This window comes from Ascaphus truei, chromosome 2, assembly GCF_040206685.1.
Source record: "Ascaphus truei isolate aAscTru1 chromosome 2, aAscTru1.hap1, whole genome shotgun sequence".
In the NCBI taxonomy this organism is placed as follows: domain Eukaryota; kingdom Metazoa; phylum Chordata; class Amphibia; order Anura; family Ascaphidae; genus Ascaphus; species Ascaphus truei.
Genome location: NC_134484.1, coordinates 394,811,915 through 394,884,003, shown reverse-complemented (window position 1 = coordinate 394,884,003; position 72,089 = coordinate 394,811,915). Strand labels below are relative to the sequence as shown.

General features: G+C 41.0%; 1 protein-coding gene across 1 annotated transcript; it reads right to left on the bottom strand.

Moving 5' to 3' along the window:
* Positions 1-17,349: 17,349 nt before the first annotated feature.
* Positions 17,350-60,876, bottom strand: LOC142488264 (uncharacterized). The gene is made up of 3 exons (XM_075588636.1): positions 60,770-60,876; positions 59,914-60,404; positions 17,350-17,379 (listed from the first exon to the last, which is right to left on the bottom strand). The coding sequence occupies exons 1-3, from the start codon at positions 60,864-60,866 to the stop codon at positions 17,350-17,352; spliced, it is 618 nt and encodes a 205-aa protein (XP_075444751.1). The 5' UTR covers positions 60,867-60,876.
* Between the last annotated feature and the right edge of the window lie 11,213 nt (positions 60,877-72,089).

Here is a 72,089-nt window from a genome sequence, read left to right as displayed (position 1 = left end):
ATACTTATGGATTTAATTGCATGAAGATTTCACCGTCTTTGGAGCACCCACCCTCTATACATATCGAACTAAATGGATGACTTGGAAAAAGGTACAGTATATTTATGCCAATTTTTTGATATAATCGCAAATAATGGCTGTAAAACATAATATCTACTATGTGAAAGAGAAGATACATAATATTGCCTTTATAAAAATAAAAGCGATTCAGGGGTAGCCTGATTCCATTGAACTCACATTTAAAAACAATGTAAAACAGCGTTTTAGGAACAGGGGCTTAGCAAGCAAAGCATTTCTCACCACACCTCTCCAGCACCGACTCGATCACTGCTACTTGTGCCCGTCTCGTGATACTATGCCTCTCCTGACCTCAGGATGTTGGTTCAGATGCAGCATTATGGTTGGCCATGCTGCCCTCACGAAATCCGCTGTGGACACTTTTTTTTTCATCTGTTCACGAGGAGTGCCAGTAAACGGCCCCTCGGTATTACACAGCAGGGGTCACTGCATCTGAAAGGGACTCCTGCTATGTACATCCTACCAAGCGGCAACTGTCGGTAAGAGACGCAAAGTAAGAGTGAGACTGATTCAGTCACTCTCCCTGCGTGCCTGTCAGGAATCGGCGTTCTCCTCGCTTCCCACACAAAGCACTCCCTCTCCGCAAGGAGTCCCTGGACACACAAAATAATCCTGCCTTACCGGTCTCCACGGCTCCTCGCCCCTGCCACCGTCGCGGGATCACTCCCCTCGGCGATTCCTCTCCTCAGCACCGGGCGGGCCCACGCCCTCCTACACGCACGCCAGCCCCAGACGTTATGTGCATGCATTCTCAGTTTACAGAGCACACGCCTAACAGAGCACTTTTAACCACTGCTTCTGCAGCGAGGCGTCGCCCCCAAGCATCACACAGTTCAAGGCAAATCAATGATTACACTCAGCTGGGCTGTAACACCTCTCTCCTATCAGGGAGGACTCCTTGCAGTCCTCCAGGCCTGCCTCCTTTTCCCATTGGCCTGCCCAGCTTTATTATGCCTGTGCTTCCCATCACTACTCGCTCGACATAGTTCTGTATGGAAGCATTTGACTATTCTCTCAGTGACTCCTCAGGTATTGACGTGGATTGGACGACTACCCCCTCTGGCTCTCGACTTTGGCTCTACTTGGACTTCGTGACTTCTGGCATCCCTGACCTTGGCAACGGCAATAACTACTCCTTCTCTACTACCGGTACCGGCAAGTATTGTCTTCACTACTATACCTGGCCTGGCAACAATAACACCACACTCCGGACACGCTCCCTTTGCTGCGGGTGCGTGTATCCCTACGTCCCACCTCAGCACAGGGGACGGGTCTAGTCTGCGGGCAGCACCGGCGTAACATTATGTCGAGCCCACAAGACGCAGACCAGACAGAACTACAGCAGTTTCTCTCTAATCTGCTTCAGCAAAACCAGGCCATGGCGGATCAAATTGTGGCACTTATACACCAGGTCGCTGTACTCTCAGACAGGGTACCAATTACGACCCCGCCAGATGTAAGCCCCCACTCCGCAAGCACAGTTAGCAGCTCAGATGTAAGGATTCCTCCCCCCAAGCCTTATGCAGGTGAACCGCAAGATTGTAGGGGTTTCCTAAACCAGTGTGAGGTGCAGTTTGAAATGGCCCCCCATCTCTACAATACTGATCGCAAGAAAGTAGCCTACATTTATATCCTCCTCACTGGCAGCGCCCTGGCTTGGGAGCGACGTTCTGACCTTACGCAAGATTACCCAGCATTTAAAGCTGAGTTTCAACGGGTATTCGATTCCCCCGCTCGTCGGGAGATGGCATCTGTTTCTCTCCTCCAGATCACGCAGGGACGGCGAACGGTGACGCAGTATGCTGTGGAATTCCGGACTCTAGCAGCTGAGACTAACTGGGGACAAGAGGCTCTTGTCTCCGTATTCTGGCAAGGCCTGGCAGATCCCATCAAGGACGAACTCTCTCGCCAATCCAGGCCGGATCAACTGGAGGTCCTGATTGATTTGGCCATCCGAGTGGATCAACGCATCCAGGTACGCCGCTCAGAGCGTCAGCGCGCTCGCTTCCATAACTTTCAAGTTCCGTTCTCCAGTACTTTCAGCAGCACTCCTGCTCCCTCCAGTGCTACCACACCTCTTCGTCCTGCACTGGAGTTGCCAGAGCCAATGCAATTGGGGGTACAACGCATCCGCACACCGATACGGCAGTTCCGCCACGCCGGGGGATTGTGTTTCTACTGCGGATTCATGGAACATCGGGTTCGGGAGTGTCCATTGTGTCCGGGAAACGGGAACACCCAGTGAGTACAAAGGGGCTCTCTCTGGGTGTAATGTCTCCACGTCCCCTTCGTAAAGGTGAACTCCCTAAGAAACTTACATTTCCAGTCTTCCTTTCAGGCGATAAGTTCAAGACTTCTACCGCCGCTTTCATTGACTCAGAAGCTGGAGGAAACTTCGTGGATCTAGAATTCGCCAGGGTTAACCGCATACCACTAGTGAGAAAGAAGGTTCCCATTGCACTCGTCGGTATCGATGGACGTCCTCTTACCCCGGCCCACATCTCCTTAGAGACGGCTCCCTTGCTTCTGTCTTCACATCTACACAAGGAGACCTTAGTTCTCGATGCCATTCACGCTCCTGGGATACCCATCACCCTTGGTCTTCCTTGGCTACAGCTTAACAATCCTCTCATTGACTGGACTTCCTCCGCTCCCATTTCTTGGAGGCCGAGGTCAGGCGAGACTCATCAACTGTTGGCCAATACCTCTGTTCCCGAAGTTATTCTACCTTCCGTTTACCATCAATTCCGGGACGTTTTCAATAATGTACAGTCAGACCTCTTGCCGCTACACAGGACTTACGATTGTCCAATCGATCTAGTTCCTGGTTACTCCCTACCCAAGACCAAGACCTAGATCTGTCGTTACCAGAATCTCACGCTATGGATGAATATATCCAGGAGAATCTCAAGAAAGGCCTTTTTCGTCACTCCAATTCCCCAGCAGGGGCTGGGTTTTTCTTCGTCAAGAAAAAGGATGTGTCGTTGAGGCCTTGCATCGACTATAGGGGTTTAAACCACATCACTATTAAAAATCGTTACCCCCTTCCCCTTATTACCGAACTGTTCGATAAATTACAGGGGGCCAAGATTTTTTCCAAGTTGGATCTACGTGGTGCCTATAACCTGGTGCGCATCAGGAAGGGGGATGAATGGAAGACGACCTTCAACACGCGTAGTGGACACTACGAATATCTGGTAATGCCTTTCGGCTTATGTAATGCTCCCGCTGTCTTCCAGGATTTCATCAACGACGTCTTTCGTAAGTACTCAATATTTTTGTTATTGTATACTTGGATGATATCCTGATTTTTTCCAAAGATCTCCAGGACCATATACGCCACACCTCCTACGTCCTTTCCCATCTCCGTGAACACCATTTATACGCTAAACTGGAGAAGTGCACCTTTCATACGACTTCTACTCCGTTCCTGGGGTATATCATTTCAGATGAGGGGTTTATGATGGACTCCGGTAAACTTCAAGCGGTCACTGAATGGCCAAGACCCAATTCTCTCAAGGCCATACAACGTTTTTTAGGCTTTGCTAATTATTATCGTAAGTTTATACGGAGTTTTTCCACCATTGTGGCACCCCTTACTGCGCTCACCAAAAAAGGAGCTGATCCTTCTGCTTGGTCATCTGAGGCCATCTCCGCCTTCGAGACACTCAAGGAAGCCTTTATATCCACACCTATTCTCCGTCATCCCGACATTGAACTTCCCTTTGTACTGGAGGTCGACGCTTCTGATTGCGGCGCTTGTGCTGTTCTGTCTCAGAGACCCACGTCCCAAGATAAGTTACATCCCTGTGCATATTTTTCCAAGAAATTCTCGTCTGCCGAGAGGAACTATGACGTGGGTAACAGGGAACTTCTGGCCGTGAAGATGGCTCTTCAAGAGTTGAGACACCTGCTGGGGGGGTCGAAAGAGCCGTTTACTATTCTCACGGACCACAAGAACCTTCTTTACATAGAGAATGCTCGACGCCTTGGTCCACGACAGGCTCGTTGGGCTCTTTTTTTTTCTCGATTTGATTTTCACCTGTCCTATATCCCCAGGACCCAGAACGTAAAGGCAGACGAACTCTCCCGAATACATTCTTCTGAGGAGAGGCCAGAGGAATCGTTGGAGACTATCCTTCCACATGAGAGGATTCTCGCCACGTCTACTTTCAAGAATCTTGACAAGATTTTGCACTCCCAGAGACGCATTCCCAAGGACTTGGTCGTTCCCGACAACAAACTCTTTGTACCATCCAAATTTGTTCCAGAAGTCCTGTCTTGGGGTCACTCCTCTAAATCTGCAGGTCATCCAGGTTTTAAGAAGACTACTGATCTCATTCGTCGGAATTTCTGGTTGCCAAGGATGTCTCAAGATATTCTGGAATTTACCCGCGCATGCCCCACATGCGCTCAAAGCAAGACTCTCCGTCAAAAGCCTCAGGGTTTTCTGTTACCCCTTCCAGTTCCCGACCGCCCCTGGTCCCACATTTCTATGGACTTCATCGTGGAGTTGCCCAGGTCCAGAGGAATGAACACTATCTTGGTGGTCGTGGACAGGTTTTCGAAGATGTCCCATTTCATTCCACTTAAAGAATTACCCACCTCCCCCGCCCTTGCTGATATCTTTACGGAGCAGATTTTCCGGATTCATGTAATTCCTTCGTCCATTGTTTCTGACAGAGGTTCTCAGTTCGTATCCAAATTTTGGAGAGCTTTCACGAAGAGATTGGGCATCTCTTCTTCCTTCTTTTCCCCCTATCATCCTCAGTCCAATGGACAAACGGAGAGAATCAATCAATCCCTGGAGAAGTACCTGAGATGTTTTATATCCGATTTCCAGGATGATTGGGCTCAACTCCTCTCTTGGCAAGAGTATGCCGTCAATTCTGCAAAAAAACTAGTCCACCCGGGAGTCTCCCTTCTTTATAAATTATGGGTTCCACCCTCCCTGTCTTCCCATCCCCAACATTCCTTCTGGAGTACCAGCCGTAGATGAACGCATTTCTTCCCTCCAAACCGCATGGTCCAGGATTCAGTCTACCCTTCTCAACTCCTCCCGCAGATCGAAACTACAGGCTGATCGTCGTCGTCGTTCGGCGCCCAGTTACAAACCAGGGGATTTGGTATGGCTCTCCTCTAGGAATATCCACCTCAAGGTACCATCTCCTAAACTGGCACCTAAGTTCCTCGGTCCCTTCCCTATTTGTGAACAAATCAATCCTGTGGCATTCCGGCTCCAACTACCACCCAGTATGAAGATTCCCAATGTCTTCCATGTATCCCTCTTAAAACCATTTATCCCCAGTCAATTCTTTCCGGATCAGACTCGTAGACCGGATCCCATTACTGTACAAAATAACGAGGAATACGAAGTTCACTCTCTTTTGGATTCTCGCCTATCCAGGGGTCAACTTCAGTTCTTGGTGCAGTGGAAGGGCTTTGGCCCTGAAGAGAGATCCTGGGTACCTTCAAAGGACATTCATGCCCCGGCCTTCTTAAGTCCTTCAGGAAAAAGTTTCCAGAGAAACCGTTCTTGGACCGTCCTGAGGCCGTTCCTGAAGAGGGGGGTACTGTCAGGAATCGGCGTTTAAGAATAATCTCCTTATTATAATTGAATACAGTGCAGTGACTAAACCATATATAAATAAAGTAAACCACAATACCACAGTGAATAAGTGATTAGATAATTAAATTATAACATAACCGTGTGGTTGATATGGGCGTCTGCTGCTATAAACATTAGGGGTGGCTCAGGACCCCACACACTCTAAGAAATGGAAACAAAAAGAAAACAGCGTCCTGCTGTGTGAGGAGTGCATGAAGGATCCCATGCCCCAGAACCATCATAGAGGCTCCTGCAGAGACAGCTGAGTGCCAGACCGTCCTGTTTTACAGCTACAGAGTGGTAACCAGTGTTATATGCACTAAATGCACATGTTATTTCTATCTGATGTACGCAGATTTATTACCCCTTTAATATTGTAATACATTCTATTACTTTCTTCACTACTATACCTGGCCTGGCAACAATAACACCACACTCCGGACATGCTCCCTTTGCTGCGGGTGCGTGTATCCCTATGTCCCACCTCAGCACAGGGGACGGGTCTGGTCTGCGGCAGCACCGGCGTAACTGTGCCTCCCTGTGTGGCTTTTATATTATTTTAATAACAAAGTATTAAAGAAATGGGTCTCCACTGATGAACTGCATTAATTTCAGATCCAGGGACCCCCAAGAAGAAAGGAAGAACAAATTCAAACAGATAGAAACGGAAAGAACATAAACATTTAGACATTTGAAGGTTAAGAAGAACCGATTGAAAGTACAGTATTTTCTCTCGAGCTTCTCTAGTTGACAAAATCTGTGAAGTCATAACTAATAGGTGGCAATCGCATTACAGCAAGCAATCCTATCGGTTGCTATACACTGGCGACACAGTTTATTACACTGCGGCCAGATCCGCAAGCCGGGAGATTTCCCGGCTTGCTAGTGGCCGCCCCTCGGCGTGCCGCGCGTCATAGACGCGCGGTCACGCGTCTTCGGGAGCGTGCGCCCCCTGCACGCGCGTCCAGGGGCTCCCCGAGGGAGCCCTGGTGTCCCGCGATCGCGGGACAGCGGCAGGGGGTTCCGGGGGACCCGGCGGACCCGGCAGCGGTAGGGAGAGCACCCCGATCGGAGGGCGCTCTTCCGCTGCTTCGGCGCGCGCCCGTCACTCTCGGGCGCGCGCCAGGCTACTGCTGCGGCACAGAACGGGCAAATGCTCGAATAAACTGTGCCGCAGCAGTAACATGTGATGTCATAACAGGACTTTTGAAATAGTTCAGGCCCTTATAAAAGGCACGGGCTCTTACAAAAGATAGGAATTTCTACTAGAGGCCACATCTGGTAGCTGAGAAAAGAAGTTAGAAGACGTCTAGAAGAACAGATGAAGAAAGAAGAAAAAAATAAGATTAAAGAAGAAATACTTACAGATTAAGACTCTGCTATCAATAGAGGATCAAGGTGTTGGTTACGATTAGTAGGTAATTGGGCCTGGGTTGTTTTTTATTTATTTATTTTCTGATGTTTTTTATGGGGTTGTTGACCATCGGGCCAGTGGATTCTTTTAACTTTAAATGGTTTTTGCATCTTTCATTTTTTTTAAATGTTTTTTGGCCATTGGGATTGTGGAATGTGTTTTTCTTGGTTTGGCATTGGCCCTTTGTTCTGTATTGCTTCTGGGGGGAGCATTGACCTGAAGATGGTGGCCATATTGTCAGATGGGGTAAGTCCAATATTTTATCCAGGAATCCATTGAGTGCTATTATGGCCACCTTTATATATATATTATGCGTAATTGTATTTTTTATATTTGGCTGCTTGTGATTTGTAATTGTATCTTGTGTTTATATAGCAAAAAAAGATGGTGTAAACAGCGCTAACAATAAATAATTACTATTAAAATAATCACTGGCAGCCAGGTAAAAACTGACAGTACAGTCAGTGAGAGAACACAGGAAAAATGGAAATACCGGCGCCACAAAACAATATAGAAAGTCCAAACCATATGGTATACAGTCCAAATGAATCCTAATATAGCTGGTGAAGAAAGGATCTCATGTCCATGAAGTGCAATATATGAAAAGAGAAAAAGAAACAAATTATGGTGCAGTATGCCAACAATGATAGCTAAAAACAGACAAACAAACTACACAAGACAAACAAGACAAACAAACAAAAACACTCTAGCAAGGCTCAGTATAAGACAAAGCTAATTTATTACTGGCTAATAAGTGGATAAAATCACGCCTCCGGAGGGGTAAAATTAAAACCCTACTCACAGAAAGCTTGAAACAAGCAGGCAAACAGACAGGAATCGTGCTGGAGAATTTCCAAGATGGCAACCGGAGCATCCTCTCCGGCGTCCCCACGTGACAGGGGTGGAAGGCGAGTCTCACAAATCGCGGGATTTCCGGGCGGATATGACGTCACGCCACACGATAGTCCCCAACGCTGACTTTCTCCTTCACTTGGCTCCCACAGCTACAACACGGCTCCACTCTCTGTAGTGCAAACTGCTTCCACAGACCAGTCTAAAGCTCTAAAAAACTCAAATCTTCCCGACGCGTTTCGTGCGCATGCGCGCACTTCTTCAAGGGATATGCCAACCCCTTGGACTGGATGGTATAAATACTAACAGTCCTTTGTTCCAATTGGTTGATTAGTAATTGTAATAAGTTTAACCCCATGTTGGACATATTCAGGGCGGCATATAGATGAACCAATGCTAGACAATAAAGATAACCATAAAACAGATACATATAACAACATTAATACATAAAAACACATAAAATGGTAAAAAAAAAAATATTAGGAGGCCATTCAATAATAGGATCAGAGAAAAGCTTTCAATTCAAAGTCTATATTTAACCCTTTAGGGGAGAGAGTTTTTAGTTCATATATCCAGTATGCATCACGCATACTGGCTTGCTGTAATCTACTCCCTCCTCTTGGATTAACATCAACTAACTCAATAGCCTGACAGCGGAGACCCTTAGGATTTTTATCATGACACAAAAGAAAATGGTGCGAAACACTATGTGTCACCAGACCCTTTTTAATGTTGTAGATGTGCTCGTAGATGCGTCTCTGGAAGGTTCTCCCAGTTCTGCCTACATACTGCAAGCCACAAGGGCATTGCAGTAGGTATATAACAAACATTGAGTGGCAGTTGATAAATGTTTTTATGGGATAATTCCTAGAGGTGACGTTAGATGTAAACTGTTTGGTACTTTTACTAAAAGAACAGGCTACACACTTTGCACAGGTGAAAAAACCTGTTAAGCTCCCTGCTTGTCTCTGTTTTTGTTGTTTAACCGGACAGCTAGGGGCTAACTTAGCTTTAAGGTTATTAGCCCTAGAAAATATAATGTTAGGTTTTTTAGGGAGAAAATCCACTAAAACCTCATCTTGTAAAAGAATGGGCCAATATTTATTAAAAATGTGTTTTATTTTGGGCGCCATTTCATTATATTGGGTAATAAAGGCAACCTGCTTATTACATCTCTCTAAAGTGTCTTTTTTCTTTACATTATATTGCAATAAAGTGTCTCTGTGCATCTTATTAACTTGATTTAGGGCTTCATCTAAAACAGACTCGGGATATTTCCTGCTGATAAATTTATGCTTTAAGTCTTCCGCTTGTGCTCTAAAAGTCTCTTCCTCAGAGCAATTACGTTTCAGATGTACTAATTGACCCTTTGGTATATTGCGCAGCCACTGTGGATTGTGCTGACTATCTGCACGCACATAATTGTTGGCCTGTACTGGCTTAAAAAAGGTCTTAGTGTGCAGTTTTTCATTTTTGACATATATTTGAAGGTCCAAAAAATCAATGTGCTCAGTGCTAAAACTACAAGTGAATTTAAGGTTAAGGTGATTGTGATTCAAATATGTGCAAAACTTATCCAGTGAATCCTGAGTGCCCGACCAAACAAAAAACACGTCATCAATGTAGCGCCGCCAGAGCACCAGGTTTGCTCCTAGAGGACAGTTGTTCCAAATAAACTCCTCTTCCCAACTGTCCATAAATAAGTTTGCATAACTATGAGCAAACCTCGTGCCCATAGCGGTACCACATTTCTGTATGAAATACTGTGAATTAAAAGTGAAATAGCTGTGCATTAAAATAAACCAAATGCTATCAACCAAAAAATTCCTTTTAATAAGTGAATGTTCGCTAGATTTCTCCAATTTGCGAGACACGGCGTGGCAGCCCTGATGATGATCAATAACAGTATATAATGATGTTACATCAGCCGTGGCCAATATATACCCCGGTTGCCAATTTAGATCTTTCAAAATATGTAATATGTGTGTCGTGTCTCGCAAATAGGATCTAAGACCAGTGACTAAAGGTTGAAGGTGGTGATCAATAAATTGTGAAAGATTTGAAGTGAGAGAAGAAATACCAGAAATAATAGGTCTACCCGGGGGTGAAGTCAAACTTTTATGTATTTTTGGTATAAAATAAAATAAAGGTGTACAGGGAAAAGAAACCGATAGAAAATTGAACTCATCTTCACATATTGCCCCACTATCAAGGCCAGTAGTCAGCAATTCTCCAAGTTGGGCCTTGAACTGAACCAGAGGGTCACCAGTAAGGGGGAGGTAAGTGGTCTTGTCACCAATAATCTCATGGACTCCTTTATGTAATAATCTTTGTCCATTACCACAATACCCCCACCCTTATCTGCTGATTTAATGACAATGGATTCATTTTTCTCCAAACCTTGAACCGCCTCTTTTTCTTGAACATTAAAATTATCCTTTTTAATTTTATACGTTCTACAGGAATTCTCTAGATCCGTATTGACCATCTCAACAAAGGAACTCACCAGATGCCCCTGGGCAAACTTAGGGTAAAAGGTGGATGTTTTCTTAAAAATCCTTTCTTGAGATGCTATTGTGCTGCTTATCTCTCTAGCTGGATTTATTTGGTTAGATATAGCATCCCAGGCAAAATACTTTTTTAGGGCAAGTTTACGGGCAAATTTGTGGACGTCAATAAATAAGTTGAAACTATTCGGTCCACAGACAGGAGCAAATTTGAGACCCTTATTAAGTACCTTCTTTTCAATATCAGTAAGTTGATACTGACTAATATTGAAAATATTCGGATATTCCACTATTTTCTTTATCCGATTTCTACTAGTACCTCCTCTTCTCCCTCAGACTCGGTCTTTCTTTTTTTGTAGTTTGGAGGAGGTCGAGTTTCCAGTGGGGGTTTCACAATTTCCACCTCCGGAAAGATATGCTCTCTTTCCTTCCTCCACTCTAAAAAAGAAAAGTTGGTTTTAGTGACTGGCGTGGGAAGAGGTGTAAAGGAGGTGCTCTCAGCATCACTTTCAGATCCTATGTCGGACAGCAGTGTATATCTATTGCTGACCGGAATAGGCATTAACTGAGGTAGTGCCAATGCATCATACCTTTCCTTCGCTCTTTTTTGTTGCAAGTAAAGATTTTTGTCATGCAAAGGTGGCTTTACAGGTATAAATGGGGTTGGAACCAATACATTGGTAATAGGTTTCTTTGGGTCATTCCTTAGATCCTTATGTACAGATTTGCTCCTTGTGGCCTTAGACTCTTTAGTTCCTAATTTTGGATTAGATTTCTTATTTTCCACTTTGGCAACATTAGTCTCCTTAGATTTTTTTGCCCAATCTCTTTGACAGCCCGTATCGTAGTCCTGTTTGTCCCTGAAGAACTTTTGTTGTTTAGTTTGGACTATCTCTAATTCTGCCTGGTCCAACCTCTTTTTGATGGTCGGTTCTAGTGTGAGCAGCTCAATGTTTTCCTTATATGGATCGAGCTGAACTTTCATTTCTAAAATATGATCATCTAGTTCAGCTAAGGTCTTTCTTCGCTGATGCACCAAAAGCTTCATGAGAGCGAATGAACACTGGTCTAGTATTTCATTCCACTCTTTCATGAAAACCTCATTGTGTGCATCAGCGGTGGGTTTTTTACGAACCCTAAGACCCCTTGGGATACGGTGATTTTCCAAATACTTGCTCAGTGTGGTGGCCTCCCACCATTGTTTACTTTCTAACAAGAGGGTTCTCTCTAACCGAGCAAGTATTGGTTGAAAGTCATCAGTTGTATTTTCAATAAATTGGACTGAACTGGGATCTTGGTTTGGCATTGGCCCTTTGTTCTGTCTTGCTTCTGGGGGGAGCATTGACCTGAAGATGGTGGCCATATTGTCAGATGGGGTAAGTCCAATATTTTATCCAGGAATCCATTGAGTGCTATTATGGCCACCTTTATATATATATTATGCGTAATTGTATTTTTTATATTTGGCTGCTTGTGATTTGTAATTGTATCTTGTGTTTATATAGCAAAAAAAGATGGTGTAAACAGCGCTAACAATAAATAATTACTATTAAAATAATCACTGGCAGCCAGGTAAAAACTGACAGTACAGTCAGTGAGAGAACACAGGAAAAAAGGAAATACCGGCGCCACAAAACAATATAGAAAATCCAAACCATATGGTGTACAGTCCAAATGAATCCTAATATAGCTGGTGAAGAAAGGATCTCATGTCCATGAAGTGCAATATATGAAAAGAGAAAAAGAAACAAATTATGGTGCAGTATGCCAACAATGATAGCTAAAAACAGACAAACAAACTACACAAGACAAACAAGACAAACAAACAAAAACACTCTAGCAAGGCTCAGTATAAGACAAAGCTAATTTATTACTGGCTAATAAGTGGATAAAATCACACCTCCGGAGGGGTAAAATTAAAACCCTACTCACAGAAAGCTTGAAACAAGCAGGCAAACAGACAGGAATCGTGCTGGAGAATTTCCAAGATGGCGACCGGAGCGTCCTCTAGACCAGTGTTCATTCGCTCTCATGAAGCTTTTGATGCATCAGCGAAGAATGACCTTAGCTGAACTAGATGATCATATTTTAGAAATGAAAGTTCAGCTCGATCCATATAAGGAAAACATTAAGCTGCTCACACTAGAACCGACCATCAAAAAGAGGTTGGACCAGGCAGAATTAGAGATAGTCCAAACTAAACAACAAAAGTTCTTCAGGGACAAACAGGACTACGATACGGGCTGTCAAAGAGATTGGGCAAAAAAATCTAAGGAGACTAATGTTACCAAAGTGGAAAATAAGAAATCTAATCCAAAATTAGGAACTAAAGAGTCTAAGGCCACAAGGAGTGAAGTGAATAGAATGTTGGCGGTCACTGCGCGGATAGGAACTCAGCCGTAGATGAAGATAAAATCAGCTTTTATTCAAACATGGTGCTGGACATCACAAAGATTCATATCCTCTGACGCGTTCCGTTCCGTTAGGAACTTTATCAAAGAGTAAATTGAATCTATTCACACAGACCTTAAGTAGGCAGGCCCCCCTCCGTCATTGGCTGAAAACTTCAGTTAACTCAGTTGAAATCAATTAATGAATCACTGATTGTAATTAAAGCCTTACGTGGAGAAGAGCCTTGTCTGCAAAAAGGTATATTGTGAATGCACAAAAACACAAAAACAAGTGGTGACAAAAGACAATTAACAAATACTTACTAATATAATATTAAAAACTAATTCAAGTAATGTGCAGCAACCTAGATATAAAAAAATATATGTTATAATCAATTGCACCTAGAATTCATGATAAGAGTTAATGAGGAAAAAATATTTCATGTTTAAGCATAATAAATGTTAGTTATGCATTGAAAAAAGTAATACAAATATAATATCAAAATTATAATGAGAAGTCAATATGATGACATGCACAACATTAATCACATTAACATATAAATCACATTAAGACAATATCAAGGCCATTTGTACTTATAGCAACTATGTCCTATGCACATATATGTAAATATACATGATCTCAAGAATGACTGGATCACTGAACATGATTTTGATGATCTTGCAGTAACTAAAATTAATAAGTGAAAAAGTATATTGAGATGCATGGAGACACACTCTCAAGACCCCCCCGACATTCAACCATGCAGGAAGTGTTTAAGCTCCCATTCATGGTTAATGCCATGTGGGTGGAGAGTGTTGAGGGTGTATATCCAATACATCTCTTGCTTGTTTAAAGTATTTTCCCTATTGCCACCTCTAGGGTGGCAGGGTATGTGTTCTATTGCAGAAAAATAAAAATGTTGAATGCCGCCATGAGGACATTGTGTAAAGTGTCTGGGAACTGGATGGTTTAAGTCCCTTTTCTTGATTAAACGTACATGTTCAGATATTCTTATTCTGAGTGGTCTTATAGTGCGGCCCACATACTTGTGCCCGCAGCCACAGAAAAGAATATAGATAACAAATGAGATGTTACAATTGAGAAAAAAATTTATGTAGTATTTCTTAAGATTGGTATTATATGAAATGTATTTGCTTTGGGATGCATACTGGCACATGGAGCAACTCCCGCATCTATAAAAGCCTTTTGGAATGCTTGTAATGTGTGTTAAATTGGACTTAGAATTAAACATACAGGGTGACAGGTGTGATGCCAAAGTTTTGGCTTTCCGATATGAAAATCTTGGTCCTTGTTCTAGTATTGGGCGGATGTCATTGTCTAATAATAATGTATGCCAATGTTTAGATATTATTCTGCAAATATCTTGAGACTGTGATCTGTATGTACTAATAAAGAAAGGACTTTTTGTATTGTCCGATCTTGACAATGGTTCTCTATCTCTTTTAGGGATGTAATTCCTAGTTTTTTTACACACAAGTTCACTCCTCTCAGTATGATCTGCTTTAGCGAAAGCTGTTGCTATATCCTTAGCTGAGTATCCTCGCTCTAAAAACCTATCAGACATATCCCTTGCACGAGACAGAAACACCTCATTATCTGAGTATAGTTTTTTTAATCTAATGAATTGAGCCCCTGGGATATTTCTGATCAAAGACCGTGGGTGGGAACTTTGAGCACATAACAGTGTGTTCCTAGAATTCTGCTTCCTGTAGATGTCAGATTGTATAGTTCTATTACCGTCAATATACAGGAGTAAATCCAAAAAGTGAATATGATTAATGTGGTGCTCAAAAGTGAATTTAATATTGTACGTGTTATTGTTAAGATAATTAAAGAAAGAAAAAAGTGAATTTTCATCTCCCCTCCAAATGAAAATCAAATCGTCAATATATCGCCGGTAATAGACGATATTATGACGATATGAATTGTTGCTGTGATAAATAAAACGTGACTCCCATAAACCCATAAATAAATTAGCATACGATGGTGCGAAGCTTGTGCCCATTGCGGTACCCAAATTTTGTAAATAAAAAAGTGAATCAAATAAAAAATAATTGTGTGTTAATAAAAAAGATATTGATTGTAACAGAAAAGTGCAATGTGAAATAGATAAAGTGGATTGATCAAGAAAGTGCTCAATGGCTTCTAAGCCGTGTTTGTGTTCGATAATAGAATACAGGGAGGTCACGTCCATGGTGACCCACCTGTATTCGTGTGACCATGGTAATTCCTGCATACTGACGAGGAAGTCTGTGGTATCCCTGATAAAGGATGGTAATTTGAACACCAGGGGTTGTAAGAACCTGTCCACATACCGCGATAACCCATCTCCCAAAGATCCAATGCTCGCAATAATGGGTCGACCAGGAGGGTCCACCAGCGATTTATGGATCTTTGGGAGATGGTGGAATACCGGAATCACGGGATGTGGACAGGAAAGGAATAGAAACTCTTTTTTGTTAATGACATTTAGAATTTTACCCATCTCAAGCAATTCTAATAGCTCAAGACGGTACTCAGATATAGGATCACCTTTGAGACTATGATAGGTGTTTCTATCTCCCAATTGTCTGATGGCTTCAGCATGATATTGGGATTTGGACAATATAACTAATGCCCCTCCCTTGTCCGCATTCTTGAGAACTATGTTATGTTCTTTTTTGATACATTCAATTTGTTGAACTTCTATATAAGACAAATTTCCAGATTTAACATAGGAGCTAGAAAAACCTTTGGATAATATACGCAAGTCCCGTTCAACCAGTTGTTCAAATAGATTAATGGAAGGCCCCCTATTGAAGTTCGGGCAAAACAATGATTTGGGACAATATCCCGAGTCCTCATGGCCAAAAAATGGCTGACTGTATGTAGTGAGGGGTTCTCCTTGCAGTTCTAATAAGGAGTCCATATCGGAAAGTGTACAGTTCTCCTTAAAGTTCAAAACTGGGACATCATTGGTAATAGATAAGTCAACTAGTTGTTCAGGATCCTCCAAAGGTTCTGTTACTTCAAATCTGTTTCTGGTTGACATCATTTTCTTTAAGGACAATTTTCTAGTAAATTTTTGTAGGTCTATGACCGTCTGGAATAACTGGAAATTCTGGCTAGGAGCAAACCCCAATCCCTTATTCAGAACTGATAGTTGTTCTAGGGTTAAGTCTACCCCTGATAGATTAATGGTATTATCTATGGGCTCTAGTCGTATTTCTTTCGTTTGGACCTTCCTCTGCCCCCCTCATTTTCTCTTGGATCTACGCGTTCTCCCCGGCTTTTGGCCCCCATGTCTAAAAAAGCCGACGAGGGTTGCCCAGATCCCTTAGAATTTTTATGTTGAGTGAATGAGGTAGTGGCATTGTCGGAATATTTGGAGGTCCCTCGATCCCTAGAGTGGTCCCGTGATCTATCAAAAGAGACTGAGTGAGCTCTAGAATCTGGATCTGAAAAATCAGATTCAAAGCTAGATGTTTCTACCCGTGTATTTTTTTAAATAGATTTATTTGGTAGATTTTCTATTTTTCTTTTTGGATATTTTTTAGCTTTGGGAGTACTAGAGCCAGTAAATTCCCTCACCATTGTAGGTTTTTGCCAACAATAAACTTGGTTTTTGACATAATCAATGCGATCCCTTTCAAAATTTAGATGTTTTTTATCGCTGATTATGTCTTCACTTATTTCTACATTAGAAGACAATGTTTTGTCATTTTTGACGAATTGGTCCCTTTTGCTAAATGGCTGTAATTTTGACCTGAGATTATTAATTTCCACCATTAGGCTTGATTTTTCAATCATTTTTTGTTGAATAATTAGATTCATCAGTTTTACAGAACATATATTTAGGATATCAATCCAGTCTTGTTCAAACTGCTTGCTCATAAAGCCAAATGATGGAACTTTTTTAATTCTCAGGCCCTTTGGAATCCGGTTGCATCTTATGTAGTTCTCCAGTGAGGTGATATCCCACCAGAGTCTAATATTCTCAACCAGAAGCTTTTCAATTTTAACAAAATGATGAGTCAAATCAGAGGGTTTGTCACAAATCACATCAGAGATCCCATCAAATAAATGTGTGGCTTTTCTTAATCTTTTAGTATCATCCCCGCAGGTAAACACATAGGTATTGTCCACTGGATTCAATCCTGTATTTTCTTCCCCACTAGACTCCTCCATGTTGTGCAAAGAAAATGTATTATGTTGTTTATAAAGAACAAGTCCTTTTTAATTATAAAAATAGAACAAATGGCTGAGTTCCTTGTAAAAAATCATCCAAGGTGTTTAGATATATAAGGAAGTATAACCCATATATTAGACCTTCCGAACAGGTAATTGTTGAAATGAAACAATGTTATATATGAACATACACACTCTGAGCTACCAGGACAAAAGAACAGTCTATAAAGTAAGGGGAGTAAACCCCATAGTGCTCGGTGCTCTTGGAAAGTGTGTGTAACTAGATATGGGTTAATAAACACACTTGGATGTTAACATGAAGTAGATGAGAAGCGATCCCACTGCAATTAAAGTTTTAAGCGTTCATTAGCATATGAATGAGGGAACGGAAAGGCAGACTTGAAATACCTAGGAGGGGGGCCCGTTGTGCATGGGCTAGTAAGGAGACAGGATGAGAAGCCCTTTCAGAACTCCCCTCCTGTACTCACGAATCAACCAACCGATGCCTGCTGCCCTTACCCGCCTGGTGTCTTCACTGCTCCCTCGGGGAACTCCCGGTCTTTGCTCCACAGGTGCTGCGCTTCAGTATGATGTCATCGCCATCGCTGACCTGGTTGCTCCGGGAGGGTTTCCCACGACGCGTCACGTGTCCCAGCAAACCCCGCGACTGCAGAGGGAGAAGGTACCGTGACGTACGTCCTGTAGAGCAGGGGATCCTTAGCGTGCCCCAGCCATAGAAGTAGAGTAGTGAAGTGAATAGAATGTTGGCGGTCACTGCGCGGATAGGAACTCAGCCGTAGATGAAGATAAAATCAGCTTTTATTCAAACGTGGTGCTGGACATCACAAAGATTCATATCCTCTGACGCGTTTCATTCCGTTAGGAACTTTATCAAAGAGTAAATTGAATCTATTCACACAGACCTTAAGTAGGCAGGCCCCCTCCGTCATTGGCTGAAAACTTCAGTTAACTCAGTTGAAATCAATTAATGAATCACTGATTCTAATAAAAGCCTTACGTGGAGAAGAGCCTTGTCTGCAAAAAGGTATATTGTGAATGCACAAAAACACACAAACAAGTGGTGACAAAAGACAATTAACAAATAGTAATAATATAATATTAAAAACAAATTCGAGTAATGTGCAGCAACCTAGATATAAAAAAATATATGTTATAATCAATTGCACCTAGAATTCATGATAAGAGTTAATGAGGAAAAAATATTTCATGTTTAAGCATAATAAATGTTAGTTATGCATTGAAAAAAGTAATACAAATATAATATCAAAATTATAATGAGAAGTCAATATGATGACATGCACAACATTAATCACATTAACATATAAATCACATTAAGACAATATCAAGGCCATTTGTACTTATAGCAACTATGTCCTATGCACATATATGTAAATATACATGATCTCAAGAATGACTGGATCACTGAACATGATTTTGATGATCTTGCAGTAACTAAAATTAATAAGTGAAAAAGTATATTGAGATGCATGGAGACACACTCTCAAGACCCCCCCGACATTCAACCATGCAGGAAGTGTTTAAGCTCCCATTCATGGTTAATGAATGCCATGTGGGTGGAGAGTGTTGAGGGTGTATATCCAATACATCTCTTGCTTGTTTAAAGTATTTTCCCTATTGCCACCTCTAGGGTGGCAGGGTATGTGTTCTATTGCAGAAAAAGAAAAATTTTGAATGCCGCCATGAGGACATTGTGTAAAGTGTCTGGGAACTGGATGGTTTAAGTCCCTTTTCTTGATTAAACGTACATGTTCAGCTATTCTTATTCTGAGTGGTCTTATAGTGCGGCCCACATACTTGTGCCCGCAGCCACAGAAAAGAATATAGATAACAAATGAGATGTTACAATTGAGAAAAAATTGAAAGTTCCTCAGGCTGAGAAGGAACTGCTCCACTCCGGATGCCTTTCTTTCTCAGTTTGAGGATTTGGTAAAACGGTTTTCAGTTAGAGGTTATACTCAATCTTATATTGATAATGCTTTTGATAATGCCTTAAATACGGAGAGGGCATCATTGTTGCCAACTAGTTTCATGGAGAATTCTCAACTTGGTGTACGTACAGAGAAATATGCGAACAAGCAAAATATTGATGGGGAGCTAAAATCTATTGATAAATGTCCATGTGTTATTTCCCAGTTCAATAACCAAAGTGGAAAAATTAACTCCATTATTTCCAAACATTGGAACGTTCTATATATGGACCCTATCCTTAAGAAATATATTGAATTGGATCCTAAATTTGTATATCGTAGAGCGAGAACAATTGGATCATATGTTTCTCCCAGTGACTTAATTATTCCCAGGAGCAGTAAATCTTATATCACCAGAGGTTCTTTCAAGTGTGGTTCCTGTAGCACTTGTAAATACATGAGGCCAGCAAAAACTTTCTTTAAGGATATTTTGCCGCAGTCACATGTTGGTAATAGAGAAAAAAATAAGGAATTTTATATTAACAGCTTTATAAATTGCAAAAGTCAATTTGTGATATATCTTATAACATGTGGCTGCGGCAAACGATATGTGGGAAGAACGGTCAGAGCTCTTAAGGTCAGGATGTTAGAGCATTTAAGACTCATAAAATTGAAAGATACAAATCATCCTGTTTCCAAACACTTCTCTGAATGTGATCAGGGAGGGACCAGGAATTTTTCATTTTTAGGTATTGAATTAATTAATAGTAAACCTAGAGGTGGTGATCATGTCAATCTTTTGAACCGTAGGGAGGCGTATTGGATCTTCATTCTCCAAACGCGCTTCCCTATGGGTTTGAATATTGACTGGCAACTAACCCACTTTCTGTGATCAATTAGAATCAATTAAATAAATCAATTCAGCAGTTTATGGTTATGATGAATATTATCTTGTACTCCTTATACATTATATATAGTATATTTAACTCTGCGTTGCTTCTTTCACCTTATGCTTGTCACATTTTTAATTATTGATTTTTTATAGTGATATCATTATGTTTTTTCCTGTATTTTCCTGTTCTCCTAGCATCATCTTATATATATATTTTTTGTTCTTTATTTCAATCATTGTTTTTAATTAGTTTATGTTCAGGAAATCTCTCCAACAGGAGACAGGAGCGGAGCACAGCCGTAAAGCAAAAGAGGACAGCTAAGGTGGTGACTAAAAAACTTTATTGAACAACAGTATGCTGCTGATGGATCCTCTAACGTTTCAGCCCTCAGGCCTTTGTCAAAGAGTGATCCATCAGTAGTGAAAGTAACATACATATAGGCAGTGTAAACACAAACACCTGTACAAGATACTAATGAGCATCAGGTGAGGTGGGTAACAAGCCTATCCAGTCTTAAGCAAACCAGTTAAAATCAATATCAACTAGCGAGACATATATAAACTATATACAGTCCTAAGACATACTATGAATAAACATAAAAATATCGATGAAGGACTGGTCCATATTAAAAACAATAAATGTAGCAGATATACTGATATCATATATAAATGACTGATTGAATGGGACATCCACATGGAGGATAAAGTATCAATAAGCAACAACATGCACTTGATTGGTGGCATTAAGGTTAATGGCAATAAACCCTGAATGAAGTGGGAAACGGGGAAGGGGAAAGGTGAAGAAGAGGAGGGGGGGAGGGGGAAGGGGAAGGTATGGGGGGGAAGGGAAGGGGGAATAGGTGGGGGGTGTCAGAGAAGGATAAGCAAGTGGGGGGCTGAAAACATATTAATCAAAAAGAAAATGCTTTAATTCCCACTCCACATTTAACCCATTGGGTTGTAAGGTGTTCAGGGAGAAAATCCACTGCATCTCCATTTTATTTAGACGATTTAATCTGTTGCCCCCTCTAATATATGGAGGAATATGCACAATGCCATGGAATCTAAAATTCTGTAACCCACCAGAAGAACAGAGAGTAAAATGTTTGGATACAGGATGTAAAAGATCCTTCTTATTAATTAATCTGATATGCTCTGATATCCTCACATGTAGAGGTCTGATGGTCCTACCCACATATTTGGCATTGCATCCACACAGGATAACATATACAACATAGCTCGTATGACAATTAGTAAAAGTTGTAATTCTATATTTATTATTAGGAGATATGGTGTGTATTCTTTTTGTGGGCAGTGCATATTGGCAATATTTGCAGAAGCCACACTTAAAGAATCCTCTAGGAATGTTTTTGACCTTCTTATGTGAATCTGATTGAAAAAGGCTTTTGGATAAAGATGTGGCCAAAGTGTTTGCTTTCTTAAACGCAAATTTTGGTCTGTGTTGAATAATATGTCCTAGATCTGGATCTAGCTTTAATACATTCCAATGTTTAGATAAAATGTGTTGAATCTGTGAAGCCTGTCTGCTGAACTTGGTGATGAATAAAGGATTCTCAGAAAATTGGTTCTTTTTTACTTTTTGATTTTTGTTACAATTTATTAACATTTTCCTATCAGAGAGATCAGCATTCGTGAAAGCTAAATCAATATCTTGTTTGGAGTATCCTCTATCAATTAATTTAGAACTCAGATTTTGTGAGTGTTGGAGAAATTTGTCCTGGTCAGAACAGAGTCTTTTATAGCGCAGAAATTGACCTTTTGGAATCCCTTTGATAAGGGATCTAGGATGACAACTTTTTGCATGTAAATATGAGTTTTTGGAATGAGGTTTACAAAAGATGTCAGTTTGAATGAGTGTATTGGGCTCACCATGGAGTGTCACATCCAAATGTTACATGTGTCAGTATTATATGTGAAATTTAAATTAATATCATTGACATTTAAAGTGTTAATGAAAGTGTGCAGACTAATTAAATCACCATCCCATATGAAAATCAAATCGTCAATATATATTTTATAAAAAATTATATTAGAATGAAAATTATTAGTGCTACCAAAAATGTGAACAGATTCCCACAAGCCCATGAAGAGGTTGGCATATGAGGGTGCAAAGGATGTCCCCATAGCCGTGCCCTGTGTTTGAAGATAGAATAGTGAATCAAAAAGAAAATAATTGTGTGTCAATAAAAACAAAATAGAATCATTAATAAAGGTGATCTGTGCTGTGGAGAGTGAAGATACACTGGCGACACACTTTATTCGAGCTCGGCTAGTCCCACGAATTCGGGTATACCCGGGTGTATTGAGGTTTGTGACTGTTTTCTGCCCGAGTGCATTGAGTTATTTTCCGGCAGGGATTGAAGCATTTTATTCCCGCTGGCTGCAATACTGCACAGTACATATATATATACTGCATTACAATTCATGAATTTATGCCATCTGGTAGACACGCGAAGCATTGCAGCCTATTAAATCCTAATCATTATCATTTAAAAGATCAGCCGCCCGTCAGCCAGGCATGAACCCATGCTGGGAAGGCAAATGCAACGGGGCTTGTCAGAGGTGAGGAGCGGCGCATTCCAGGTATCTGCCAGGTACATACCGGGTATTTGCTCGAATAAAGTGTGTCGGTGCAGTAATTCAAGATAATGATAAATGGCTTTGAGGCCGTGTCGGTGTTCTATGATTGTGTACAATGATGTGACATCCATGGTGACCCATCTATATCCCTTTTTCCATATTATGTTCTCTATAGCAATAAGTAAAGCTGTTGTATCTTGTATGAAAGATGGGAGAGAGCGTACAATAGGCTGCAAAAAGTGATCCACATAGCGGGACACACCATCTCCCAAAGCCCCAATACTAGAGACGATGGGTCGCCCCGGAGGGCTCTCCAATGACTTATGGATCTTTGGGAGATGGTGGAACACCGGTATCACAGGGGACTCACACATGAGATATTGTCTTTCTTTAGTTGATAAAACATCTAGATCTATTTTATCTTGTTGTGTAAGATTATCAGGTTTAGGAAAGGATCCTGGAAAAGAAAAACCTTTAGCTAGAAGTTTAAGGTCTCTATCGACTAAACTCTCAAAAGTAGAGATGCATGGACCTTTAGAGCTATTGGGGATAAAGGAGGAACGTTTTTTAAAACCTGAGTCAACATGGTCGAAAAAAGGGGGTTCTATAGGGGTATCAGTGCAACATTCATCAAATAATATATGCATATCAGAGTTGAACATATGTTCATCAAAGGAACAGACATAACTTTTCAACACATTTTCAAATTCAGATAGTTTATGTTCAGCCTTAGACAGTTGTGGTTATATGTATTTTTTAATTATATTGCTTTTCTCCTTAAGAATTATTAAGGAGCTTATTATTTGGTTATTATTTGCTTTATTGTTCCTTTAATTTTGTTTCCAACATTTGTTTTCAATACCTTATATTTTTCTTTCTTTTTTGTGTCCATTGATGTCGCTATATATCTGGCCTTTTGACATCACGGCGATCTGTTTAGTAGCTATTGCTATGTATATTATTCTGTATTCTGTTTAGCCTGTTCTATGTATTGACCACAACAAAAATGTCCTTACTGCCTGCATGACAGTTTATGCCCTTAGAACGGCACCGGACTGTCCTGCGCATGCGCAATGACGCGCATTGCGTCATGACGTCATCGTGTTCCGTTTTATGGCGCGAAAATGCATACAGGTAAGAGGGTATTTAATGGATGTTTGTACACTGTGTTTTATCCTTGAAAAAGAACGTTGTGACGTTCGAAACGCGTTGGATGGGTCTTTGTCACATTAAAGTGCCCTTTTAATTCATTTTTTGATTTTGGGTCCTTCCTGCTCCGTTTTTGCTTGTGCGCTTTTTCCTTCCCTTATTTATCTTGAATATCGTAATATCAAGATGGTTTTTGCAGGCTTGTGGATAATAGAATAATTTTTTTTTAAATTTTTTATGGGTCACTCACTCAAGCAAGCAGTGGTGGGTGAAGTTACAGGCGCATGCGCAGTAATCATCTGCTGTCAAGCAGGAATGTGATTGAAACCAGAAAGACACACGTTCAAAGGAATGTTACTGCACTGTAGATAAGATAAGAAGTTGAAATACCCTGCAGTGCAGTAAATTATCCTGTGTGTGTCCGAGCGAGGGGAGAGCACTGTATATGCCGAAATGTGACACTGTACACAGTACTGTACACGCCAATGCGTTTCAACAATTTTCAAATGAGACATATAGTACAGCACTGCAAATGCATGTATACTGTAAATATGCAAATTTACAATTACTGCGCGCGCACACGCAGACTGTGTACTGACGTAGGTTGAACTGCTAAGGTATTAGACTTCCAAGACAACAGCTCGCGAACACCCCCCTGAGTTTTTAGACGGCATTGCAGTATTGCAGACAGCGAGAATAAAATGCTAATATCACGAGCGCTAAAATAACGCAATTCACTCCGGACCAAAAAAAAAACCGCATCTGACCGAGATTATCAGAGAGCCGCGGATACAGCCGATTTAGGCTAAAGGCGGCCGCCACTGTATGTTCATTTTTACAACGCCAAAATGGCTTATCCAACGCTCTTACGACGCTTTGCAAAGTAGTTTATGTGTATATAATATATATATTACACTGTATTATACTATATAATATATTATATTTTTATATTATATTGTATTTTATGTTATATTATATATATATAATACAGTATATGCACTATATAATTTATGTGTGTGCTGCATATCTTATTGTCTGTGTAAAATATTTTGTGTATTTTAGCATTAAAAATGCCTTCAGGAACGGAACCTTTCATTTAAACAGTGTTCCTATGGGAAAACCTGTTTCGCTTTACAACGTTTCGCTATCCAACGCCATTTTAAGTAGCGCATTGTGTCGGATAACCGAGGACTGCCTGTAGTATTTAACTATATAATTTGTCATTTTGGGTGTAGCATTGGGCTTTTTTGTCTTGTTGGATTTTAAAATTAGTTTTAGTCTAATTTCCTCTTTGTTCTCTAAATTAATAAGTCTTCCCTTACCTAAATATTTTGCTTTATTCCTTGCTTGTTCTGATAAATATGGTTTAAAACGACCCAAGAAACTTTTAAAATATTCTGCCCGTGCTAGATAGTCAGACATATGACTATAAATCCTTCTTCTCTGAAACTGACAAAAAGGTATGTGCCTAATCCAAACTTTAAAGCAATTGCTGGCAAGAGACAGCTGCTACAATCAACCTGTGACAATTTTTTTTGTAGTGATCATATTATCTATTGGAAATGTTAAACCTAAATATTCAAATGTAACCGCATAATGTTTACAGAACTTAGGACTCTACTAAAATAGGTTTCTCTCCACCGAATATGATTTTTGGCATAGTGCTCATAAAGCTAATATATATGTGAGTGTTAATCAGTTTATCCAATTCCTATTATATTGTATTGCAACTGAGAAGATAATACATACTTACACATTTTCAAGACAAACATATACAACAACAAAGTTATGTACAGTATCCTTAACATATATATTTACACTTTAAAGCAAAAATGTGTACTCATTTTTTTAAACATCATTTGATTTAAAATTAGCAGCAGAAAATCATATGCATTCAACTTCAATGCTGTGTCCTCCTCTATCAGAGCAAAATAGGGCCTTTTGGTATACACAATAGAGGAAAAAAGCAATTACTATCAATCAGTGACTAGGCAACAGATTGGAGCATTTTGAAAGACTCATTCATACACAGATTTGCAGCAGTGTTCATCTCCTCTGATTAGATTCCATAGATTTTAAATTGTAGCTAATTAGGCTGTCATAGGTTCATTAATGGCTCTACTGATTCAGCACTCCCTCACCTGCATGCATATTAAAGCTCATTAGCTCCCTTGTCTAAAATACCACTTGCATTAATTGCTGCTGATGTACTAGGACTCTTCAAAGGGATCTTCTGACAACTAGTCTACCTGCTTGTAATACCCATTACCCCAATGCTCTTTAGTAGTTAAGCTCATAGTTCACAGTATTTCACATGTTATCTTACAATAGTTGGAAGGGCAGCAAAATGCGATCCAGTTTACATGAAGAAATGAAATATTAAAAAGTTCAACTCTAGTTCCATCCTTTAAAGATTGCAATGATAATTTTTTCTTGATTTAAAAAAATATATATATTTTAGAAAGTAGCAAGGTATATTTCCACACTGATTTTTTCTGGGGAACATTGTATGTTGTTTTTTTGTGTGCTACAGTATATATAATGTGTAAATTAATGAAATATGTAGGTAGGTTATGGTAGCCTCCCCAGTGCAATACATACTTCTGAGAATTGCAAATGTAAACATGGAGAAACATTATGCAATATGATTGACACATCTCAGCAAGCTGGTAAAAAAGCATATTATTATGACATTTTAAAGAGAAGTTTGTTTAGGGATGCCTAAGGGTTTCTAAGTTGTACCTACAGTATGTTTTAATCAGTATATTACATGTGAGCTTTTCATTTATTGTTGACAGGGAACATAGTGAGCATGCTTAGAAGCTTTTGTTTGTACTAAAATGATTTAAAAAAAACTGTGAGCACTTCTGTGTAGCAATTCTTTCCCCTCTTTGTGCGTGTATTATGTACATTTGTATTTTTCTTCACTGTATTATGATTTTTATCTCTGTAAACGGTTGCATACTGTACATTGAAATATGACAAAGGGACACTTTTGCCCCGAAATGTTGTACATTATTTCTTTTTATATATATCAATTTGATTGTGAAAAAATCTGGTTCCTGAGTGCAATGATGATGCTATTTCTTTCTTCAACTTTATGCACAGGCAAGATAACCTAACCAATGGAGAAGGGTGATCTGGCACACACAATAGTACAATGATAGATATCACCTGCCGGTGCCCACGGACCAAGGGGGATCGTCCTGCAAAGTCCCCAAGAAGTCACATAGGTTAGAAAAACAGTCCAGGCACTCGGTCTTTCAAATAGAAGATATATTTAATCCAGAATGAAATCCAACGTTTCGACTGCTAAAAACAGTCTTTGTCAAGGTGAGAGCAGTCAAAACGTTGGATTTCATGCTGTATTAAATATATATTCTATTGGAAAGACCGAGTGCCTGGACTGTTTTTCTTACCCAAGATAACCAAAACAACCAGGACTAGATGATAAAAATACATTACATAATCATTTCATAACAATTGTACATACAGCTGCGGCCGCCTTTATCCTAATGCGGCTGGATCCGCGGCACTCTGCTAACCGCGGCCAGATGCGGTATATTTTCTTTTTTTCCGCAGCGCTTTCCGGTATGTTTGCGCTTGGGTTTTTAGCGCTGTCCGCTATACTGCAATACCGTCTAAAAACACAGGTGGGCGTTCGCGAGTTGTTGTCTTAAACGTCTAATAAGTCTAATGCATTATGTCTGTGTGTGCACGCGCAGTATTTGTAAAATGGAGGATTTACAGTATACAGTCTTACAAAAATATAGCGTTGCGTCTTCTTCGAAAATAAAATTATCACATTTCTATACAGTACTGTATGTACTGTATTACAGTATTTTGTAATCAGTACTTTTACTTGTTTTCATACTCGTTTTATATTATGCGTGTACCATACAGTACTGTTTGTCTCATTTGAACATTGTTGAAATGCATAGGCTTGTTACAGTTTCACATTTCGGCGCATACAGCGCTCTCCCTCTCGCCCCCGTAACACATGGCTAAAGTACTATTTCAACTTCTTATCTACAGTTCAGTACACCTCTCCCAGCCAGATGGCTTTCTGGCTTCAATCATCCCAAACCTGTCATCACATTCCTGCGTGTATAATGTACAGAGCCTGGTGTCACATTTCAGCGCCTGCGTGTAATCCTCTTTGGGAAGGGACCTAGTTGATGATTAATGTGCATGCATGTATAACTTCACAATCATGTGGAAGTTGACGTCTGGAAAAAAATATATTTCTTTTTTTTTTAAGTTTCGTTTCCAGACGTGTGCCTGCATAAAAATTCTTGTTATTTTGATATTCTATCGGTACTGTAGCTTTTTAATGTGACACTGGTCATTCACATGCTTTATGTAATTTTTATTGATTTGGGGGTCTGGGGATCAAACATTATGATGACCTGTTGAAAATATGTCTTTGAACTACAGTACTGCTAATCGTTCATGCAGCTTTACACCCCTCCCCCCCGCAGATACACACAAGGCTCAAGGATTTCAACTTCTTATCGACACATCTCGAAAACCATTCATTTTCAAAAGCTTGGCTTTGTGCTTTTAATCGTCCCAAGCAAGCATCACATCTCTGCGCCTGCGTGTAATCCTCTTTGGGAAGGCACCAAGTTGATGATTAATGCGCATTCGTGTATAACTTCCCAATCATGTGGAAGTTCAAGCCTGGAATTTTTTTTTTTTTTTTTTATGTTTAGTTTCCAGACATGTGTGCCTGCATAAAAATTCTTGTTATTCTGATATTCTATCGGTATTGTAGCTTTTTAATGTGACACTGGTCATTCACATGCTTTATGTAATTTTTATTGATTTGGAGGTGCGGGGATCAAAACATTATGATGACCTGTTGAAAATATGTCTTTGAACTACAGTACTGCTAATCCTTTATGCATCTTTACTCCCTCCCCCCCACAGACACACAGAAGGCTCAAGGATTTCAACTTCTTATCAACACCTCTCGAAAACCATTCATTTTCAAAAGCTTGGCTTTGTGCTTTTAACTAAATAACCATAAGAATGGCGATTGATTACAGGAGAATCGCTTTACTGTGCATTGATATTGATATGGTAAAAAAATAATTACTGTACATACGGCAACTGTACCCACTATAGACTTTGCCATTCGGTTGGCGCCGAGCCACTGCCAGTCCCGTAGTTTTGATTATACACGTAGTTGACAGGTGACAGCAGGCCTGCTACACCTGTAGTTGACAGCTGATGAAGCTGGAAATCGCTTTGGTACATGAAAGCTTGCTGGTATCTGTACGTGAAATCCTGCTCAGGCTGCAGGTATCAAGGCGGGGGCTGATAGCAAGGGTTGCCGGTCAGCAGGTTTTCACAGACGGTCGGACCGTTATTGGAAGCCGGTGCTGGTGCTGGCGCATTGCTTTGCCTGGGACTGATGATTCTTAGTTGGCTTTACCATGACCTTTCGCCTTTTGAACTCTCCATGATCAAAGATACTGGAAAATTCAGGGGCAACATACCAATACCCTTCTCCTGTAACTCTGGGTGAGGAGCAATATGAAAAAAACGTTGATCGATACATAACTTTTTCCTTATCGCACGCTTCCACCCCAGAGCATCTTGTAAAAATTTGTAAAAGTAATTTTTCGATAAAATATTGATAAATTTGACCAACTGTGGCCATCTTATCATCTGCTGCACTAATTGCTGACCATATTAAATAAGCGTACGTTATGTCGGGTTTTTTAACACGGACTGCAGTGGTGTTCTCATCTCTGGACCTCTCTGGACAATGGAATAGAACACCAGACACTTTGCATTAGTTTTTAATATGAAACACCTAAATAGACACAATGTTGTACAACTTCTTCAGTACCAAGGTCAATTCACAAAGGACCATTGTGGTATTTTTTAAACACCTGCAAGTCGACACATTACTGAAGCGCATGCGCATTATTCATGAATATCTGCCACCTGGCGGATACGCGAAGAAGTGCAACCAATTAAATCCGAACAATTCTCATTAAACAGATCAAGCGCGGGTGACGCCGGCATGATTGCGACATGAATACGGCACGAATGCCGCACGAACGCGGCGAAGCGCGTGGCGTTCGGAAAAAGTCACCGGAAAATATCGGTGAAGTGTTAGAATAAAAGGGGCCTTGTCTGTACAAATGTAGCATGCCTATTGCACCAGCATGCACAGTAGCCCGATCCATTTTTTTGCACACAGAATGCAGTTACAATGGGGTCTGCCCCAGCTGTCGCATTGTGTGTGTCCCGTTGCAATGAGCTAATAAGGGCTGCTAAATCTGTATTGACCAAATAACAGCCTACATGGCCAGCAAGCCAACAATTACTTCTGGTATTAGTTTTTCCCTATCTCCGAGCCAGATTCCACTGACTCAGTAGGTTAGTATGGGCTAAAATGTAACAAGGAACAATGGCATTCATCAGACTATCAGTTTCTGTGATAACAGATCTTGTTTTACTTTACAGGCTGTCCTTTCAGATTTTGATGCAATCAAATTTACAGTATGTATTTGGATGAAGTCAATGTAATACTGATATCTGTGATAATAATGTACAATGTAAATAATTCAAAATATTGTGATGGTGGATTTATTGCTTTCTGAAATAAATACAATATTTATTTATGCTAAGTTATGTAATTTTTTTAAGTGGCATTTCCTGGCTATTTTGGAACATCTACAGTACAGTATACTTTACATATAAATGTAACTCTATGAATCTGACTAAAGGTGGTTTTTATTATCTGCATCACTGGCCTACATTCACTACAGGCAGTTAAATATATAATAAACTGCATTATTGTTATTGGTAGTATTTTAATCACTTAATTTCCTTTGCTGTGCCTTGAAAGTAGAACTGGGCAAACTTGACAAAATCCGATCTGCAAGAAGAGTTCTGATCTACATCAGCTTTTTATATTTGGTTATATGAAAAGATATTAGATTTGCGCTGTGATAAATCAATATAGATGTTGTGAAATATACTTGCTTAAATAGAGACTGTGCTCTTATAGTGATAAAACCTCTACATTAATGCAATAGATAAATAGTACAGAATTAAAATATACTATGTCTGTGATCTAATACAAAAAATACATAAACAACAATAAAGTGTCCATATATGTAAAAGTCCAAGAAAAATTAGAAAACCGTGATAGTGTCCAAAAAACAGATGAACGTCCCACAGTTGATCTCAGGTGGCTCATGACCTAAGCATATAGAGTGAGAAAAAAAAGAGAAAAGTGCAGGAACACGCGATAGTGTAAAACCTTTTTGCATACAAAAAGAACAATTTAAAAAACAGTAATGCTCTTACAAGAAAAAAGATCTTTAAAGCATACAGTAGAGGCAACGCTTATTCTAACATTTGCCTTAAACTAGCCGGGTTACATTCAGGGTATGTGCTGGGTATGTTCTGGGCTGGTTTGAGGCACGTTTAAGGCATTTCTGCATTGATTAACGACCCATAGGATTAACACAGCAGGGATCCCTGGCAGTCAAATTCAGTTTGAATGGGACTGCCAGGGACCCCCGCTGTTAATCTGATAGGCCATTAATCAATGCAAAAATGCTAGGGCTAGTTTAAGGAAATGTATTCAGAATGTACCTGGGTGTACCTGGGTCTTTTGGGGAATTGCCACTGGTTTTTGTTAGAATAATCGCTGCCTCTACTGTATATTACTGGTTCAAGTAACAGGTGTGCAGTGTAGTTGTTCCACATGTGATTCCTGTGTGCATCCTTAGCTTCTGCTGCTGAGGTAAGCAGTGAAAGATGATGCCAGACGTGGGGTGCCTCCTCACTGTGATAAACTCCAACACACCTCCAAAACAAGCAGGATTTCTGTACATCTCTCGCAATAAATGGTGCTGACCCAGTAAGCGAGGGGGGGAGGAGGGGAAAGAAGAAGGCAGTTCTTACTGCACCCAGATGATCAATGAGCATCCAGCGAGTCTGCCTCAGCACACAAACTGTAGACTCATGTTGCAATTTTTTTCTCATTTATTCCACCATATATTTAATCCACCACTATATATTTACTCCATGGTGAAATTACCCACAATGCCCTATTCATTTCGTGAATCCGATTCACTTTCTCAGGGGTATGCAATTTGGTTCTTGCAGGTGAGTCTTTTAAATGACACCAGAGCATGATTCATTGGTTATCATAGCTTACTAGTCCTCACAGGTGAAACAAACATCCTTAATGAGGTCTGCAACCGATTTGACAAACCAACATCTCAAATAAAAACACTTTTACAGCAAACATAATTAACTATACATCAGAAAGATAAACATAGCACTAACAAGATGCACAAAGTACAGATGCAATGGATGTTATTCGAACATTTCACGCGTTGTATCCTTTTGCTTATCATGTCTTGTCATGTTGCATGATTTCTCAGAATATTCTCTCGTTAAACCGCAAGTCTTTTGATCGTAAATAGAAGAGAGAACCTCGCTCAAACTAAGATATTAAATCAATACTGTGTGCTACCAGGGAGGTAAACTGACTATACAGAGAAGCTCATGGATCATGTCAAAGGAACATGGTCCAGACAAAGAAATCCCTTTAACGGTGCACTACAGACCAAATGTATTTATTTATAATTTTAATGGTCTTAATAAAACTGCATACAAAACAGTCTAAAATAAAATTTTAATATCACACATAATTTAAAAAAAGCAGGGGATTCTTGGATTCAATCAGCAGCCACACGAGAGAGAGAGAGAGAGAGAGAGAGAGAGAGAGAGAGTCCCATGTAACGCCCCCGCTACGTGTCTACAAAAAAATATTTATAACAAATTACATCACTTAAAAAGAAATATTATGATATTTGTCTAATAGCGTCCCCATTTATGCTATATTATTAATCTCACTTATCCCACCACATCAGGACCTCTCTCCCCTCTTCCACAGTCTCACACTGTTCTCCCAGTCTCTCCCTCTCCCAGTATTTCTCACTCCCCCTCCAGTGTCTCTTCTCTCTATCCCTCCCCTCAGTGTCTCTCCCTCCCCCCCACTCTCTTATTCCCTCCCCCCACTGTCTGTCTCTATTTCTCCCTCCCCGTAGTGTCTCTCTCACTCCCCCCATTGTCTCCCTCCCTCCTCCAGTGTCTCTCTCACTCTCTCCCCAAACCAGTGTCTCTCTCATTCTCCCTACAGCCATTGTCTCTCCCTCCCCCAGTGTCTTACTCACTCTCCCTCCAGCCATTGTGTGTCTTCCTCCCACCAGTGTCCCTCCCTCCCTCCCTCCCCTCAGTGTCTCTCACACTCTCCCTCCCCCAGTGTCTCTCTCACACTCTCCCTACAGCCATTGTCTCTCTCTCCCACAAGTCTCTCTCTCCCTCCCGTCAGTGTCTCTCTCTCCCTCCCGCCAGTGTATCTCTCCCTCCCTCCTGTCTCTCTCTCCCTCATGCCAGTGTCTCTCTCTCCCTCCCACCAGTGTCTCTCTCATCCCCATGTATTTCTCCCCCCACTCCTCATGTCACACTCTCACCCCCCTCCCCATGTCACTGTCACCCTCCCTCCCCATGTCACACTCTCACACTCTAACCACACCTCCCCATGTCACACTCTCACCTCCCCATACTCACCCCTCCTCCCCATGTCACACTCTCACCCCTCCACAATCACCCCTCCCCATGTCACACTCCCCCCCACACTCTCACTCACCCTCCCCATGTCACACTCACACACTCACACCCCATCCCCATGTCACACTCAACCTCACCCACCTCCCCATGTCACACTGTCACACTCACTCTCACGCCCCTCCCCATGTCACACTCTCACACCCCCACACTCACATCCCCCCATACTCTCACCCCCTCCCCATGTCACACTGTCACACTCCCACCTCCCTACCCATGTCACACTCACACACTCACCTCCCTCCCCATGTCACACTCACACACTCACTGTCTCCTCACGCTGCATGCAATAAGAATAAAGGAAGAACTGCAGGAGCTGTGTAGCACAGCTGCACCTAATGGCCGAAAGAGAAATTGCAGCTACCAACTGCTTTTCTCTGCCTCCGGCAAAAATCGCCAACTGCTACCTGCACCCCCCTTAAACAATCTTGTGCCCCCCAGTTTGCGCACCGCTGCTTTATTCTATAGTCAGTGAGGGCTGGAACTTTAGTTTATATAAATATAATGATGATCCAATAATATCATTACATCAGTTCCTATAGGGAACTGCTAGAGTACAGGCTTCACTAATCGTTTAAACGGTTGCTATGACAACCATTGACTATAAAGGGGCAATTCTAGACACGGTTACACCCACCCCGGAAGAAGTCATCCATTTTAGAACGACGAATCTTATGTAGGGTTAGCCGGCATTTCTCTGTGCTAAAGCAATGCATTAAGTAACACCTGAAGTATGAAGAATATACTAATCTATACTCAGGAGGTCTATCCAATGTTCTAAGATTCACCGTCTGGTCACCATGAGTTAAAACGTTTGAGGTAGCTCTTCTAAGTTTTTCTAAGTTTTAGGATCATTAACAAGTATCGAAGGTCCCCTAAGGGCAGACTTTTAAGACCAGCTGCTAATGCGGAGAGATCTGTGGCTGAACGGAGTATTACATAAAAGACACACCGATATGTGCACGCGGCTTGAGTACTCAGAACAATCCTACAAGGACCTTTGAGGCTAGACTATAGGCTAAAGAACATATCCTGTGGGTATAATAATAATAGTCCTCAGAACACTGTAGTATTTGTACTATCAGCAATTATCAAAGTTCCGATAAAGGCGAGCTAACATGACCTAACACGGTATTGCAACGAGAACTGTGCCTGGACAGAGGTATACACAAAAGGGAATGCTGACACGGACATAGAGTTTTGTGTACTCATAGAACTATAAATGTGGCCCATTTAGGTTAGATCATAGGCATAGGAATATACCCTACCAACCATTTAGTGCTCAAGCAACCCTGTGTACACCTTGATATTGTTCGAAAGTAAAACACTATATATAGGAATATCAGTGTGGCATCAGAATTTTTGGTATGGTCAGTGACATAGCGAAAACGATATACGTGTGAGGAAACAGCTGCTTTGGGAAAAATCCCATTAAAGATCGTTCAACTACTCTGTAGAGCAACACAATTAACTCGCTCACTGCCGGGTATGTGCTTATAACCACATATTACCAGTTAGGGTGAAGCTAGACTGTAGGCTTAAGGTTATATCCTGTGGGCACAATACATATCACTCAGTCTACAGAATGCTGAGGTATTTGCACCATCAGCAATGATTAAAGCTCGGATCAGGGTGAGCTAACATGATCTAATATGGTATTGCCATGAGAACTGTGGCTGAATAGAGGTATCACAAACAGAATGCTGACACAGGCATACAGTTCATGTATTTATAGGACTATGAATATGGAACTTTGAGATCAGATCATAGGTTTTGGAATACACCATACTAACCATTTTGTTCTCAAGCAATTGCCTGTCCACCTTTATACCAGGTCTAAAGTGTAAAACTATATATAGGAACATCTATATGGCATCAGCATCTCTGGTATGGTCAAGAATAGAATGATAGTTGTTTATCAGGTGATCAACACAACACAGCACCACTACCTGCTATCCGCAAGATCCGTATCAAGATACGTGCATGAGGAAATAGCTACGCTGGTTATAATCCCAAGAAAGATCGTTCAACAACCCTGTAGAGCAGGGGGGCGCAAACTTTTTTCCCTGCGCCCCCCTGACGGCTGTCCCCTCACTCCCGCGCCCCCTCCAACCCCAACTTACCCGCGCTCCGGCGTAATGACGTCACGTTGCCATAGCAACGTGACGTCACATGACCTCGCAGCGTCATTTTGACGCCGCGTTGCCATGGCACCGCAGGGAGGAAGCCGCCGGAGCCACGGTAAGTTAGGTTTACAGAGGCCCTGCAGCTCCCCCGGCACTTAATTTAAGTGCCTTGGGGAAGCGCGCGGGGCCTCTGTAAACCCCGCGCCCCCCGTCGGCAGTGTCGCGCCCCCCCTGGGGGTCGCGCCCCACAGTTTGCGCACCGCTGCTGTAGAGCAACAGAATTAATCCGCTCCCTGCAAGATATATGTTCATCATCACATATTACCAGCTACATTGTATACATCACTGTGTCATAAGGATTTAACAAACTATTATTAAACATCTGTAAACTTATCTCTGAAGATCCTTTTGTATAACAATTACAAACACACAGCTGCATTAGATTATGTGAGACAGACTGTCTACAGTTTTATAGAAAAATTGGATAAAGCGCTCCAGTGCCAGGAAAATCAAAAATATTGTAAAGCCAAAACCACTTCATCCAAGGTAATAGTAATGAGTAATAATATTAATGGTAATACATAAACCACTGGGTACTATCCTCCTGAAGACAGGCGGCAGGTGGTACAATCCCACCGACAATCAGTCTCATTGGCAGGCTCCCCTGAATAATAAGCAAGTACTCACATATACTAGGAGTGGTTGACGGGCTGTGTTGCTTCCAATGGTGACATATAAGCAGAAGTAGAACGGTGAATGGAGTGCACAAGCCAAACGGAGCAGGAAGGACCCAGAATCAAAAAATTGAATAAAAGGGCACTTTAATGTGTCAGGAGACCCATCCAACCCGTTTCTAATGTCGCAGCATTCTTTTTCAAGGATAATAATACAGTGTAACACCACCCATTAAATACCCTCTTACCTGTAAGCAATTCGCGCCAAAAACGGAACGCGATGACGTCATGACGCAATGCGCATCATTGCGCTTGCGCAGAGCGACGGTGCCGTCTGAGGGCAAAACTGTCAATACAGGCAGGAGGAAGCAAAACAAGTAAGGGCAAATGCATACGGCAACTACAATGGAACAAAAAAAGATCATCAAACCACAATAACAAAAGTAAAAACCACTAAACTTCTTATTCCTCATCAAAAGGATAAGAAACAAAAGGGGCATAAATAATACTCTAGAAATGCTTATAGCTACAAAGTTAAATTAAAATATACTGTCGCGGCCAAGTTTATTCTTACATTTACCCGGTCTCGGCCGCGACAGTAACCGGGCGCGCGCCGGGGTGTCCCGTGCGCGTGCCGAAGCCTCGGAGGAGCGGTCCTCCGATCGGGGCTTCCCTCTCCCCTCTCTGGGTCCGCCGGGTCCCCCGGAACCCCCCACCGCCGTCCCCCACATCGCGGGACACCAGGGCTCCCTCGGGGAGCAGGCACCCGATGAAGCGTGACCGCGCATCGGTGACGCATGGCACGCCGAGGGGATTTGGCTAGCAAGCCGGGAAATCTCCCGGCTTGCAGAACTAGCCAAGTCAGGATAAAACGTGTCGCCAGTGTATAGTGCAAAAAAATGATACTTAAAAACAAAGAATATAATAACTGGAAAAAAGAACGAAAAACAATACTAATTTGACATATGATAACAAGGGAATAAGTGTAACAAAACATATAATAACTAAGAATATAAATATAATGAACCAAAAATATATATGATGAACACAAAAAGGTACAAAACCAATTACAAGTAAGAAATGTATATGAATATAATTAAAAGGGGCAACAAGGAATAAACAAAATTGGAAAAATATAGATAGCATTGTAAAAAATAATTAGAAAAAGAGAATTATTGAAAAAATGTAAAACAAAAATCTTCTATTACTGAAAAAGGAATGAAAAATAATATAATATATTAACTATATCTTATAGAAAATGGGCCAGTTGCCAATCAATATTTAAACCCATAGAGATACGATTCAATAAATTGATACGGTCACCTCCTCTAGGTCTGTTGTTAATTAATTCAATGCCCAGGAAAGAAAAATTCCTGATACCCCCTGACCACATTTCGGAGAAGTGTTTGGAAACAGGATGATTAGTATCATGCAATCTTATAAGTCTTAAGTGTTCTAATATCCTGACCTTAAGAGCTTAGATCGTTCTCCCCACATATCTTTTGCCGCAAACACAAGTTATGAGATATACAACAAACTGACTTTTACAATTTATGAAGTTATTAATATAACATTTCTTAATATGACTATTATCATCATGTGGATGCCGCAAATTATCCTGAAAAAAACTCTTGGCTGGTTTCATATATTTACAAACGCTACAAGAACCACATTTGAAAGTACCCCTGGTGATAAAAGAGAAGTTATCAATCCTAGAAGCAGTTATGTCACTTGGGGAAATATATGAACCGATTGTTCTCGCCCTACGCTACACAAATGTAGGACCAGAATCAATGTATTTATTAAGCACAGGATCCATAGATAATACATTCCAATGTTTGGAAACGATAGAATTAATTTTCCCACTTTGTTTATTGAATTGTGAGATAAATAGTGGACATTTATTATTGGATTTTGCAGATCTACAGTGGCGGCCGAGCTGGGTCTTCAGCGGCCGCCACTGCAATGTGCGTCCAGACGTGGCTGGGGTTTTTTTTCTCCCGCTGCGAGCCGCGCGTCACTGATGCGCGGTCTCGCATGCCAGGGTGCGTGCGCACGTGGCGCACGTGCCCAGGGTTCGCCGAAGGGGATGTGGGAAGCAGAGGGGGTCCCGGGGGACCCGGAGAAGCAGGGCAGAGCAGAGGCAGAGGTCGCGAGGGGAGGGGAAGGATGCGGGGAAGATGCAGCTGGTGCTCGGCCAAGTTTGGCACCAGCCCGAAAACAGCCACGGGACAAGACGGGAAAGTGTAAGACTGAAGCTGGCCACAGCAGTATGTGTCCTTTGCACATTCACATATGTCTCTGAATCAGCACCGAGGTGAGAATGTCCCGTATCCCGAGTGGGCAACAAAGATGTTCTCTTTGTGTTAAGTGCAGTATCAAAAGCAACATTAATTTGAGTTTAAGAATAGCCTCTATCTAAGAAACTTTTACCAAGATCCTCAGACTGAGAAAGGAAACCAGCAGGTGTAGAGCAGTTCCTTCTCAGTCTGAGGAACTGTCCTTTGGAAATGGCTCTAATCACATGAGATGGATGGCATCTGTCCGCCCTAAGGAAAGTATTTCTTGAATTTAATTTTCTGTACACATCCGTTTGGATGAATTTATCAATATCCACGAACAATTGCAGATCCAGAAATTCAATGTGATGTGAATGAAAATTAAGTGTGAATTTAAGATTATAATCATTACTATTGAGATAATTAACAAAAGAGTGAAGTGTAGTGACATCCCCTTTCCAAATAATAATTAAATCGTCCACAAATCTTTTATAAAAAACAATATTATTACGAAATGTGTTAGTGCTAGAAAATATAAAAAGTGCTTCCCACCACCCTATAAAGAGATTTGCATATGAAGGAGCAAATTTTTTCCCTCAAATGTTAAATTTAGACATTAATGGAGAAGTGTGAAAAGTATATCCTTCAGAGAGAAACATTAGGTTACGTTCGATATGTTTTTCAAATATAGCTAGACAATTACCTTTCATATGTATTGGATAAAAGTGCGATTTTTTTTAAACCTGACCTTTCCCTACTAAGAAAAGATGTAGGCTCCATTATGTCAGAATGTTCGTCAAATAGGTCATTCATGTCCTGTAACCCACAGTAATCTTTAAAGTTAAACTCTCTTTTTGTAACGTGTAGCTCACCACAAACCAAGCGCGACCACGGTGCTGAGGTAGGAAATTGGTTAACGCCGATCCACAGCCATGCGGGTGCGCCTAGGATATAGAGTAGTCGCTCAAGCCAAGTCAGGATTAAAGATTGGAGACTAGTCAAAGTACTTGCCAGGTTCAGGAGCAGAGAGTTGCGGGACGTCAGAGTGCGTAGCCAAGTTCAGGATTGGAGAGTAGCGGATTGTCGGGGTATGTAGCCAGGTTCAGGATAGGAGAATATTGGATTGTTGGAGTACTTAGCCAAGGTCAGGACTGGAGACTGGAGAGTGGTCGTTCATAGCCAGATCAGGAGAGGAGAGGTGCGGAATCCAAGAGACAAGCAGGGTCAGGCAACAAGAGGTTAATCAGCAAGGGAAGGCAAGGCAAGGTAAGGTCTGGAGCTAGAATGCAGCAAGGCACGGCGTCACACTAGACTATGCTCAGCAAGGAACCAGAGCAGACTGAAGGTATATAAAGGCGGAGCCTCCAATAGCCAGCAAGGGCGGAACCAGGAAGTAACCACCGATAGGCTGCTTGTGCACACAGGTGTGCCCTATGATGCAGCCTAATCAGGGATGGGGGCAGAACTGCTCGCATGCCGTCACGGAGGTCAGGGGGCAGAGCCTGGAACGCATGTCAATCCCACGCCGATTCTGAGTGGCCTTAGGGCGAGGGGGCGGGACCAATCACGCACTGACTCGCACGTGTCATGGAGGTCAGGGGGCGGAGCCGAGAGCACGCGTCACTCCCACGCCGGTCTTGTCTATAACCAGAGCGGTGGCGGGGCTTGGACCACGCATCAGCAGGGAGGCTGACCAAACGCAGATGTGAAGGAAGTGAATTCATCCTATAGTCAAGATGAGAAAATGTACAGTACTATCTGAATTATCATTATCAGTATTCACAAACCTCACAGTTGTTTCTTCTTTTTTCCCCAAATGTTTTTTAAACGTGAGTTTACGCACATATTGATGTAAATCAATCACAGTGTCGATGTAAGGAATTCGGGGAGCGCGTCCCCCGTGGCGTACTCCCCCCTTACCTGATGTCTTGTGCAACCCCGCTGTCTTTACAGCGTGCGCGCTCATGCAGGAGCTTCATAGACATCACAGAGTCTGGCTCCACCCCCGGTTACAGCGTGCGTCAATGTCGCACGGCGTGCACACATGACGCGTGTTCACCGCTCCCCAGCTGCGTGTCAACATCCTCATCATGCCCACCTTTCTCCTGCACCACTCCACCTATCCTTGCCTCAACTGAGGCCGCACCTCTACTCCTCCACTCTCTCTCATTGGTCCTGCTCTCCCATATATGCTCGGCTGTGCCACTTGCACTTGGCTGAGCATAGTTCCTGTTAGCGCTGTTCTCCCACTTCCTGGTTCCTTGTCCTGCCTTGTCTTGTTCCCTGCTGCCTTGCTTTCAGATTGATCTCCTGTGTACCGACCCGGCTTTACTCTTGGACTCCGCACTTTTGGCTTACCGACCGTGGTTTACCTCTGACCTTCCGCACCTCTCCAATCCGGACAACGACTACGAACTTCTGGCTCCAACCCCTGACCACGACTATCGGACACAGATCATTCTACCGGCTCCTACCTCTGACCTCGGCAAGTATCAAGGCTAATCTAAACTCTCCAATCCAGACCCGGCTAGCTGGACATCCACTCTCCATTTGTGCCCCTGTGGCTGTGGGTGGCATTTATACCCATTCCACCTCAGTACCGGGGTCCTGCCTTGTTTTTGGTGAGCATAGTGTTGCAGTCGAATAGTCTGAAATTTGTATTGGGTGCAAATTTTAAACTTTTGTTAAGGACTGAGAGTTCTGCTTGGGTCAAAATGACTTTGGAGAGATTAATAAGTAACTGTGTACTCAATTAAGTGTTCTTTTTCCTTTTTTGAGGTTGTTTGTTACTTTTTCTTACGACTCCGTCTGGTATGTTTATCCTTGATTGAGTTTTTGGACTAGTATTGATGGGGTATTGATGCTTGATCATTTCCTGTGTATCCCCAGGAATTTTGTTGTCTCTGGCATGATATCCATCCCTGTCATCGCGACCTGAGTTTCCTGTATAACTCAAAACTTTAACTCAAAAGAGATATATTGAGAAGGATCCTTAAAGGACAACAATAGTATGGATCATAGGCAACACAGAGAAACAGAACCCCAAGGGAGAGCACTCAGTCATTTGAGATCACTGAACCAGTGGTGGAGAATAATGTAGTGTGAATGTCTGATGAGTGAAGAGTGTAAATTTTAAAACACTTTATTATTAGAATGCTAAAGAGCCAGGATAATGTGACTCTATTGAAGCCAAAAGACAGCAAATTATTTCACCTATTGCCGCTCTCAAAGTGTTCTTATGCAGTGCTGTGCCCTCTGTTTCACATTGTCACTACACTTACCAGCGTTCTGTGTATGGGATGCGATGTAACCAATCAGATTCAACTTCATCTGATAATTACTGGGTGCAATACATGTGCTCCTGTTCAGCCTTGACAAAGCACGCTTAGCGAAACGTACGTCGGCATGAGTCATCATCCCGTCAAAGGGGCGGTATTAGTGCACATGATCGGAGCCCGACCGCTTCTATTAGCTCTCCGTTTGTAGTTATGCTAATTCATTAATGTGCATTATTGATTTTAATTCAAGCAGCCGATTCGGAGGAGTTGCCGCTACGAAGCTGAGGGGCTGACGGAGGACACTACCCACAGACGGAAGAAGATCCAAATGCTTGTGATATTATCCACATTAAGGCTTGAGACCTAGCCACTTTTTGTGAGTAGGTTTCCAATTTTTACCCACGGCGGAGGAATTTATAACGGTAGTGACCAAGGTCATCACCATTTTATTGTCATGTTGTGAGCACGCAATGTGTGCATACATGTATATTTTATAAGTCATTTACTTTTATTCAATTGTTATCCTTTGCCTGATATGCCTAGCTTATCAATCTTTTTCTCTGTGTAATACACTATGTTAGTGTGTATGTATTTCTTGTCTCCTTTTCTTGAGGTTCACTTGATTACAAAGATCCAGACTTAATCCATCCAAAATCCATCGTTTTTTTCAAGTCTCCGCGCCAGAGAGGTCTGTTTTTGTTTGATATCTATGTACTGGACATTAGACACCCAGAAGACTTTTTAGGCTGCTTTTGGACAATTTCACAGAATCACCACATGGGATGTTAAGTTTTATTAGTTAATTTGGTGTTAATGTATTTATGATTTACCACCATTCACTGTATTGCATTTCACAATTTATGTTTTATTAGTACTGCACCGACACACTTTATTCGAGCAAATACCCAGTATGTACCTGGCAGATACCTGGAATGCGCCGCTCCTCACCTCTGACAAGCCCCGTTGCGTTTGCCTTCCCAGCCTGGGTTCATGCCTGGCTGACGGGCGGCTGATCTGTTAAATGATAATGATTAGGATTTAATAGGCTGCAATGCTTCGCGTGTCTACCAGATGGCATAAATTCATGAATTGTAATGCAGTATATATATATATACTGTGCAGTATTGCAGCCAGCAGGAATAAAATGCTTCAATCCCTGCCTGGAAAATAACCCAATGCACTCGGGCAGAAAACAGTCACAAACCTCAATACACCCGGGTATACCCGAATTCGTGGGACTAGCCGAGCTCGAATAAAGTGTGTCGCCAGTGTAGATATTAATTTTAATTCAAGCAGTACCCACTGGTTTAAGGTATAGACTATACAAGCACCTTGTATTTGCTAGATGATGCACCGCTATTAAGCGCAACCACCAGGGCTACTGAACACTTTCGTAAACATTTTTTATTGTCTGAATTTCAGGACACCATATTTAACAAGTATTGGAATCTGTTGAGGCAGGATGAGATCCTGAGAGGATTTCTAAAGGAAAAACCTGAGATATACTTTAGGAGAGCAAATAATTTAAAAACTAGACTCTCTCCGAGCTGTCCTTTCAGTGATCAGAACAAACCAACATTTGGTGGCATTAAAGGATATCTTCCATGTGCCAAATGCATAGCATGTAAGTACAGTGTGAATACTAAAGTATTTAGATCCAATGTCACCAAAACTGAGTACAAGTTCGGTACTGTTTTCAATTGCCGTAGTCAGTATGTTGTATATCTGTGTGAATGCCCGTGCGGCCTGCAATATGTGGGTCACACGGGCAGGACTCTTCAAATTATGTTGAGGCAACACATATACAACATAAAAAGAGGACTTAAAAGTCATAATATCTCACATCATTTTAAACAGGTACATTCACAGAGCCCTTAAGGATTAAAATGCCATGCCATTGAGTGTCCAAAATTTAGCCAAAGAGGGGGAGATACAGTAGGGTGAACAAAATCTCCAAAAGGGAATCCTATTGGATTTCTGAATTTAAATCGATGAGTTCACAAGGACTCCATATAGAATTTGATTTAATGGCTTTTTTGAAATAATTTCTTAGAAGTAATTGAGTCGCCGTTTGCATTCAGTTTCCCCACAAAATTATCACTAGTTGATTTGTCTAGTATGGCAAAGTCTTTTCATTTCTTCATTCTTTATATATTCATTCATTTAACACTTATTCATTTCTAATAGTTTTACAGATTTATTACCACTTAATCACTATATTTTTATTAGTTAAATTCATCACATACATTATATTATTATATTTAGCTTAGTCATTATTATATTTATATTTAGCTTAGTCATAGTTTTTACATTTAGTATTAACACATATTTAGAACACTTAGGAGTTGGATAGTATTACAGTGGCGGGCCGCTTTACTCTAAAGCTTTATGCTTTACTCTAAAGCGGCTGCCACCGCGGGAATTTTTAACCCGCGGAAGGCGCGCGGCTCTTTTCGGCCGGTTTCCCGTGCCTCGGGCGCTTTCAATGATAAGCGCCATTAGCGTTTATCTATTGAAGCGGCTGCCACGCGAGAAACTCCGTTCAAATCGGAGAAAAGCCCAGCATTTATCCCGGCAAGCTTTAGAATAAAGCTGGCCGGGACAGTAGATATTAGATCTATTAGAGTTCATTTAGTTGCGAGTCTGTGTCCACTTCATTCAAGATTTGGTTATTATGTTCTATCAGACTTACGTTTTGAATGTGCACATTTTATTGTTATGTTATAGTCATGTTATGATCTACTATTCATTTATTATGTACTTATTGTATTGGTTAATGTGTTACATGTCTATTTCATATATCAGCTAATAGCTAATTGTGTAATTGATTGATTAATGCTTCATTACACATGATCTGGGACTTAGCTGGGTATAAATACCCCTCAAAGACTGCCTTAGTGATTATCCCCGATTAAGAGACCAATTACTACGAGTCAGAAACGCGTTGAATTGTGGCACAGCTAGGACACCGTAGTGGGCGCATAGTGAGGGACGTCACCGGAGCAGCGGAACAGCAGCCGATTCGGAGAAGTTGCCGCTACGAAGCTGAGGGGCTGACGGAGGACACTACCCACAGACGGAAGAAGATCCAAATGCTTGTGATATTATCCATATTAAGGCTTGAGACCTAGCCACTTTTTGTGAGTAGGTTTCCAATTTTTACCCACGGCGGAGGAATTTATAACGGTAGTGACCAAGGTCATCACCATTTTATTGTCATGTTGTGAGCACGCAATGTGTGCATACATGTATATTTTATAAGTCATTTACTTTTATTCAATTGTTATCCTTTGCCTGATATGCCTAGCTTATCAATCTTTTTCTCTGTGTAATACACTATGTTAGTGTGTATGTATTTCTTGTCTCCTTTTCTTGAGGTTCACTTGATTACAAAGATCCAGACTTAATCCATCCAAAATCCATCGTTTTTTTCAAGTCTCCGCGCCAGAGAGGTCTGTTTTTGTTTGATATCTATGTACTGGACATTAGACACCCAGAAGACTTTTTAGGCTGCTTTTGGACAATTTCACAGAATCACCACATGGGATGTTAAGTTTTATTAGTTAATTTGGTGTTAATGTATTTATGATTTACCACCATTCACTGTATTGCATTTCACAATTTATGTTTTATTGGTATATATTAGCGCTTTGGGTACACTAATTATCCATCAGGTTAGCACCTTACCTTAATTGTGTACTGTATGCAATAAGCTGTATTGGCAGGCAGATCCACTAGCCTACTTCTGTCACAGTGGGCTTGTCAGTTGTAGCATTAATATCTATATGTACCAAACAAATGTACACAGTGATTCTACCACTGTTCAGGCCGGGATTTCGGATCAGTCATACTAAGACTGTACCTTAATCCAGACCATATATGTGCATACCTTCTGTGCATATCCCGCTCAGTATTCTACTACACTGACTAGCCCTAGATACTACAGGTCAGCTATTTCACTCTGGAAGGGTGTCATTTAGAGTAATAGTGTTGTTCTCACCACTCACTCAGTGACCATCCCACACTGACCTCAGGTTTGAGGTAGGATACATATAGCTGTCATTACCAATGTAGTATTGTACTGGTACTCTCATCCCTCCTGTGAGGGCAATATATTGGTAATATTTACTGCTGTATCTGACTGGATTTTAATAATTCGCTGTCTTTTGGCTTCATTAGAGTCACATTATCCTGACTTTTTAGCGTTCTATTTTATTTGTTTGATTACATAAACTGTTTTAAAATTTAAACTCCTCACCCATCCGACATTCACACTACATTATTCTCCACCACTGGTTCTGTGATCTTAAGTGACTGAGTGCTCTCCATCGGGGTTCTGTTTCTCTGTGTTGCCTATGTACCTCACCCCTGATTGTAGCACCATCACCTATACTATTCTATAGTAGTAGCGAGGGTCCCCCCTCCCCTTCCCCAGTCCCTATTCCCTTCCTTTTAGTTCATAGTATGGATCAGCAAGATATAACACATTTATTTAAAAAAAAAAAAACCATCGTAATTGAACTACATGGAGGTTAATTTTGAATCTGGTAATAAAAAAATTATGCATAAACAATATTCAAAACAGTTAATATAAAATGTCTCATATGTCCTGGTGATGGTACAGTATACAATATATATATTTACCAGACTTGGATGATATACCAATCTATGAGGTGATACTGTAGTGTCCTCTTTGATATCTAATTCCTTATTCCAGATATATCAATTTTTTTGGAGAGAGATTAATTTTCTCTCTTACTACAGAGTAATTGATTATTTTTTGGGAAGATTTTTAGAAGGTCTTGTCAACTTTCTCCATTTTCCCAGATTTAGTATTTCTACTGATGTAATTAATCCTGTATGGAGATTGTTTTCCCTTCTCCAATACTTTCTTCAGATTGAGGTGTATGTTCAATTTTTTGACACTTGTTATGGTAATTTTGAAGGTGCACCTTCTATATTGCACAATAGCTTGAATATGTATTGTAAAGTCTCACAAAGGGCAGGCAAACACAAATGCACTATGGTCCATCACACTGGCTGATTTGTGGACTCTTGCTTCAGCTAATGCTGGGATTTCTGTGGAGCATCCAGTAACCTGCTGTTGATACAATCCTGGCTGTCCTTGGAGAAGGACATTTGGATACTGGTGAGGTATAGCAATCTCCCCCCCTGCTACACCTTGGATCCAGCTTTTAGTACACCGACTCACACCAGTCTGATGTTAATTGTATTCACTGAGATTTACCTACGTACACTTGTGAGTGGTTTATAACCTTTATCTCTAACCATTAAATGTATTATTGAATTACGCTATTGGGCATGCTTTTCTGATTTTTTGTTTTATTTATATATATATATATAAATTATTTATATTTAAATATATACACACAGACACACACACACACAAACACACACACACACCGTATACTGAATATCTGTAACTTAATTATGAAACTATCTGATTTGAGGCTGTATTTCTTATATAACTTTGCAGACCCCTCTACCTTATATTTTCCTCTCTCCTTTTCTACTGTATATACAGGTAAACCCCGTTATAGCGCGACCCGTTATAACGCGAATCAGTTATAACGCGGTTTTCACGTGGCTCCCGTTTTTTTTTTTTTTTACACACTGCACACACTGCTCACTGCACACACTGCTCGCTGCACACACTGCTCGCTGCACACACTGCTCACAGCACACACTGCTCACTGCACACACTGCTCACACTGATCAATGCACACACTGCTCACTGCACACACTGCACAGTGCACACTGCACACACTCACACTGCACACTGCACACTGCACACTCTCACTGCACACACTCCCTGCACACTGCTCACTGCACACACTGCTCACTGCACACACTGCTCACTGCACACACTGCACAGTGCACACTGCACACACTCTCACTGCACACTCTCACTGCACACACTCTCACTGCACACAATGCACACAGCACACTGCACACACTCCCTGCACACACTGCTCACTGCACACACTCCCTGCACACACTGCTCACTGCACACACTGCTCACTGCACACACTCTCACTCACACACACACACACATACACACACACACACACACACACACACACACACACACACACACACACACACACACACACACACACACACACACACCCACACACACACCCACACCCATATAAACACACACACACACACACACACACACACACACACACACACACACACATACACACACACACACACACACACACACACACACACACACACACACACACACACACACACACACACACACACATCCATACACACACACAAACACCCATATACACACACACACCCATATACACACACACACCCATACACACACACACACACACACACACACACACACACACACACACACACACACACACACACACACACATCCATATACACACACACACACACACACGCACGCACGCATACACACACACACACACACACACACACACCCCCATATACACACATATACACACACACATATACACATACACACCCATAGACACACACACCCATATACACACACACACCCATATAAACACACACCCATATACACATACACACACACACACACACACACACACATACACACACCCATATACACACCCACATACACACACACACCCATATACACACACAGTTTCTCTCCCATATATACATACACACACACACTCTCTCACTCTACACAGACGGGGGGGGGTCGGAACAGAGGAAAGGCCGCGAACAGCACCACCACCCGCTCCCCCCTCCTCCCGCGCAGGCAGCGGGACAATCAGGGACAGCGGTGGGGAGAAGAAACCCCCTGCTACCACCTCCATGCAGGCAGCAGGAGCACCGGGCACGTGGGGGGGATCAGAGGTAAGTGGGAATCTGAGGGACATCCCCGCTCCCATCTCCTGCCCCGCGGGCTGTCACGCGGTGACAGGGGGAAGCGGGGACCGGAGGGACATCCCCGCTCCCATCTCCTGCCCCGCAGGCTGTCACACGGTGACAGGGGGAAGCGGGAACCCAAGGGACATCCCCGCTCCCATCTCCTGCCCCGCGGGGTGAAGGGTGCTGCGGGGGGAGGGTGATGATGCGCCGATGCTGCCGGGGGGTGGCGGTTTTGGCCGGGGGGGAAAGGAACTCAAGCCTTTGGGAAACACTGTTCTAACTAATTTTTTTGCGGTGGCCATTTTGTTTTTGCGCGACCCCGTTACTAACACAGTGGTCTCGGGGTGGACCCCCGAGGACCGCGTTATAACGGGGTTTACCTGTACTACCCTATTTCATGTCCTACTCACCTCCTAACGGACACATATTTACCCTTATCTTCTCCCCCTGTCTTCATTCTCAGTCCCCGTTTCACTCCTCATTCCCTACTCACTTACAAAATCCCAAGCAAAAGAAAAATTACTCACAAAATACAAACGTTCACATTTTTTCAGGCAGAAGCTCACAATAAAAGTAACTTGGAATAACTAAAAAAAAGTCTTAAATGCCCTAACTCACAGTAAACAGTAATTCCCTGCCAAACAAATACACAAGCTGACAAATAAAAACCAATGTTAACTACTGCAACAAGAACTCAAAACTCTCACTTGCATCACATCACATCACATATACATTTAAAAACAAATACCTCATACAGTATTTCCTCAGGACAAATGTTTTTCTCACCTTCTCTCTACTGTTTAAAATGGCAGCTTAGATAGATGTCTGATATTTATATGTAAGATTTGTTGTTATTGTATACATCAGCAGAGATAATGTGTGTCTGTATATGTATTATATTGGCTCCATATAACAATGTTTTTTCAGACAAAAGGTGACACATTGCCAGAATCCCTTGCTGCACTGGAAGCCCTGTATGCTGGGGATAATGGTGAAAGGCAGGGTTGCAGACCTGCCTAAGACATGTGAAAGTGCTCACAAGTGAACTTTTTATTTGATATATATATATATATATATATATATATATATATATATAGAGCACTTCTACAATTGTCACAATTATCTTTGCTGCCATGAACTGTAAATAATTATCAACATTGATATCTCATAACATTTTTTCTTACATTATATCTTAAAGATTTTATTCATGCATAAAGTGAAACAAGTAATGGCTGTTGATACTGTACTATTGTAATAAAAAATCAAGTAATTGTTTCACTTATTTTGGACATTTGAAACAATTTAATTTCACAAAATCATGATTAAAAGTTTAGGTATATCAGGGGTAGAAATGTGTTAAATTACAGGTGCGCCGACAAGTATTCTAAACTTGCCTTGGAAAATCTGTGGCTATCACCAACAAGACCCAGGTACATGCTTTGGATTTAGTTCCCACGATCTGATTGGCTAAAATACCATGTAACGCCACCATCTTGGATTTAGTGACGTCATCCTAGAGGCAAATAAAGCACAGCCATTCTTATTGGCTGGCATCATTCACTTTAAGTGACGTCACAAAAAAAATTAAAGTCGGGACATGGTTTTAACAACCAATCAGATGGCTGTTAACCCAGTTCAAGGCAAAATGTGACGTCACAAGCCCTATTTAAGGCCGTGACGCCTCATTTGAGCCCAAGAAGACGACGAGACAACATTGGTTGGGATCTACCATGGGGTTTTATGGATTGACCGATGAAGATAGAAGATAAAGAAGATCAAGAAATGGTGACAGATGAAGATAGAAGAAGGTGATTAAAGAAAGAAGAAAGGAGATTTGAGTACCTGATCCGGATCTTCATGGCGGATGGCATCGGATGCTGTTTGAGGTCTTTGCGGTACATGAGCTTCCTGTTTCCCAGGGAGTAGGAGGGCCAGCGCTTCTAATGGTAAATAATATATTGCATGTTTGTAAATGTCTTTTTTTTTTTTTTTACAGGATTTTACATTGCATGTGTTTTTTTAATGTTGTATTTTGGAACATTGATTGATAATATATTAATCTGTACTACTTTAGAGTACAGATCAATATATTATTAGGACAATATTTGGGGGGCATTTCTGGCTTTGTATTGCTGCTGTTTTTTGCAATGTTAGTTTATTATGTGGATGTAATTGTTTGGTATTTTTCAGCTTGATTGAAATAAAATGTTGGCGATTGTTATTCTTATTATACTTTTTTAATGAAGGATGTATTGTGTTGACTAATGCGTTTAATTTTTGTTTCTGATACGTTTTTATTTTATTTCTTTGTTATTTAGGGCCTCATGCAGTAAGCGTTGATAAGGTATTTTTCGGCATTTTATAGCCAAAATTGGGTTTGAGATTCAGTAAGCGCCGATAAGTGCTTGATTTCGGCAGGTTTCTGAGCCGATAATTTTGTTATGGCCAGTCGGCTGTCGATAAGCCTGTTTTCGCCACTGATCGCCACTTTTTTAAATCGGCTGTATTCAAGAAACAAAATCAGCTTATCGGGGCTGATCGGCACTACGAAATTGAGATGTTATGGCCAATTTCTCCCGCCAACTAAAGTTGGCAGTTTGGAGGGGAGAACGATCGCTAAGGCTGCCGGAACGGCACTTAGAAAAAAAAAATCTTCTGTATATCAATGGAGTTAATGGAGCGGGGACGTATAACAGTATAGTACTGTTTACGTTTCATTGCTCACAATACAAAGGGGATTTGCATTACAGTGTGGGGGCATTCCCTGCATTGTGTCACAGCTGACGTGTATTATTTGCATAACATTCTACTTTTACATGTTTTCAGCATTTGCGGGTCACATTACTCATCATGTGATGATGTGTCAAGGGAAAATACTATACTCAACTCTTAAAGGAGAACCTCACATCATATCACACATTTTACTGAACTGAGCAACAATTATTTACATGATGTTACACATGTCACACATGTCACACATACACCGTATATTCATGTTCCTTTACATTACACAATGCTTGTAATGTGTCACGCATCTTTAAACGTTCATGTACATCTGTCTTCTCATGTTTACATCTAGTTTTGGGTCCTCCCTATTTTCATGACGTCACTTATTGGACGCTCAATCACATTGCATGTTTACATTGTAACCGTAGCATTACAAGCACTTCAACCTAACTTATACACACATGTACAGTAATTCATCATTGGGACACCTTGTAAACTCATTCTATAGCAACTATCCACATTACAGAAATGCATGCATATGCACACGACTATTCATTGTTGTCAACATGTGACAATAACATGGCTAATTACACATGTTACACCAAACTTTTCCCACGTCAATCTCAGCCTTTTTGTCTAATTACATGACTGACTGTTGCGTTCACAAGTGTTACATGCATTGCACATTACACTATTTATTTGCAAGCAATCTTTGTACAAAGCTTCACGTCACATCATTGGCAAATATCATCATTCCCTCCAGAATACACACAACAAATACTTCTAAGAACAACTGCACACAGCTTGCCACAGAAGTACTTTATTATGTTAATGTAACACCTTGCATTTTACTATGTCACCTGACATCATCACATACCTATTTAAAGGACGCCCATTACCTGCTCATTCACAGCTACTCATTTCAAAATGTTGCGATTGTTTAGGAGACGGAGGAACATTCTTTTCTATGACATGCTTGATGATCAAGAGAATGATATAGGGCAAGGGAGGGACAGACCGAGGGACAGTGACAGGGACAGTCACGCGGATACGACAGGGACAGGGAGAGGGACAGGCCGAGGGACAGGTAGAGGGACAGGAGATCAGAGGAGAAGACAGAGGAGACAAGTTGTGCCTCGTCCGCGTGTGTACAGGGAGAGAACCCTGTTAGATGGGATGAGTGAGGAGGAGATTGTAAGTCGCTATCGTTTGAGTTCAGCAGCAATCTTATCTCTTTATGAGGAGATAAGGGGAGATTTAGATTTTTTCACAGCCAGAGGTCGTGCAGTCCCTGGGCTTGTTAAAATGCTGTGCTCATTACATTATCTTGCTTCCGCGTCATACCAGACAACTGTGGGCATAGTGGGCGGGGTCTCGCAATCTACATTCTCGCGGGCCTTTACCCAGTTTCTCTATGCACTCAATAGACGCGTTAGGAATTATATTCATTTTCCTACAGAGGCAACAGAGTGGCTGGAAGTCAGGACTGGCTTTTATAATATAGCAGGGATACCATGTGTGCTGGGTGCAATCGATTGCACACATGTTGCTTTGATTGCACCTAGTCAGAGTGAGCATGTGTACCGCAATCGTAAGCACTACCATTCACTCAATGTACAGGTGGTATGTGATGCCACGATGAGGATAATGCATGTGGTACCCAAATTCCCTGGTTCCAGTCACGATTCCTCTATCCTGAGGAACTCTTCAGTCTTCCATGGGTTCGAAGAGGGACATTTTGAACATGGTTGGCTGCTGGGTGAGTACACATTTACATGTTCTAACACAAAACACATTTTTATTTAGTAATGTTGGCATTGTACAATTTGATCACTAATGTCAGCTTATGTGTGCTCCATTCATTATAGGTGACTCAGGATACGGAATTAGGCCGTGGCTCTTGACTCCGGTGCTAAACCCTCAAACTGAAGCAGAGGAGAGGTACAATGCAGCCCATATATCTACAAGATCTGTTATAGAGAGGACATTTGGCCTACTCAAGACCAGATTTAGGTGTCTGGACAGAACTGGTGGGGTTCTTCTATACAAGCCTCAAAAAGTGTCTGATATTATCCTTGCCTGTTGCATTTTGCACAATGTTGCACTCAGGCACAATGTACAATCAGACCTAGCTGAGCCTTTGGTAGACGAGCATCCCACCCATGTAGCTGCTGAAAATGAACAAACAGCCAGTGGTGGCCAGACACGCCAGAATCTCATCAATTCATTTTTTTCTTGTAAGTAAAAACATATATGTTCCAAGTTATACTTTTATAGTTACATTATGTTATCTTAACAATAATGTTTTTTTATATACCCTTCTGGTAGGACACAGATGAATATGGGTTGCACACCTTTCTTTTCTCTGCTGTGTGCACAAAGGGATGTGGCACCGGTATGTTATTGTTGCACAGGTTATATAATCCCTCTTCAATTGTACTTTAGTTGTGTGTATGTGAATACAACTGGGGTAACAAAGCACTAATATTTTAGCATTGTGTTGTTCCTTATGCTAAGACAATACACATATTATGGCCATACTCATTCATGCTTCTAGTATGCTTACATACAATGTTATTGGTGCAGTGTAACATGTACATCCATATGATGTGTACACCAGGCTGATTTACATTTTGAATGTGATTAAATATACATGGTGTTGCACATTTAACACCAAATACACACTTTGCTGTGTTGTTTACGGTACTGAAGATGGCATGTCAATGTTTGCAATTTATATATTGTTCCTTTGCATTATAGGTATATCTCCAGTATGACTGATCATGGTATGTATATTTGCTGACATCTCTCATAAGATGTGCCTACCTCAATCTTCCTATAATTATTTGAAGAAAAAACCCAACATATTGGTTTAAACACAAATGTAACATACATGTACTTTCTGTATCATGTATATGCATTTAGCTACTCTTGAGGTTTCATGTGCATTGTATTACAAAATGATTACTCACATTTCATCACATTTTATGTATGTTTCCTTATAAATTCCATTAATGTAATATAGAGGTGTTTGTAGACAAGGGGATAACTGTACTTATTTGTTTACTTACGGGAGCTCATTCATCACGGATGAAATTGACTGATCATAACACTCCATGCATGAATGCCTGTAATCACAACAATGCGTACTACATCTTATATTTAGCAATGTAGGTGTTTATTAATGCTAGGAATTATTAGTCAACATTAATTTAAATTTGTGACATGTGTATGTATAAGTCACACGTGTGTGGATGTGTCCTACATGTACCAAGTGTAAAACTGTTAACAGAAAAGACAATTTTGTCGCAAATGTTACTGTCATTTAGCATTTATAATTTACCAATATGACAATGTTGGTAATATTTTTGGAATGTCAATCACGTCACTTCATCATTATCATGATGATAATTATCAAGTATTCTCACAATTGTAACGTCAATCACGTGCACATTAGCATAGACACACCTTTTAAGACAACTGTTTGTGTCTGTATCAATTTGTGTAGGATCCATGTATAACACCGACAAATGATAACAGCAGCTTTATTATGGTAGCTTATATCATCATATTGACTATACTATTTATTTTTAGAACGTTTAATAAACACAGTAAACTATAGTTAGTTAGGTTAATGAAATATACACAGAAACGTAATTCATTACATGATGTTGATGTCATATTCAGAACATCATGCATTGTAGGGGACCACAACATCTGGGCAATAACATTATTTGCTACAGTCCCAAACCATTTTATCAACATACCCATGTAACAAGAGATTTTTAACAATAAATGGCTAGTTGGTTGTACTGCACCGACACACTTTATTCGAGCAAATACCCAGTATGTACCTGGCAGATACCTGGAATGCGCCGCTCCTCACCTCTGACAAGCCCCGTTGCGTTTGCCTTCCCAGCCTGGGTTCATGCCTGGCTGACGGGCGGCTGATCTGTTAAATGATAATGATTAGGATTTAATAGGCTGCAATGCTTCGCGTGTCTACCAGATGGCATAAATTCATGAATTGTAATGCAGTATATATATATATACTGTGCAGTATTGCAGCCAGCGGGAATAAAATGCTTCAATCCCTGCCTGGAAAATAACCCAATGCACTCGGGCAGAAAACAGTCACAAACCTCAATACACCCGGGTATACCCGAATTCGTGGGACTAGCCGAGCTCGAATAAAGTGTGTCGCCAGTGTAAGTGTCCTTTACATTGGGAGAAGGAGTGGCTCAGTGAGTAAAGACACACACTGGCACTGAGAGTTTGAAGCAGGGGAGTCTGGTTCAATTCCCGGTGTCGGCTCCTTGTGACCTTGGGCAAGTCACTTTATCTCCCTGTGCCTCAGGCGGCAAAAATTAAATTGTAAGTTCCACGGGCCAGGGACCTCAGCCTGAAAAATGTGTCTGTAAAGCGCTGCGTACAACTAGCAGCGCTATACATGAACATGCTCATATTATAATTATTATTATTGTTACATAGTTTCGTTAGTCATACGTTCCATTACACAATAGAATACACAAATGTGTTAGCAGAGTGGGAATGGTTGTTATATATAAAACACACCATGCCATAAAATGCTAGTAGTAATTAAAGAACACTCAAGAAAAATTCATGAGGCACTCTTTTGCAACATCATTATGTTAATTAAGTGCTTATGCAATATAGGCATAAGGGTATCACATTTTTAATTGTTTGTTAATAAGCGCTGCAAGCAATATAAAATTAGTTCCATATGTAGTATAGTAGTCGGTGGCTCCTCCTCACAATCATCTCATATAAAGGTAGACTCTTCTGAAATCATACATTGATCCGATTGTATCTTCCCCGACATCTCTGAAATACAGTAAACACATGATGGTCAAAGATGGCACCTTACTATATATGTATCTGTGACAACGCGTTACACAGCTCTATATGATTGTGTACATACACACGTCAGTCACTTATATGTTAGAAGTACAAGTGTACATCAGTATGTAATTTTTCTTTAAATTGGTAGCAGCCATAACTATGTATATGAAGTGAACGTTGCCTGTATACTGAAAAATGTGCGCGCACATCTTAGTGTGCGCACGCACTTCACGCTTGGCTCCACTAACTGTTAGCGCATGCGCAAAACAAAGCGTACGTTGTGCGTTCAATACATCTTGAAAATACCAGTAAACATAAAATCTTTATTTCAAATACAATGAAGACGAAACTACATTCGTTCTAAATGAGTACATCTGTATTCTTTTTAAACAGACATGTTTGGACAGAAAGCACGGCCGATAACACAATGCGCAAATGCAATACGTGTGACGTCATGTTAAGCCAGCGTGAAACGCACGCTAACACTCCTCCCACTCAATTAACATTCGGCTAACGCCCAGTTGACGCCTACAAATACTGAGCCGCACGCATGACACACTGCAGTTACCGTTACTATAACAAAACATGACAGCCAATAGGCTTTGAGGCGCGCACGTCGCTTGGGGGCGGGACTTACATCCGTAATCCTTTTTAAGGACGCCTTGGCCCATGACAAGGGTCCCACGTCATACGTGGTGGACCCGGTTTTAAATGTTGTAGATGGTGCATGATAACAAAACAGGTATGTGTTAGAGTTATGGTAAAATGTTGCTAATATGTTTAAAGGGATAGGAAAGTACGTATATTTATTCCGTCAGCAATGTGTACTACTCTTTCAGGTTCTACTATATTGTATTAGGAAACAATTTCTTTGTGATCGCTACATGTTATGAAGTCTGCAATGTTACGCAGTATCCACGCATTGAAAGTGAAAAAAGGTGGTTACAAAAAAAAAAAAAATTTAAACGCAGAGTCAACGCATAACGATTGTTATATTTACCATTCTTCTAGAATTAACTCTTCGTCTGCCTGCAACTGGTCGCTCCAGAAATGCAAGGCATTTTCATCCACGCTTGACCCAAACGCTGAATCCAGTATGACACACATCTCCTCCATGAAGCGCTCATAGGAATCGCCACTGCTTTCTTCAAACAATTGGTCCGGAGGTAGGTTCATTTCTTCGGGTACCCATTCCAATGCATTTTCAGCTGAAAGGCTTGCTACATAATCATAGTAGTTTTGTTCTTGTACAATGTGGGTTTCAGGAATGGAGGGTGCAAATATTGCAGCAGGTATCGATTCACACGGAACAGTAGTAGCGGATCCATTGCTATTGGCATTAGGAATAAATATGCCTTTAAGCACAATATGTGTGCCCTCTTTCACGGTGAAATGTTTTTCCTTGGCAATCTTCCAGAAACCATACTTGTCTTCTAGCTTATCCTGCACACGTTCAAAACAGTCATTAGTTGATAAAGTGAATCTTACTGAGGAATTAAAATTGCGCGCATGCCCACGGTCTTGGTAATAAGGATATTTTGCTCGAATCAAATCATAGATTTGGCGTGTGCTCGCTTTGTGTCCGCAAGTGGACAAAATCGCTTCTGATACCATGTATTTATACCCTAATTGCGGATTCATATTTTTAACGAATTCATCAGCCATTGCAGATTAGCACAAAAGATGTGTGCAGGTATCTGTTCTTTGCTCATAAAAATGAAACTGCTTAATGGCTAACAAATTGCTGTGTTTCCTTTTCAAGGTCAACAAAAGTATAAACTTTTACTCCTTATTTCAAAAGCCATTTGGATCTGTAGTTTTAATTGGTTGAACATTTGTGGTTTCTGATAGCCGCTTGTGGGACAAACATGTATCCTTTTTTTATCTCGTTTCTGAAAATATTCCTACACTTTTAATTCAGTAACATTGAGTTTTCTTGAAAAATAACAAAGAGCACTGTGTGAAAATAGTGCTTAGACAGCCATATCAGTAAATACACACACCTGCAAAATGAAATGTTTCTTTCCCGCATACATTTCTGTGTGTATTTGAAAGTGTGGTTAACTCCCTGTCTGCATGAGTTTAAATACGTGTATATCTATATATATATATAAATATATCTCTCTCATAAATATATATATATAAAGTGTATATTGTACTATATGTATATTGTGTGTATGTGTGTATATATATATATATATATTGTGTGTATATATATATGTATATTGTGTGTATATATATATATATATTTTTTTTTTTTATATTGCAGGAGTACACACAACATATTGATGGCAGTAAGTAGGCCTTGTATGAAACCTATTTAAATGGTGATAAACATGAGTGAATTAAGTAATAAACATTTGTTTGCGCCCAATACTGTTAGAGGCTCACACTTAGTATAGTTCTCAAACATTAGGCCTGTATTATAAAAATACTGTGTTTTCACAAGGAGGCATGAAGTGTATGTTTTTTGTAAATACATCTATACCATTTTAGATAGTACTATATATACATACACACACACACACACACACACAGTGTGTGTGTGTGTGTGTGTGTGTGTGTGTGTGTGTGTGTGTGTGTGTGTGTGTGTGTGTGTGTGTGTGTGTGTGTGTGTGTGTGTGTGTGTGTGTGTGTGTGTGTGTGTGTGTGTGTGTGTGTGCATATATCCATACATACTACATATATATATTAGTATACATTCAGAGATGTTCTTGAAACAAGAACACATAAATGATTAAAGGACAACATTACAATGCCCAAGCAAGGCAAAGGTAAGTAATATTTAACACATAATCCTGCTGTACACGTACAAGAAAGATGTTTGCAGTTAAATAGGTGTTTTTTTAATTGCATGTGAATTATATGCACATGCAATGATTACATCAAGTAACACACCCAAATGCAATGTTTTGCTGCAAAGTCAATGGCAGCTTCTCTAAACTTAGCAACTGGCTCCTGGTGGACCATTACTGAATACACGATTCATACATCAATATTAATAACACTATTCATTAATTACGACTGTTAAAATTTCCAAAACTTCACGTGTACAAGAACATACTTGAAAGTTTGGAAACAACACAGTCTTCAGCATACATACTGTACAATATTAATTAGATAATCTGAAGTCAACAAAACAAGGCCAAAGACATATTTAGTGAATTATAACATTTATTTCTTTTGTTCCTTTTGAGAGCGAGTAACAGGCCTGCTTGTTGTCTCTTGGATTTTTCTTTTTCGTTTTGCAACAACTTTAGCCACAACAGAGCCACTTTGACTGGCCTCTGGCACTTCACGGGCAGGGCTTGTGGCCAGTGACTCACCTACAGGGCTTTTGGGCAGTGACTCACCCACAGGGCTTGTGGGCATTGACTGTTCACCTACAGGGCTTTTGGGCAGTGACTCACCTACAGGGCTTGTGGGCATTGACTGTTCACCTACAGGGCTTTTGGGCAGTGACTCACCTACAGGGCTTGTGGGCATTGACTGTTCACCTACAGGGCTTTTGGGCAGTGACTCACCTACAGGGCTTTTGGGCAGTGACTCACCGACAGGGCTTGTGCCCACTGACACATGTGAGCAAGTTGGTAGACACTGCACAAGTGATGGTTGGTTTGTTTCATGTGTGTCTTTTTTTGTTTGTGTCCAAAAACTGGTCAGTAGTAACTGCTTGTGCGGTTTTGTTTTTGTCGCCTCCTTTGTAGGTGTCAGCTGCTGATTTTGTACAGATGGCAGCAGTAGGATGTCGTCAGGAACCTGCACAGCAATGTCTGCTACTTGACCGGTAACATTCGGACCTGGTGAATGAAGCTCAGATGCATGTGGTGAAAACTGACCAGCATGTACAGATCCTGCCTGTGAGGTGTTCAAGTTGAATTGTGGTACATTAGTCATTCTCAAGTAATTTGCTTGGGTTTGCTGAACAACTAATGCTTCGAATGAGGTGTTGATTTTTTGCAACTGTTTAGGCACTTCAATGAAGACTCTGTGGAGATGTGCCAATTGTGATACTGTTTCTTCCTGCAGTGCAATCATCCTTTCCAGCACTGTCATCAGGTCAGAATGGCGACGATTTTCTGCTTCCACAATTTTTCCCTCAGAAGCTACAATTGCATCGTATGTGGTAGTTGCTGGACGATTTGGCGGTAAAACAGTTTCAATTGGAACCTCTTCATGGTCACTTGCTTGTATTTCTGTGTCTATGGCGGCATCATCATCATCATCATCATAATCCTCATCATCATGTTCTACAAATAAATGTACACATTATTAAATGGCATGTTAATCTCTGCTGTGTTACTATGTAACTCTACTGTGTCATAAGTAACACCTAACATGTTTCCATACGTTTTATAACCTCACATTAAAAACTACCTTGACTTACGAATAATGTTTGGACTCAGTATGAAATATGAATGAATGAAAACTTGCTCTAAACTCAGAACTCCTACATGATAGTTCACATCACTAACACAATACATGTTGCCTTACACTTAATTTTCGCTGACACTAAGTCATCCTATTTAAAGAAGATGTGCAAAACAAATAATGAACATGACAACATAACATATAGAAGTGCACATATTATATGGCCACCAACTGATACACTCACCTTCTAGGTGTGTTGAGCTGCATGACCCAGGTGAAGACACTTGTTCCATCTCAGGTGACACATGTCCTCCAGGGGCAACTATATATAACAATAACATTAGTTTTACATTTACATGTGTAAATATTGAACAAACAGTTATTGTATGTTCTGTATTTATGAGTACCTAACAGCATCAGTTCCTTAACCGAAAATGTGTGTGTGAAAGTGAACATAAATAGTTGTAATAACAATGTACATGCCTGTGTACTTAGAACTTTTGAGTTCCCTAACATACAACATACTATGTTTCTGCAGTAATGCGTGAGGATAAATAGATTAAATTTGTACATAAAAATCATATGTTGTGTAGTGATATCAGTATCATAATGTACATAACTATCATGAGATGACCATTCACAATGGTTATCATGAAGATGGTCATATTGCAAAAAGTTTTGTTTTTGGTACAGGATATGTGTGGTACATTAATAGAAGATGTGGCACACCTGAATGTGGCTGTCACTCAACAAGACAAGACATGCAGTGTGTGATAATGTGTCGTTGATAGTAGTTCAACTATAGATATGAGTGAACTAATGTGTGACGTACGGTTTGATAAGTAATGAGTTGTTGGGGCATTTAGTAGCTAGAGTTAAGCTTTCAAATGAGTGTGATTAACTTCAGTTGTGCTAGTCAGGTTGTAAGAACGGTATTCCCTTCCCCAAAAAGCCTAATCAGCCACACCTTTCAATTACTTCAAACAGGTGAAAATGGTGTGAACTAAGTTGACCCTAAAATGAGCCTGTAATTTGTGTGTGTGCTGAACCCCACCCCCTCTGTTGAAGTGTATGCTGTGATGAGATATTAATTGCAGCTGCTTTAACACAATGGTAGATGAGCTAAATATTCGTCTGCAGTGTTTAAGTTATGAACACAATGACATAACATATGCTACGTGTGCCTCATTATGCTGTCTGTATATGACATAAAGCAAAAATGGACCTTTTCATAAACAACTATAGATGTGTTAGTGCAAGTGATGTTTGTAGGCCGTTGCATGCAATATATTTGATGCATGTTTAAAATAGGCAGTAATGTCGTGTTTGTAGGAGTAAAATAAATAAAATACACAATAATATTATACATATTTATGTTCTGTACCTGTAGCTACTAATAATTTCTCATTATCATGTGTAACACATGTGTGCTACCCTGTTGTTCCCCATCTTCGCCCACCATAAATTGCTTCCAATGCAGCAAAGCATTGTGGGAATTCACATGCAAATGAGCACGCAATGCAACGTGGTATATTAGTTACTGCTTTTAGTAGGACTACAACAGATATGTCTAATTTGACACACACACACTATATATATATATATATATATATATATATATATATATATATATATATATATATATATATATATATATATATGAGACAGAGAGAAACACACATATACATATATAGATGTAGGTATGTTTATATTGGGAAGACACTATAAAAAGCTGCGTAAATATGCTAAATAACTGTAAACAACGACACACCTAGTACAGTAATATTTCTCACCTGGTGGAAATTGTGAGGGATAAATTCCAATATCACGGTCACCAGCCAATCCCTCCACGACGACGGGAAGTAATTTTGACCGAAGCAGCTCCTCCAATGGAGTTAATATCAGACGTTGTGGTGTCGGCCCCCTCCAGTGCCAGTAGCATGCACGCGTTGGTCTTGTATTTTCTTTTTCAATTTTGACCTAATATCATCAAATCAAAAAATACAAAATATATGAGGTTAATTAATAATAATAGAAGCACCAGTTTCCTACACTGCTAGCTGTTCCAAGAGATAGCAAACATGCTGTTTTAGGTGTAATATGTGAAGCACATGAGCATTCACTACTAAACCTATACATGTAAGCAAGCTTGCATTCATATTGTATGCAGTTATGGCAAATTGAACGCCTGTGTTTAGTTGTCCTTGTAACGCATGATAAAAAGCTGTGTTTCCACACTAATTAACATAGAAAGATATTCTGTACCCATATTTGCATATGAACAAAACTCAGATGACCTAGGATCACATGTATTTGAAGAATAAATGTAAAGGTACACTTACCTACTAAATGTCCATAGATACTGTCATAGTGCTCCAGAATCCCAGTGACAAGAGCTGTATTTTCCTGGTCATTGAAGCGAGGATTACGTGGCTTCTCCACACGTTTCTTCCGAGCAGGTTTAGGGTCACAGCTTGGCTGGTGCTGACTGGACTCTCCTTCTTCCAATGGAAGAGCCTCCAAAAGCTGGCCACCAGCAAGCACGCCACCACCAGACACCCCATCAGCAACTGCACCACCAGCAGCACTCCCAGCACCAGCACTCCCACTCCTAGCACCAGCACTCCCACTCCTAGCACCAGCACTCCCACTCCTAGCACCAGCACTCCCAGCACCAGCACTCCCACTCCCAGCACCAGCACTCCCACTCCCAGCACCAGCACTCCCACTCCCAGCAACAGCACTCCCACTCCCAGCAACAGCACTCACACTCCCAGCGACAGCACTCCCACTCCCAGCAACACCACTCGCAGCACCAGCACTCCCACTCCCAGCAACACCACTCACACTCCCAGCAACATCACTCCCCTGAACAGTACGTTCACTCCGACGCGTACTCACACGAGTAGCACTCCCACTCCCACCAGCATCACTCTTCCCACGCTTTGCGGGCATACTTACAGCACTCACAAAAAACAGACAACAAATGTACAGCCAATCACACGAAACACTTCCACATATAAAACAAGACAAAGATGTAAACAAAACAACAATGGACAAAGCTCACCCAATACACAACAAGTCTCTCAGTCAATATGCAAATCTTCAATCACCAAGCTCTGTGCGTCTCTCTCTCTCTCACTCCCAACAACACAGAGAATGATTAGCAGTACACGTTGCCTTTAAATATGGCGCGCTATCCAATACATGCTTGTTTCGCCTGATTCAGCAAGATTTGTGATTGGGCAACCTAACAGCACCCCGCCACGCACGCCGATACACCTGTGTGTGATTGGCTAATCATCGTGAGAGTGGGCGGATTTGTTTTCGGCTTGATTTTGAATGTATTCGGCACTTACTGCATACGGAGAGGAAAAATCGCCAATAACATGACTAATCGGTAAGCTTGCCGATTTCACATAATCGTCGCTTACTGCATGAGGCCCTTAATGTTTAATATTCATTAATGTTGTATTAATTAATTGTTTTGATTGGTTACTGTTAGAATTATTTTTGCGTTGGTTTAGTAATTAATTGGTTTGATTGGTTACTGTTTGGAAGAATTCTGAGTTTGATTAATTAATTGCTTTGGTTAATGGTTTAATTAATTAGTTGTTGATCTTGTTATTGCTTGTATTCATTGGATTAGCTGGCTACTGTTTTTATTTATTGAAGTGTGTTTTATTGAGTTTTTTAATGTTTTATTATTGTGTGTTTTGTGCATTAATGTATTGTGATTAGGGTGTACATTGAATTCAATAGAGGCTTATCATGCCCTATATTATTATTATATTGGTATGATGTACCACTATACTACTCAATGGGTACAGGGTGGGAATAGTCAGTCCGGGGTGGGTGGTTAGGCCTCCTGGGTTGGTAGCGGGGCAGGGAGGGATAACCCTTTAATTACTAAAGCGGTTATTAACCGCTAAGGTAATTAAGGGGTTAGGAGCAATTAGAATGTCTTTATTATGTATGTATGCTTTCTGCCATCGGAGGACAGAGGGACCTGCAGGAGTGGTAAGTAGAACTGTATTTATTTACTTTATTTATGCTGGTTAATGTTGTGTTTAATAATGGGCAAATAATCTATTTTCCATATCTGGATAATAGTTATTTTGCCCATTACTATACTGTATGTGTTTGGGCGGAGGGGAGGCAGGGATTGTTTGAAATGTAGGCCATGTTTATTTGTTAACATACAAGGTTGGTACCTTAGGTCTGCGGGGACCTATGGAGGCCACCTGAGGACCCCCCGGATGCCCACGGGTACTACCTGCAGACCAACGGGGGACACCTGCGGGGAAGAACCAGGGGCCCCACAGCTGTGGGGGCCCATGGACCCACAGGGACCACCCGAGGGCCCCCAGACCCTCGTGGGCCTGCGGATACCCTTCGGGACCACAGGGGACTACCGTTGGTGTGGGGTATGAATCTGTATGTTAAAAAATAAATAATGGTTTTACATTATGGGAGCATGGGGGGGGGTATTGATGTATATTATATTGCAATTTTATTGTGGCCTAGGAGGTGGGTTTTGGGGCTGTTGTGTGTGTGTGTTTTTTATATTGTGTGTAGTGGGGTGGGTGAAGGGGGTATTAGCCCCAAGGATGGGTGTTTAGACCTTGCAGGTGGGTAGCGGTAGGGTTAACCCCTTCATTACCTTAGCGTATTAACCGCTAAGGTAATGAAGGGGTTAAGTCCACCCGAAACACTCCCCTCACCCCCGCAAGGCCTTAACACCCACCAAGGGCCAAAAAACCCCTTCACCCACACCCGCTACCCACAATAAGCCTGGCCCAGGTGGTTAACCCCTTCATTGCCTTAGCGGTTAGCCGCTAAGGTAATGAAGTGGCAGTAAATGCATTTTTCCTGCATCGGATGCTTGCCGGGGTGCTCCGGTGCTGGTATTAATGTGTATCAGCTCCGGAGACCCCCAGCATCAATCCTATGCAGGAAAAAGGCCAAAACATTCTGTCCCTACTTATCGTTGCTCATCGATGCATCTCCCCACCAATCTGCCAAAAAATTTTGGCGTATTGAGTTGGGGATAAAACCGCCATTTTAGGGCCATGATAGGTGGCGATAGGCGGCTCGCGGCTACTAGAATCGCGCGTGTTTATGATCATTCCAAAAAGTGTCGATAAGTGGCTTATCGCCGCTTAGTCGGCGATTTGATTTTGGTGAAAAGATTTTTCGGCGATACAGGCCATTATCGCCCACTTATCGAGGCTTACTGAATATGAGTAACCATTTTGGCCGATAAATGGTTGATAAGTGCCTTATCAACGCATACTGCATGAGGCCCTAAGTTTGAAAGGGATAAGCAAGACTATCTGAAAAATCAAGTATACATCTGGCAAAAAATGGTGACTCAAAACATTAACAGGAATGGATCTAAGTCTCCCTACAGGGATCAGAAGCAGAAAGTGGGACATACAAACACCCCTAAGAAATCGATATTAAAAAATCGGTATGCTGACACCTCAAGCTTTGAGTCAGATGTATCAGACGGGGATAGCAGGGGACCCTCAGTATTGTACGACCAAACTGAGGATGTGTGGAGAACAAGAAGTGATACATGGAGTCTACAAAGAGAGGCCTCTATTCCAGGGTAGGCGGTACCCTCAAGTTTAAAAAGAAGGGACCAAGAAATTAAGCCTTTTTTAGGAAGAGGATGAAGAGATCCAAAAGAAAGAAGGGATCAAAGAGGCGCCAATAAAAGGAAGAAATATGCGTAGAGGCCACAGATAACAACGTGATTAACATCTCAGACTTCGACCTTACCACAAGCCAACTATCCCTGTTGATTAAGGGACTTAATTTTGCCCCATCTAATGATTTTCATTGTTTGATGCTATTATAGACCTACAACAATTCACACACAAACTATGTCTTCGAAAAAAAATTGACATCAAAGATCGATAGAAGGTCGATGATAGTTTAAATGGGTCTCAGCCGTCCCAATTTATAATAAAAGAGGATGTGGTTTCATCACCTATTATGAGACAACTGGACACATTTCAAGATTTTTGTGAACTTTCAGCTATGGAGGGCTTGGAGAAAGAACAGGCGGACCAAATTGATCAGTTGGGGGTGCCTCATGTAGAAGATTTCTTTAGCCATCAGCATACAGACTTTAGACCTTTTGTGCTAATGCCTCTACGGAACCTTGCATCATCACCTTTGAAAGGTTGGTGGAAAAGGACCTGACTATTCTGGTGGAGGGATACATCTTTAGTCCTAATACAAGGGTTAATTTAAAAAGGGAGGAACAAATAGAACTACATACCCTCAAAACTAACAAATCCCTAGTCATTAAACATGCTGACAAAGGGGGGGGGGGGGAGGGGGGCGGGACATTGTATTGCAGTCCTCGACAGATTACAAAAAAGATGCATTACGACAACTGAATGACACCAATTCATATAAGAAGCTCATTAGGGATCCTACAGAGGTCTACCAACGGGAACTTAGAGATGTAGAAATGGGAGAAATCTTATATGTCCTAAGTAAAAAAGAGTCAGAGTTTTTGTTTCCTGTACATCGAGTCACACCCATCTTTTACCATCTCCCAAAGATCCATAAATCACTGACCAATCTGCCTGGCAGGCCTATTGTGTAAAGCATTGGATCTTTGGGAGATGGTCTTTCAAGATATATTAATAAATTCCTACAACCTCTGGTACAGTCATTACCATCATTTTTTAAAGATTCTAATGATCTGATTAAAGATATTCAATCTATTAATGGGATACACAATGTAGATGGGTTACGATGGATGTGACTTCGTTGTACTCTATTATAAGGCATGAGCAGGGTATTGGAGTGATAAACCTCTTGTGGCGCTAAGGCAAGGGGTGGCTAATAGGAATGGATAGGATCGTGGACAGAGTCCTCTTCTTATGAATGATGACCTCAAGATAGGGAAGACAAAACATATAATCCCTGACGAAGAAACCCACAATTAGGTGTTTCGAAACGCGTTGGACGTTTTTTGGCGTAGCAGGGACACCGTAGTAGCAAGATACCGGAGGTGACATCAGCGGAGGAGCCGATCGATGAGACTCTGGCAGCAGCTGACTCCGAGCACGGATGACAGATCTCCTCGAGTTGCTGATTTGTTTCACCCTACAGCGAGCGGTGTCTACCAGTTAAAAGAAACCAAAAACCAAATGCACATGTCCTAGCCACCTCTGGTGAGTAGGATTCCAATTTTTCTCATGGCGGAGCAAGTTTTATTTCATCAGGTGCAGCCGCACCAAGTTGTTTTACCATTGATACTTATATATGCTGTCTCATGTTTTGCATATTTGTTTTATTAAATTGCTCTGTTCTTATACAACATATAATCCTTGGGTAATGCACTATTGCAGTGTTTTATATGTTTTGTCTTCCCTATCTTGAGGTCATCATTCATAAGAAGAGGACTCTGTCCACGATCCTATCCATTCCTCTAAGCCACCCCTTGCCTTAGCGCCACAAGAGGTTTATCACTCCTACATCCATTCCTGGTTGTGAGATAACCAGAGAAACTTTTTGGGCAGCTCTAGGACTCTTTTTTGGACTCCAAATCACAGGTTTATTCACGGTCACATGTTTATTTATACATTTATAATAATATAAAAATTTAAGTTGTCACGCGAGCGCTATTTTTGCACTTATATTTTCACATGAGCAGGTTATTGCTGCAATTAAATATTTTCTGGATCAATCTAATCTGGCACCTAAACTTTGCACTTTTTTGGTGGAATCTATCACGTTTTTGTTGACACCTAATTATTTTTGTTCCTATTCACAATTTTATTTACAAATCCTCGGCACGGCTATGGGCACATCTTTTGCACCATCATACGCAAATTTATTTATGGGTTTGTGGGAATCTATTTTTATTTTCAGTGACCACAACCCATTTAGACACCATATCAAATTCTTCAAGCGCTATATCGATGATTGACTTTTTGTTTGGGAGGGTGAGACGTGCTCTTTACAGCAATTTCTCACTTCTTTAAATGTTAATGATTACAATCTGGTCTTCACATATGAACAGAATATTAATCACATTGTGTACTTGGACTTAATGCTTTATATTGATCTAGACGGCAATATCCAAACGGACCTTTACAGGAAACCTAACTCTAGAAACTCGTTACTTATGGCATCTATTAATCATGCTACATCTCTAAAAAGGGGGATACCCAAAGGCCAACTTTTGCACCTACGGAGATTATGCTCTACGGAAGAAAGCTTCCAAGGACAGGCAGATAAACTAATAAAAAGATTTAGGGCCAGCGGCTATAGTGAGCTTATTCTTCAAGAAACATTGGAAACAGTTAAATCAATGGATCGTGATGAACTTGTGTCTAAAATCACAAAGGGAAGACAGAATAATAAAAATAAATACAATACCAGAGAGCAGCAGATGTCGATAGAGCACAGCCAGAGCAATCCAATTTCAAGAAGGAAAAAATATATCCAGGCAACTCTAAAATTAGATGAATTGATCAAATTTATTACAGGCTAGTAAACAATAAAAATGGACAACATGGACGCAGCTACGCGTTTAATGCAGCAGCACTTTATCAAGAAATTTCAAACACCCATGCACATCACACAACAGAGTAGACAGTCACAGGCAGTACAATCTATTGTGACCAAACATTGGGACACACTTAAATTAGATAAAGATTTGAGGCCAATAGTCCAAGATGTTCCCAGATTTGTCTTTAGGAAGGCTAAATCATTGGCCTCCTTTCTCTCTCCAAGTTTATTCAGCTCTCATTCACAACATGGGGTATTAAAGGTTTACCCAAGAGATTTTTTAAGTGCGGATATTGTATGTGTTCATATGCTAAACCCATTAAAATGATCAACTACATCAAACCAAAGCGACAGAGAAGAATTGATACATTTATCAAATGTAACACCAGCCATGTGATATATATATACAGTACTGTGGCTTTGGCCAGTCGTACATAGGTAGGACCACCAGACCCCTGAAAAAGAGAATCAGTGAACATTTGCATCTCATTTACAAGGGAGACCACTTAAACCCAGTCTCACAACAATTTTCCAAATATCCACTGGGGCTATCCGGAATTTTGCTTTCTCAGGGGTTGAGCATGTTGCAGCACCTGTCCATGGGGGGGACAGGTTGAACATGCTCAACCAGCAAGAAATGTTCTGGATATATAGTATGGATACTCTATGTCCGACTGACATAAACATAGATTGGGAATTAAAACACTTCCTTTTGATAGGGTCTAAGATGAATTTTGAGGATATTATTATAATGGTACATTTCTCTTCCATTCTATATGGGAATCAGTTAGGTGTCCATTGATATGCATGTTATTGGATCAGTGGTCTTTATTGTATAGTACCTTATTTACATTGTGTACCTCTCTATTGTTTTGCTTGAATGGTTTATTTCTTCGAAATCGAACATTATGCTTATTTATGAGATAAGATATAAGAGAACAATTCTCTGATTATCCTTATGCCTATTCTCCCCTAGTCATTAATATAGATGCCACTTAATCATGGCATCTAAAATGGATGATTTTTGTGGTCGAAGATTACCTTGAGGAAGCTACATTAAATGATAGAATTAGCTCCTTTCCCAGTATTTCGTGTAGTTTACGCTTCACTTCAGAGTCTTCTGATATAATCAGTATATACCTCTATCTATTCCTTGATTTATCTACTATACCCCAATTTATATATCTATAGGGGGTATTAAATATGGATATAGGGTTATATTATACGTTCATCATGCTGTATTCATCATATTGTAGTGGCTACTTTTGCACAGATGGATTCAAAAGAAAATAATTAAATTTAATATACAACAGGAATATTCTCATTATTATATATAATTTATTTATGTTCATGCAGGTTGTGTATTTCTTTAAAATGTGTGTGTCATGTTTCAGATCATATTATGTTATGTTTATGTTGTTATGTATTTATATATATGATGCTGCTTTGATTCATGTTATTTATACCTCTTGAGAGTTAGTGTTATACTTTCTCAAAGGTGGCTAGACTATGTTAGTCTTTTTTGTATCTATTTATGATATTTGATAGTTTTCTAATCTGAGAACAGCAACATTGAATATATATATATATATATATATATATACAGCTCAACCCCGTTATAGCGCGATCCGCTATAACGCGGATCCGCAATAACGCGGTTTGAGCGTGGACCCAAGTTTTTTTGCACACACACTGCACACACTCACTGTGCACTGCACACACTCACAGCACACTGCACACATTCACAGCATACAGCACATACTCACAGCACACTCTCAGAGCACACTGCATAAGCTCACAGTACACAAACAGAAACATACCACACTGCACATACAGCACACACAGCACACACAGCACCAGCACACACAGCACAAACAGCACACACTCATAGCCCCCCACCCTACCTTTGGTGTCAGCTGCTGGGGCATCGTGGGGCTGCTGGGGCATCGTGGGGCTGCTGGCAGGGATTGGTGCAAGGCTGGGGGGGATCGATACGAAGCTGGGGGATTGGTGCGGGGATCGGCGCGAGGCTGGGGGTGGGTCGGTGCGGGGATCAGTGCGTGGCTGGGGGATTGGTGCGGGGATCAGTGGTTGGATGGTGTGGAGCTGCTGAGGGGAGTGCGGGGAATGCTGGGAGAAGTATGGTGGCTGCTAGGGGACATGTTTGGCTGCCAGCGCCTCACTCCACCTTTTCCCCCCTTCCTCCTCCTCCACCCATTTTTTTTTCAATTAGCGCGACTCCGGTTATAGAGCGTCGAATCGGGTGGCCCCGAGGACCGTGCTATAACGGGTTGGGCTATATATATATACATATATATATAAACATACGATACCGTTTGAAGCACGAGATCAGGAGACAGCACTCTGGTAAGTTTGATCACAAGTTTTTGTATTGAAAAAGACACATAAACCGACGTTTCGGTCCCCCAGTGGGACCTTTCTCAAGGTGGTGCAATGAATGCAGTGCAGAGTACATATATATAGCCCAAAAAATAGCTGAAAAACACCAATCACAAAAAAATAGCATCACCTGCCTGTGTGCCCTACAAGCAACGGTTATATAAGCTTAAACAGCCTCACAGATAACCGACGTTTCGACCCCACCAGAGGTCTTTTTCAAGGGGATGTGTACACATCAGTGGGGTCGAAACGTCGGTTATCTGTGATGCTGTTTAAGCTAATATAACCTTTTGTCATCTTTCTACTTTGTGCTGTCTCTACTTTATCAGTCCTCGGATGGTAACCTATATTCTTTCTATTTATTTTTAAGGGACAAGCAGCAGGCCTTATTATTATCTTTAGGATCCAGGGCAGGAAGGGAGCGGGATCGTCAGGAACACCCAGAAAAAACCATATAAATAATGATCATAGTGTAGCACTTAAAATAAATGTGAGTCAGAACTCAAAAAACTTGGCTCTTGTGAATAACCTACTTACAAGAAGTAGAATAAAAAACAGCAGGTGTTTTTAAAGATGAGTCTTTAGGCACCTCAGCTTGAGATTGCAGCATACAGCAGTCACTA

Coding starts and splice junctions, on each gene's coding strand:
- LOC142488264 (XM_075588636.1), bottom strand. CDS start 60,866: ATGTTATTGTTATATATAGTTGCCCCTGGAGGACATGTGTCACCTGAG. Junction 60,405..60,769: donor CAGCTCAACACACCTAGAAG/GTGAGTGTATCA, acceptor ATTTATTTGTAG/AACATGATGATGAGGATTAT. Junction 17,380..59,913: donor TAGCAGACATTGCTGTGCAG/GTTCCTGACGAC, acceptor CTTTAATTGCAG/TGGGATCGCTTCTCATCTAC.